Source organism: Momordica charantia (assembly GCF_013281855.1).
Source record: "Momordica charantia cultivar OHB3-1 chromosome 10 unlocalized genomic scaffold, Mcharantia_2.0 BLBB01000010.1, whole genome shotgun sequence".
Lineage (NCBI taxonomy): Eukaryota > Viridiplantae > Streptophyta > Magnoliopsida > Cucurbitales > Cucurbitaceae > Momordica > Momordica charantia.
The window spans coordinates 13,186,362-13,252,717 of record NW_028275158.1 but is presented as its reverse complement, the minus strand read 5'-3'; the positions used below and the strand labels follow the sequence as shown (position 1 = coordinate 13,252,717).

The 66,356-nt window shown below is 34.0% G+C and overlaps 2 protein-coding genes across 2 annotated transcripts; one reads left to right on the top strand and one right to left on the bottom strand.

Moving 5' to 3' along the window:
• Positions 1 to 7,992: 7,992 nt before the first annotated feature.
• LOC148208590 (uncharacterized) lies at positions 7,993 to 51,014 on the bottom strand. Its single transcript, XM_088119121.1, has 3 exons — positions 50,823 to 51,014; positions 50,471 to 50,742; positions 7,993 to 8,242 (listed from the first exon to the last, which is right to left on the bottom strand). Exons 1-3 carry the CDS (start codon positions 50,997 to 50,999, stop codon positions 7,993 to 7,995), a joined length of 699 nt encoding a protein of 232 aa, XP_087975247.1. The 5' UTR covers positions 51,000 to 51,014.
• A 4,445-nt stretch (positions 51,015 to 55,459) lies between these two features.
• Positions 55,460 to 57,548, top strand: LOC111025229 (small ubiquitin-related modifier 1). The gene is made up of 3 exons (XM_022303071.2): positions 55,460 to 55,659; positions 57,003 to 57,152; positions 57,243 to 57,548. Exons 1-3 carry the CDS (start codon positions 55,579 to 55,581, stop codon positions 57,312 to 57,314), a joined length of 303 nt encoding a protein of 100 aa, XP_022158763.1. The 5' UTR covers positions 55,460 to 55,578; the 3' UTR covers positions 57,315 to 57,548.
• Positions 57,549 to 66,356: the final 8,808 nt, after the last annotated feature.

Genomic DNA, 66,356 nt, shown 5'->3' with positions numbered 1-66,356 from the left:
GTTGATGCTCACTTCTTGCTTACTTGAAGCAATCTCTTTGCTTTTATCATTAACAAGTAAATCTCCAAAATTTCTTTCTAAAGAATCACTACAAAAAGAATCATTAGAAACAACATTTCAAGATTCATCAAATACCACATGCATAGATTCCTCAACTATCAAAGTTCTTTTATTGAAAACTCTATAAGCTTTATTAGTAGAGGAATAACCAAGGAAAATACCAACATCCGTCTTAGAATCAAATTTTCCAAGCTTTTCTTTGTTATTCAAAATGAAACATTTGCAACCAAAAACTTTGAAGTACCCAATATTTGGAATTTTGTTATGCCAAAGTTCATAAGGAGTTTTATCTAAAGAATGTCTAATTAAAACTCTATTTAAAACATAACAAGCGGTATTAACGGCCTCCGCCCAAAAATAAGAAGGTAAACCATACTTATGTAACATTGACCTAGCAAATTCTTGCAAAGTACGATTTTTCCTTTCAACCACACCGTTTTGTTGAGGAGTTCTTGGAGCGGAGAAGTTATGAGAAAATCTATTTTCTTCACAAAAATTTTCAAAAGCATTACTATCAAATTCTCCTCCATGATCACTCCTAATTTTAGAAATCAAAAATCTTTTTTCATTTTGATCTCTTTTGGTAAAACTAGAAAAACGTTTCAAAGCATCATCCTTATGTTTTAGCATCAAAACCCAAGTAAATCTTGAAAAATCATCAACTATCACAAAGGCATAATAATTCCCTCCAAAACTAGCAATTCTAGAAGGACCAAATAAGTCCATGTGTAATAGTTGTAGGGGTCTTGTAGTAGAGATCATATTTTTAGATTTGAAAGAAGACTTGGTTTGCTTACCTATTTGACAAGCATCGTAAACTTTATCTTTTTCAAATTTAAACTTGGGAAGACCTCTAACCAAAAGAATTCTTGGAAATATTTGAAATTAAGTGTATACTAGCATGTCCTAGTCTTCTATGCCATAACCAAGAATCATCATGCAAGACCGATAAACATTTATCACTAATAGGACAATCATTCAAATCAATAGTATACACATTTTCATCTATATTTCCAACAAATAAAACTTTTCTATCACTAGTATTCTCAATTATACAATTCTTTTTATCAAACGCAACTCTAAATCCTTTATCACACAATTGACTAATACTAAGTAAATCATGCTTTAAACCATCAACCAAAAGTACATCTTCAATCAAAATAGAAGATTCATTACCTATACTATCCTTACCTATTATTTTACTTTTCTTGTTATCACCAAAAGTTACAAAACCTCCATCATTTTTGGAGAAAGTGACAAACTTGGATTGGTCTACCGTCATGTGCCTTTGAGCAACCACTATCCAAGTACCACTTACTTTTCTTGGAAGCTTTCAAACAAATCTACAAACACAAAAATTTAAATTTGATCCTTTGGTACCCATACTTGTTTTGGTCCTAGAAGGTTAACATTAACAAACTTGGGGATCCATTTCATTTTTGCATTTTTATTGAAAGCATAAGATTTAGACAAGTAACAAGAATAAGATTTATGTCCATACTTGCCACATGAAAAACAAACAACATTATGCAATGAATTATCTTTTACAACAAATTTATGCATTTTACTTTTCTTGAAGAAAATTTTTCTTGGAGCATTGTGAAACTTTGCTCTTTGAGAAAAAATTCTTCTAGTAGTTTGAGCATATTTTAATTTAAAGCACTTATGTCTTATATGATCTTCAACACCACAATAATGACATATAGGCACAAAGTTAATTTTAGTATGTTTAGATACAACTTTAGGAGCAACAAGTTTAGGCATATTAGGAGATGCTTTAACAAAGATAGTTTTAGAACTTGAGGGAGTAGAGCATTCATCAATATAGCCTAAACCTCTTTTATCACCATAAGATTTACCTACTTCAATAATCTTGTCCAACCTTTGAGCACCTATTGTTAATTTTTTAATAGAATCTTTAGCCTTATCAAGTTCCACTAAAGCATTTGATTCATTTTTCTTAAGCAATTTAATCAAATTATCTTTTTCACAACCATCATGCTCAAGAAATATAATTTTATCACGTAATGCATTTTTCTCATCACAATCAAGAACATGCTTATCATAAGAGATATTTACAACATCATGCTCATTTTTCTTTAAGCAAGCAATATCATCAAGTAAAGACTTATTTTCACTAGTTAAGACATTGTATTTCTTTTTAAGCATAACATATTTATAACCAAGCTTTTCTAAATCATTTTGCATATTCTCAAAAGCTTCAAACAACTCATTATAAGAAAGGGGATTAAGAGTTACCTCATCATCTTGTTCATCCTCCTTGTCACTATGAGCCATGAAGCAAAAGTTGGCCACTTCTTCATTCTCACTTTCACTTCCACTTTCATCACTATCATTCCAAGTAGCCTTCATTGCTTTCTTCTTGGATTTCTTGGATGATTTAAGAAGAGGACAATCGGTTCTAATATGACCCGGTTTTTTGCATTCATAACAAATTACCTCATCCTTTTTGCTCTTTTCACTTTTTGACTCTTTTTGGTTGGAGAAACTCTTCTTGAATTGTTTCTTTCTCTTGATGAAATTTTTATACTTACGTGAGAGATAGGCCACATCATCTTCATCAAGGGCATTCTCACCTTCGGAGTCAACTTCCAAGGTGATGACCTTTAATGCTATGCTCTTCTCTTTCTTTTTCTTCTCATCCTCCATGTTTTTCTTGATCTTTATCTCATGCATCATCAACGAACCAATGAGTTCGTCCATGGAGAGAGTCTTGAGATCCTTTGCCTCTTGAATGACGGTGACTTTAGGCTCTCATTGTTTAGGCAAGGACCATAAGAGCTTCTTTACCTTCTCAAGATTTGAATATTCTTTTCCAAGTCCTTCTAAAGCATTGACAATGTTAGTAAATCTAATAAACATATCGGAAATAGCTTATTTTTCATCAATTTTAAACATTTCATATTGATGAACTAACATGTCAATCTTTGTTTCTTTTACTTGACTAGTTCCTTCATGAGTAATTTCTAATTTATCCCATATATCCTTAGCGGTTTTACAAATCGACACCCTATTATACTCAACTTCATTCAAAGCACAAAACAAACAATTAATAGTTTTAGCATTTAAAGAACATGCTTTCTTTTCAATTATAGACCATTCTTCTTTAAGCTTTACAACTCTAACACTATCAACATCTTTTGTTGGAATTTTAAATCCTTCTTCAACAACATCCCACAAATCATAGTCAATAGAAAGCAAGAAAAATTTCATTCTATTTTTCCAATAACTATAATTATTACCATTAAAGAAAGGAGGCTTAGTAATAGATTGACTATCGGTAAAAGGGATGAAACCTAAAGTTGCCATAGCTAAAAAACAATTAAGTTTATCAAATAAGAGCAACATTGCTCTGATACCAATTGTTGGATCAGTATGGCAACCCTAGAGGGGGGGGGGGTGAATAGGGTTTAATTAACAAAATATAAACTTTTTAATAAATGAGCCCAATTTAAACAAAAATAATACACTTTTTGAGATATGCAATTTTAACAAAGTAAGATAAAATAAATTCTAAGGCAAACAAGAGAAATTTAAAGCAAACAATAAAATTCTAAGATTAATTGCAAAAATAAATAAGAGAGATGGTTAGAGAAATTTGACACCTGGAATTTTTATAGTGGTTCGGCACAACTGTCCTACTCCACTTCCCAAGCACCTCTTGGGTTGTAAATTGAAATTCTGACTCTTTCCACGGTAGGAGTCAAACCGATACACTGCTCTTCACAAGAGCAAAAACGATCATCTCCACGGTGAGGATCACACCGTTACAATGAGTTGAAGATTTTGAAACACACACTTACAAGCTCTCAAATAGAGTAAATATACAAATTTGAGCTCACAAAAATTTCAATCTTCACAACAATAAAATTTCTCACAAATAAGATGGAAAGAAAAATTGAGAACTTGGAGAGATTAGCAAAATGAAAATTTTGAAGTTATGGAGGATTGAGAATGAGAGAATTGTTGTTTAATTTTGAATGAGAAGTTAAGTTTAAATAGAGGGAAGAAAATGGTAAAAAAATCAAGTTTAATTTTGAACCATTAGATCTTAATCATTAAAAATGAAGGGTTGAGATAATTTAAAAAAAAATAAATTAATAATATATATATATATAATAATGATAAAATAAAATATATATTATTTATTTTTGTTTTTTAATCTTTTTCTTTTCTTTTTCAATATATATATATATATATATATATATATATATATATATATATATATATATATCAAAAAGAAGCTTGTCACTTGTCAGCTTACGAACTGTCCACGTCATCTTCTCTGGTATTTTTCCTTCCAATTTGTTTCGATCGTAACTTCTCCGTTTGACCTCCGATTTAGATGATCTAATAGTCGTTGGAATCGTTGTAACGAGCTCTACACTGTGGACACTTTAAAATACAAAAAAAATGTCAATAAATAAAATTAAGTTTGTTATCATCAAAACATTAATTAATTAATCTGAGATTAATGCCAAAAATCCAACACAATGTACATGTTTTACACGTGGAAGGTGATGTGGACTAAATCGTGTACGTGGTACGCGTTTGTAATGAAATCGTGTATGTCGTACACGATTTAGTGCTGAACTCGTGTACATCGTACACGATTTTGAGTAAATCGTGTACAATGTACACGATTTTAGGTACACGAGTTCACCCAATTTTTCTTTTTTTTTTTGTAATGTTATTTATTCTTTAAACAATAATAATTTGCCAGCTGAATTCGGAAAGTATACAAACTTAAATTTGCCGGCTGAATTTGGCGCTTATGATGAGCCCGCTTCCTTTCAAAGTTGGAAGAAACAGGTCTACTAGTGCCCTCCCGGATGTTTGTGCTTTGAATAAAGTTCTCACATAAAGAAGCCAACTACGGTATATTATGTTCTACTGCAATGTTCCGCATTTCACTGACGAAAAAAAATTCTACAAAATAATAATAATAATAAAAAAACATTAGCATATAAATTTAAATTAATATCATAATTAATTAATTAAAGAAATGTAATACTCATCGGTACGATGTTGACACCACATTCTTATATATGTTGAACAAGTGTTGGACAAGTGTGTTTAAGGACAAAAAAACAGCAAGTAATAATATTGAGGAAAAACGAAAAAGAAAAAAAGAAATGGGAATGGGGACATGATGCAATGAAATCATGTACAATGTACACAATTTTTTACCGTCCGCGTGGCTACAACAGCATTGGAGCCACGTCACGTGAGACTCGCGTCCCTCCTGAAATCGTGTCCATTGGACACGATTTCGCTAAATCGTGTACAGCTACCCTATTTTTAGAAATATTTTCAAACCTATCTTATTTTTGTTTTTTTATATTATTAAAAAACAAAGTCCGCTTATGATATATCACTGATATAATAATGATATACAATTGATTTACTTCTGATATACCTATGATATCTACTGAACTTCTAATTTGACTTACCACTGATATACGTATGATCATAACCATTGATTTACCATGCCGATACAACATTTATATATCTATGATATATAGTTGATATGACTCTAATTTACTATTGATATACCACTCATATAACTTCTTATATATGATTATATGATTTACTACTAATATAACACTGATATATATTTGATATATACTTAATATGCTTCTAATTTACCACTGATATACCTATGATATAACCATGATATCTATTAATATAATTATGATACCTATGTGTTGATATAATACTATTATATCCACTATTTTTTTTTCCTTTCATATGAAAACAATGATGCAAAAAACAAAAAAAAATTAATACAAAGTTATTATATAAAAGGTTTTATGTGGATCATGCACGTCCAAAAATTTTGAAAAGCTAGTGACATTTTTTGAAATATATGAATTGTTTTTGCTACCCACTACAATTTATTTGGTAAATTTGAATTTTTAATTTTCTTGCTTAAGAGGTTTGAATTAGGTTTAGTTTAAATTTTATTTTTGTTCAATTATGTATATTTATGTAAGTATGGTTTCTACTTACCATCTTGCTCGTGTCTTTGAAGGTTTAACTTGGTGGCTTGTAGACGACGAATGCATTTAGAAGTGACTTTCTTTAATTCATTTTTTCTATTTGTAGCTTATTAGGTAATTTTATCTTATTCATTTAGCTAACTAGACATTATTTTCTTTTTAACAAATTGCACGAACTTAAAAAGTTACAAACCATGATTGCATCAATTTATCTATGGACTTTGTAGGGTTAATGCGTGAAACATACATATGCTAGTTAGATATTGACATTTATCCCTCCAAATTTATATATTGTAGGCTGATATTTGATATTTGTATAGGATTGATATTTGTTGTAGTGATTACACATTTTTATATCTATGCAATTATCGTTATTTTTATCTATATCATTGATTCATCATAATGATTTTCAAGGTAGTTGTCTAATTACTTGTAATGCATGTTTGAGTTAGACAACAATGTGGGAGTTGATATTAATATTTTCTTAATTGTTGGTTTTATTTTGTTGATGGAGTAGGCTGTGGGAGCAACATTTCGAGAAAGGAGAATGTTTAGGGAAGAATTTCGGCGTAGTTTCAACATGTACGAGGTCGATGTAATGTGAATATAGTTTGTTGGGTTAGTGTGTGAAACATATGTTTCTTTCTCTTATTGTAGTTATAGTATAGTATATATTAGTATAAAATATCATAATGTATAAATTTGATAATACTTTGTTGTATTTGTATATAAAAACTTTGATTTTATTATATGCAACTTTGTTACATTAGAATTTACAAGTATAGAGAATTTCTTCGAAATGTGTACAATGTTATTAAATCTATTTCGTGATAGTTATAAAATGGTCATATATAAGATTTTCTTGACATTACAAACATTTAATAAACACAAATTATACAAAAAAATTTTGTCATATAAGATTTTTGTACTAGTTAAAATTTGTCAATATAAAGGTATTCATGACGATGAAAATTTGTCACTATAAAGATTTTTATGACATTTAAAACTGTCAATATTGACAATTAAAACTATCCTTATAAAGTACTAAAAAAATAAGATTTTTGTACTAGTTAAAATTTGTCAATATAAAGGTATTCACGACGATTAAAATTTGTCACTATAAAGATTTTTATGACATTTAAAACTGTCAATATTGACAGTTAAAACTATCCTTATAAAGTACTAAAAAAAACTATCACTATAAAAGTTTTCATGACAGTTATAAATAGTCATTATTACGATTTTCTTGATATTTATAAAGAATGGTAAAAAAATATTTTGTGTCTATTTTGGACTGTCGTTAAAACACATTTTATGACAATCATAAATTGTCATTAAAAAAACATTTGATGACAATTATAAACTATCGTCATTAAGTTTTCGTTGACAGAAGAACAAATTTTTTTTATTGTTTCAGTGACAATTATAAATTGTCATTAAATAAAATTTTTGTGACATTTTTAAAATGTGATATAAGATATATTCGTGACAATTTATAACTGTGGTTGCAAATGCATTGATGACAATTTAAAAAACTGACATATTCTTCTTTTCCTTTATGTCTTAATCCATGACAATTATATAACTGTCATAAATTAAGTTAATGACAATTTTAAATTGTCATTGAAGTCCATATTTCAAGTAGTGTAGAGGCACGCAACCTCCAATTGCACCCGTCTTGACATCTCACTATAACCCTTCCAGGTTCATTTTTATGGTAAATTAATTCATGTCCAAATCGTATATAATATTCTCTTATTGCATCTCTGAATTCCGTTAATGTTCTAAATTTCATCCCTAATGTAAATTCTATGTAACATAGAAGGATAAAACTCAAACATGTGATCCCTTAACAACATCATTAGATTGAAGGGGTGAATTTAGGCGACTAAAAGAACAAGATTAAGAATTACACAATTTTTTCATCCTCTAAATATAAACTTGCACCACCATCCCATAAGTTTAACTTCACACCATCAAACTTTTCATTGAACAATTCATCATCATCCTTTCCATCATAATTAATGTTTAATAGTTCTTCTATGTGCATTCCTCTACTGCTACTACCACAAATATCGTCTAATTCTAAACTATTATGCATCTGATCTTTTATGGCAGCAGGTGTTTCTCCAATCATTTCAACATTTACAAAGCTTTCTCTTCATAAAAAATATTGTTAGGGTGCTCTACGTATATATGTGGTTTCTCTTAGGAGCAATGCAATTTAGCATGTCTAAAATATTCTTATCAAACCACAAAAATTTTAATCCTCCATAAAAATCCATAAATGGAATTAAAAAGTATATTTTATTCCAATTTAATGCATTTATTTCTCTCAGTCTTTCTTCAATTTCAGAGATGGACATCTTATTAGAACTACAATTTTCAAATTTATGTATGGAGCCTCCTACATATGATGTTTTTGTCATTGTAAACAAATCGACCTCCATGATGTTAAGACATTGTGAAAAGATATTCTCCCATATGCATATATTACATGTTGTTAATGTAACCGAAATGCTAAAAAAGTCATCTAAGTAACTAAAATCATTAAAAAAAAATACAAGTCTTTTTTCCCACTAAAGTTTTTTTTTTTTTAATTTTTCCCACTAAAGTTGAGTTTATTTAAAAAGAAAAAATCACATTCATTCGTATGTCTTGGTCTTCTTTTCAAAACTTGGATCATTTGTTATGCAGGACCTAACATATAACAAATAAACATTCATTAATTATTGTTCTATGAGGTTTCTTCTATACTAAAAAAACTAGAGCTTTCATTTACTTCCTCAAATGAACCTCCATAAGTGAAAATTATGAGAAAAGAAAAATGCAAGAACATGGTACTATATCTGTATTACTTACCATCAAACACTCTCAAGTCGAGCATATTAAAATTGAAATTGGAATCCAAGTAGTGATCTTGTTTAGAATCGATTCTTCAACTAGAAATTTGGAAACTCTTCATTTCCTCCATCTATCCACACAAGAATTTGGTTACAGTGATTCTGCAGCTTAATTGAGAGTTTTATTTTGTTTTTGTTTTTATTATCTATAATCTATAATCTATAATCTATAATCTATTAAAAAGGCACGATCTCGAAAAAACATTTTAGGACCATTATACCCCTTTAATTTCTATAATATATATATATTAAAATGCTAATATCTCGGAAAAACATTTTTGGACCATTATGTCTCTTTATCAAATTTTAAATTTACTAAACATGTCATTTTTTGTTTTTAATAACTTTAATAAATAATAATGTAGAAGTTATGAAGATGAAGAACTTGAATATGAAAAGTTTGGCTTATTTATATATAACAATGTATTATTTATATTTAATTGGAATTAATAATAGAATGTTGGAATCTCAAAAGTTTTCCAACTTATATATCTCCTATATATATATATATATATGGAGTTTCCTCTAACGTTTTCTACAACAATTTAGCTTTCTTTCTTAGTTTACTTCTTTTTCATCTCTTGATTTCTTCTAAATTGTATAGCTTTAGTAGTATCATATTGATATTGCACACTCTCGGGTATATGTGCAACTTTACAAAAAGAGATAGAAATAAAGTGATAGATAATTTGGTTCGATTAGCATTGAAGAATGAAGATCATTGTGTCTACTTAAAGATTGGCTAGAGGATATTGCTTCCCTTGTGCAAGTTGAGGAGTTTGTTACTCTTTCTTATGTTTATCCTTATTTTTCCTTTTGTCTGAAAAAAGAAAAAAAATTAGTGTCATAATCCATAATGGTCTATTGAGAATTTCGATCTGTAAGAGCGACAAAGTAGTGTCATATTGTATAATGGTCTATCACATTTAGAATTTCGATTTGTAAGAGTGATAGAGTGGCATTGTCCTACAATTAGACGTCATTGGATCCTACAGAATTGTTTGATCATAAAAATATATCAACCAAAGGTCGACAATCTTATATATTATTTTGAAATAAAAGTATCCATGTCTTCTATAAAATCTATATTATATTAAAAAGATACGATTCTTGAACAACTTTTTTAGACTATAATACCCCTTCAATCTTGGATTAATTACAAATAAATAAACTCAAACTAATTTTGAAAACAAAAATTGTTTTCTTAGCTAATTGCACAAATATTCCATCTTTATAGGGTCATCTTCATTACTTCTAGTATAATTTGTAACCGACAAATTAAATATGTTACACAATTTAGATTAGATATATAAACCGTTACAAATTTATTTATTGTTGTCAATTATTATGATATTAAAACAGACAACTATTAGAATTCCATGAGAAATATATAAATACAAAACAAAAATCAAACTCTACAAAATTTTAGAGAAGGTAAAAGAAGTTGTAGCAAAAAATTTGTTGATAAGAGAGGAACTTCGAATGTCAAACTTTCATATAAAATTTGTTTCTCTAAAATCCATCCGATTTATTTTCAACAATCAGCTTCTACTTTAGAAACAAAAGCTTTGCCACAAATCTTATTATCCAAATGGTTTTGTAGGTTCCTGACCCAACTTGTGCAAGGAAGCTTGCAAACTATCTGTCGCAACGTCATCGCGACGCGGAGCGGCCGACGTCATCCCCTGTGGTCTCTTTCAAGATTAGGGTTTGGAGTCGCCACCAATCATCTACGAGGTGTGATTGGTCACCTAAAACTAAAGACAAGGTCTGCGAAAACAAATTGTTGGTTCGGGAGTCGATTGAGCGTAGGGAAGGTGTTAGCACCCTACGACACCCGTTCAAAAACAGTACCATATTTTGTCAAAAATTATCCTATTATACTTTGGTCCAAAAAGAAAAATACTTTTGTGTTTGATTTTAAATGTCCCAAATTTATTGGTTCATATTTTACGATAAAATATGAACCAACAAGCATGAGTGGCGCAAAGACCATTAGAAAAACAAATTATCACCTCGAGAATATTGGAAAGATCCAATTTCTGTCATTGGGATTTTCGAAATAATTAATTAGTAGAAAAGAAAAATTAATAAATAAAAATTAATTTTAGTGTAGGGCCCATCAAGACTTGAATTTGTGACATGAGAGTCCATATACAAACTTCTTACCAATGTGCCAACATCCTAAGATATCACTTAATATTTTATATAAATATTTTAAGATTTGAAATCTTATAAAAACGAAAGTTTTTTTTTATATTTAAAAAAAATTTATCTAAAATAGTTGTTTGGTAAAATGATGATGTAAAAAAAAACATTAATTTAGGCAAGCAAAGACTCGAACCTAAAACATGTGAATTACTCCTAAGTAACCTACCACTATGGCAACACCACATGATACAATTTAGTTTTAATTCTTATCATACAAATCTTTATTTAAAAAAATTGTTTAAAAAAAAGTAAAAATAAAGAAAATAAAACTGAAAACGAAAAAAAATAATAATAATAAAATAAAAAATAAATATTTAAAACTTATTTTAAAAATAATCAAATCCTATTTAAACAAATTTATTTTAAAAATAATCAAATCATATTTAAACAAATTTATTTTAAAATATATCAAATCATATTTAAACAAATTTATTTTAAAATATATCAAATCATATTAAACAAATTTATTTTAAAATATATATAATCATATTTAAACAAATTTATTTTAAAATATATCAAATCATATTTAAAAAAATTTATTTAAAATATATATATATATATATATATATATATATATATATATAATATCAAATTTAAAACAAGCTTATTTAAAACAAAAAAAAAATCAAATCATTTCTAAAACAACTTTTTTCTATACCACGTAGTGCAGTGAGGCGCGGGTCTGAAAACTGTAAAGGAGCATTCGAGGTCGAAGTCAGGTGGTCGGTGATCCGTGCATCGGTTGTAGAAGTTTTGCGCCGGACTACTATGGTGCAGGTTGTCCGAACTTGTGATCACCGGGGGACGTGTGCGGTCTGTGTATCGTCGGGGTCGCCAGCCTGGGTGAAGAAGAAGAGAAGGTGATGGTAGAGAGAAAGAAGGGAGTGAATTCTTCTGTATGGGTGTTCTGTCTGTGCTCTCCTCCCCACTGCAGCCCTCCTTAAATACACCTAAAAACTAACGATAAAAAAGAAAAAGGGGTAAGAGAAGAGAGAAAAAGAGCGAGGGGAAGAAGGGGAGGGGATACACGTATGAAGGAAAAAATCAAAGGGGTGAAAAATTGTTTTTTTTTTATCTTAAAATCAATTTTAAAAAAAACCAATTATTTTCAAATAAAATCTAATTTTAAAACTTAATTTGATTCAATTAAAACTTTTTATTAAATTTTATAACAAAGTAAATTATGTTATTTTAAACTAAATCAATAAACATAAAAAAAATAATAATAAATAAATAAATCAGTAATAATTTTTTTAAAAAAAACGAAAGCGAGCCGGACCAAATACGGTGTCTACACTATCTGAAGGAGATTAAAGAGGATGCTGGAATAAAAACATGTGTGTTCTTGAATGTGGCTTCAACGACTGGGAACTGACATACCCGTTTGTCGCTGCAACAACGTGCCTTGCAAGGATGAGAAGTTGAATTTAGAAATCATCAAAGATGATCAACATGGTTTTGGAGAACATAATCGAATGGCCACTTGCAAGCATTTGCTAACCAAGTATGGCTCTATGGGAATCAACCATCTAGTTTCGATCAAGCATTGAAGTCAAGGTGGGTCTCTATCTTTCCCCATTTGTTCGCATTTTTTATTTGCCACAATTTGTGTACCCTCCCCTTGCAAAAAATTCTCTTCATTTTCTTGATTACGAAGATGGCAACAAAAAAATATTATGAATATCAACTGTGGTGGCAACGACGAGCACCAATGAGCAGCATCAAACGTTCATGACAAGCAAAAATGTCGCGGCGACAGCAAATATAAAGTTATATGAATCAACATTTGTAAGAGTTTTCTGATATCTCACAATTAGTGTGAAAAAAAAAAAAAGACAGCAGAAATAATATTTATGTTTTCATAAGATTTTAGTACTCAAACTAAAAAATGTACCATTCTCATTATGTTCTAAGGAGAGAAAAATAGCTAAAAAATACATGAGTACAATGGACTTGCTAATTAAGAAAGACATGTTTCCAACTTTAAAATAAAGTAACTAAAGAGAGAAAAAGAAAATTATTTTCTATATGTAGCCTAAGTGTAAGTGTATCCATATATGAGTATACTTACAAGGGAGATAATTATGGCCTAAACGTATCCATACACGAGCTTGTTAAGCAAGGGAAATAATTGAGAATGCTAAAATAATAGGTGTGTGTCAAGAAAATGTTATACTAGCTCATAAGGTAAAGAAAATAATAATAATTGAATAATCAATGTCCATAAGGTAGTGGTTGGTTATACTAGCTCATAAGGTAGCTTGCCAATCTAGAAATGGACAAGAAAAAAAAGTATGAATCATTAGGATTTTGTAAACATTGTTTTAATTACAAAATTGTTGAATTTTATATATTTAATAAAAATGTTATTGAATGTGATGGTATATGTTTCTTTATATTTTATATTTTTTAAAAAAGTATGAACCTACACTAAAATTATCAAACTGTCAAATATACACTTATCTTTTGTAGAATTAAAATAATCATAAAAATTATATCTATTATTCAATAAGTTCATGCCCTTAAACGGTTTGAATAGATCAACATAACTAATTGATTAAACAAACTTGGTTGGTTGAATTTTAGTTTATTGGTTTGACTAAATTTTTTATATGTGAAACATCATATTGAAGTTTTTTTTCCCTTAAAGATGCTCAATTATTATTGACAAATCTATTGTGTCTTTTTAAAAATACCCTTAAAAGAGCAAATATTAAAATTACCAAATTTATACTTTACCATGATACTTATATAAAAGAGTTACTATCTCTAAAAATATATTTTTAGACCATTTTACCTCTGGTTAAGTTTAAATTTAGATAACATGTGGATATTTTTTTTTTCTTTTTTTGAGAAAGGAGATAGTTCGTTGAAGTTTAGTTTTGATTTTATGAAAACTTAAATTTACTTTTAATTTTTTTTTTGAAATCAATTTACTTTTAAATTGATAATAATGTGGAATCAAAAGAGTTTTGATAGGTAAAATTTTATCTTTTATTTTCTACGGATTTGAAGATTTTATTTTTAGTCATAATTAATTATAGAATTTTAAATAAGTTCGAATTTTAAAAGTTTATAACTCTTCCATTCTTTACAATTATAAAATGAGTTCTTCCATCATTCTTCTACGAAACATTTGAATTATATATTTATTTTTCTAAATTCAGTTCTCTCCTATCCTTTACTTTTCAAATTTTGGTCATCTAAAAAACAACTCAATATGATGTGTGTAGCATATTGAGAATGAGAGACATTAGTCAATTCATATTTTATATTCTTGTCTGTTTGTGAGATGTTACAAATGGATTTGAAAGTTGGATGTTCTTTAAAATAAATAAATATATTTTTAAAAAGTTTACATAAATACATCTTTTTAATATTTTATTATTATTTTCTTAATTTTTACAATTAGTGGTATGTATTGCTTTTTTTTAATTCATAATATTGATGTTATTATTAGACTAAATAAAAATAAAAATACTTCGTGCATTTGCACGTGGTAACATGCTAGTGTTTATAAATGGTTTCATAATTCCTTTGGGTTAATCTTTTATATATTTATATATATGTGTGTAAAAAAATCTTATATATTATTTTGAAATAAAAGTATCAATATATTTTATAAATATATTTTATAAAATATTTATAAATGGTTTCATAATTAGTTTTCTTATTATTTTATTTAAAAAGTTTATCGACAATTATAATTTTGAAATTTAATTATTACTATACTTTTTAATTTTTATAATTTTATCTGTGTAATATGATTCTTAATAATTCTATCCCACTAACAACTAAGAAATGATGTTATTATATTCATTTCTTAAGTTTTTTTTAATGAACATGATTTTTAGAAATTACTAAATAAAAAATTAGCTAAAAAATAATCTTTAATTTTTATAGAATTAGTTTCGACAAAAATTCTTTTAAGCTAATTTATGATATTATTAATAATTAGTTAATAATATATTTTAATTTAATTTCTAAAGATCTTTCTCTCATTGATTATAAATTAATTATAACTCATTAAAATTAATATAATAAATTTTAAAAAGACTAAAAATAATTTTTTAATTATAGCAATGTAATATGATTATTAATTAAATACTCAAATAAATATAATATGAATAAATAAGTACAATTAATTTTAAATGGGAAATATTATAAGTATCTATTTTCTAAAAAGGTTGTAAGTTCAAAATGCAAGGGCTAATTCAATAAAATTTTTATTAAGTAAAAAATATAACTGTTGAATAATTAAGTTTGAATAAATGAAATGTAAATGTAACATTAAGTTTATTAATGTATGTAATTTAAAAAGATTGAATAGAAAAGTTTTTCTATTTCATTTTTAAATATTTTATTTTTAATTATAATTATTATAGAGCTTTTATCGATAAATTTAAAAAGCGTTATAACTTTTATACTCTCTAGAACTATAAAATGAAGTTTTTTCTCATTATTTTTGCCATTAAACTTGAGTTAAATTAATATAATTTATAGCAACTGTTTTTGGACATTTCTTTTTTTTTTTTCAATAAATAGTGATTTTTTAATCTTTTACTGATTTTAGAATATTATTAAATTAAAAAATCTTACATGCAAAGACACGTGGTAATACACTAGTATATTAAAAAGGCACGATCTCAGAAAAAACATTTTAAGACCATTATAACCCTTTAATTTTTGCTTAATTACAAATAAATAACATTTGTTAATAATTAATTATCAATAACTAATAAATATATGAAATGTAAAAAGTTGGAATGTAAAAGGTTTTTCCTTTAATTACAATTCAGGATGGAATTTCTAAACTTTTGTAACTTTTCATTATCTATTACTATATAAATTTGAGTCTTCTTCCACCATTTTGGTCACAAACACTTCTCCATTTCATTCTTTTTTTTAGTGCTCTCAATTCATTTCTTTCAAAGAATTCTTCAATATTGAAAAACGTCTTAAGATGCTGGTGACATATTCAAGTTGTAAGGAAGCATGTTATTGGATCTATATCCTAGACTGGGTCGTTTTAATTCCTCTTTGTGATGTGATGCTTTCTATTTGAGCCATGATTTTTCATCTCTGGAATGATGATCTAGGAGTACAATAATGGAGTTGAAGTATCATAGATTCCTAGAGACATACAATCAAGAAAATTAGTGACTTGACAATTGGGGAGACAACGACTGAAGCCTTACGATTGTTCACATCATAATTTTTGATTTTTTATGTAGTTACAATAATTTTCTTTGTTTGTTGACCACAATGCCAAAAATTTTTTTTTGGCAGTATTCGATTGATTTCACGTGATGCAAATGACTTTCTAAAATTCTACCATATTGAATAATAATATTGGCCAATCAATTATCAAGGTAGAAAATTTATTTTAAAGAATGAGTCTATAGCTACAATATTAGATTTTTTTTTTGTTTTTTATCTTTCTGTTATAATTAATGTGTTTTTTTTTATTTAAAATTTTTGGTGAAAAATCAATAATTTATTGATAATAATTACAATTTTTTCTTATTTTGTTTAAAAAAATTGTGTCATTACCAAGTTTTTAATTAATTATAAATAGTAAATTAATTAATTAATTAATTATCAATAATAATCAATCTAAAAAGTTGGAATACAAATTTTTCTTTTCATTTAATTCACCTGGAAGTTAAAGGATTTTAAAATAATAAGTATAATTATAATATGAAATAAAATAATTAAAATAATTTTTCTTTATTGAGGTTGAAAATTTTGATATAAGATGTTAAGAAAAAAAAAAAATAGGTTGGAAAATCTTTATAATTTTAATTGAACAAGCAATGTGTAGTTAAAAAAATAAGGATCATAAATTAGATAAGATAAACTTTTCAAAATGAGAATATAAAAAACTGTTATATTAACAATAAGAAAATATAACCTAAACTTCATTAAAATTGTTGTATATGATAATGCAATTTATATGCACTCAAAAAGATTAAATGAATAGAATGTAAAAAGTTAGAAGGTAAAAAGTTATGCATTCAATGTGCATAAATTAATTATTTCTAAAGATTTATATATACTTATATTTAATTGTAGAATATGAAGGTTTTGAAATGCCAAAAAATTTATAATTTTTTTCACTCACTCAAACTATAAATTTTTGTGTTCAATTTATTTCCACAGCAATTTAGCAATTTGAAAGCTTTATGTTAATAAAATTAAGAAAATAATTAAGGAACTTAAACCTATATTTACTAATAATAAACAAGGAAATAGTTTTTTTAAAAAAATGTGAACGATGTAGAAAATGTAAAATATCAACACATTATAATACATAGATTAATTTAAAATTTAATAAGATATCATATTGATGATTGATTTGATTCATATTTTATATTGAATATCATTTTTATCATTTTTTAATTTTTAATTTATTTTATTAATAATAATTACCTTCAATCTTATATTTTTACAATTACATCTATTATAGAAAAAATTATATATATTTAACAAACTTATGATATTTTTACAAATTCAAGGCACTTAGTTAAATAATATTTTTATAATATATGAAATCAATATTTTTATTAAGTGCATTGTACGTGGTATTGAATTAGTATAAATATGTGTGTATATATAAATATATATTTGGTCGACTATATGAAAACAAAATATTTAATGAAGAACATGTTGTATTCCATGTATTTTAGTACTTTCAAATACGTTTTTGTTAGTTATTCAAAATAAATAAATAAATAAATATATATATATATACACACACCAACTAGCATAGCCGCCTTCTTCTCCAGCTTCGTCCGTAACTGCTCAAAACACATAGCAGACGCAGCCAAAGACTTTTGTTGGTATATGTTTTTCTTAGCATATTTGAAATTACCTCTCAATTTAAAACATTGCTTGAAGTGTTTAATAATACTAGTTTTTAAAGTAGAATTTGTTTTTTAAAGGAGAAGTTAATGGAAAGGTTAACCTAACTAACAAAGAGGTTTAATTTCAACCATTACTTAAGTTGGAGGGTTTAATTTTGGCAATTAAAAGTCTATGGGTGTAACTGCAATAACCATTATAGTTTAGGGGTAGTGTTTGCAATTTACCCTTATCTTTTTTTATACGTTTTGATTTTGATAAAGTATTTGTTTATTTTACAATTTGATAAATTCGTAAACAATTATTACACTTAACATTTACGATAGTTTTGAAACTTAGTGAAATTTCGACTAGATGTTGGATCGATAAAATAATTATGATCGAATACATTTTAAAATTTTAAAATAATAGAGGTATTGTATTATGCACATGAATTGATATATGTGCAAATATATCTCGTAGACTCTCAAAATATGGCATCTACTCCTAAAAATATAATTGTTGATTGAACAAAGGAAATCAGCTTAATAGGGATACTTATGAAATATGAGCATTAAAAATTTAGTATGTACTAGAAGAACTGTTGAGATGTTCTCTACCACAAAAAATAAGAGACACGTGCAAGCGTATACAGTCACAAGTAACAAAGAAGTAATTTTAAGGTTGAATCCTTAGGGACTTTTGCTTCAAAATGAATTCGATGAGATGAAATGTTTCAAACTGCAATCAAGTTTTATGAGTGAAAATGGATGATAAAGTTGTGATTTTGGGTTGCAAATATCAAGTTTCTTTATAAAAACACAACCCCAATTCTTCCTGCCTTAGTTTTGAAGGAAAACACACACTAGAGGAAAAAGGCAAGGCGCTACTTGACACTTTCTATAAATATGAGTTTTACTCTTTCACGAACCGCTTTTGGTTATTCCAGAGTCTAGGGTAACCGACTATCATATGTCTGTGTGTAGTTACAATCCAATAATGTAATTATCAATTCATTTGCTTTTATGAGTTAGAAAGCCTATGTCTAGGACCGTGGTTTATGTGCTTACAGCATATGTCTAAGTCACATCCCATATCAGCTTCTTAATATTTTGCTTAACGTAACATTCTCAGTATTAGGCTTCAATGTTGTTGGGTTTTATGCCCTAAACTCGTGGTTTGTAAACATAAAACAAATATTCATTCAATAAAGTTGTTATTGATAGAATTGCATTAACCTAAATCCAATAAACTAACATCTGAGGTTATGTCATGTAACTGGAACAGTATGTAACAGATATACAGTATATATTTAATATATAACGTATATATTTGATATACAGTGTATATATATACAGTATTTAATATACAAGTGGATAATGTTCCAGTAGTAACCTAAAGGGTCTATAGTATATGGATAAGGTTGGGTACCTTATCCTGGCAACCACTATGGATATGACCCACTTTGTAATAGTTACAAATGACTTGATCCAGGTCATTCGTGTGGAGACATGCGAGTGAGGGTATCCTATACAATGAGTTTGTATAAGACCAGACCACGAAATAATTAATCTTTAGCTATAACACCGTTAGCTAATAGATTAATATTTCAATAGGATGACCAGATAGCTCGATCTCAATCCTGAGTGAGTTATGGACTCCTGCATGTTAGGGCTCGTCCTTTGATTTGTATGGGTGAGAGTGGCTCGAGTTGCCGACTCAATATGCCTACTATTTTGGAGACGAGACTAAGTGGGGAGCTGGGAACATAACTACACAAGATGAAATTCACTCATTCTCGACTACTCTTGAGTGCTGACTCCGGGACTTGAACAAGGGGCCACACCCTCTCACTGGCCCGAGAGGGACTTCCGATTATTGGTTGGACCATAACCGAGTGTTCATTAGAGGATCAGCGGTACTTAAGGTACAAAATGTAACACAGGGGTAAAACGGTAATTTGACCCAACTGTGGTCACGAACACTCATGAAGGATTGACTTACCGTTAATGGTCAAAATCCATGGACGCAAAACATTCTACAGTGAGAAGAGTGCAACTGTGGGTCTTTAATGGAGTGACCGACAGTTAACGAATGTTGATTAATATAGTTAATGAGTTTAATCAATTAATCTCGTAACGTTGGAGCTTCCGATCTATAGGTCAATTAGGTCCCCTTGCTAGCTCGTAAAGGATATTTAAGAACAGTTAGTCTTGAAAAGAATTTGAATTGTTCAAATTAATCAAAGGGAATTAAGGTTAATTGTATGAGATATAATTAATATAATGTATGGTGATACATTATAATATAAAGTTAATTTTGAATTGGATTCAAAATTATGAGAGAGATGAATATTAGAATTTTTGATTCTAATATAGTTGATTAATTTAAGTTTAATTTAATTTAATTAATTAAATTAATGAGATATATTAATTTGGTTAAATTAAATTAGAATTAATTTAATTAAATTAATAATTCTTTTTTTAATTAATTAAATTAGATTTAATTAATTATTATTTAAATTAAAATTGTTTAATTAAAATAAAAGAAAAAAATAAAAATAAAAAAAAAAGAGAAAAAAGGGGGAAGTGGGGGAAGTGGGGGAGGTTTTCCCACTTCCCACCATTATGGTGGGAAGTGGAGAAATGGTGACTGAGGAAGTAGTGACTTCCCCCTCACTCTTCCTCCCTTATAAAAGGGAGGTTCTCCCCTTCCGTTATATCCCGATCATCAATTCTATGAGTTTCAGAAACTTTAGCAAACAATCTTTCTCTCAATCTCTCTATCCCTTTCTCAGTTTTAAAACGGTTCCCACAAACCGGATTTCTTAATATCTAGAGGATAGCGAGGAAGACTTTGTGGTGGCGTTGGTGTCTACATTGAAGAGGTGTCTTCAAAGGTATGTATCACTAACTTCCCTTGTTACTCATGCTTATGTGTCTTTTCTTTGTTGCAATTCTAAAACAAGATTGAAGCACACGCGTTCACGCGCTTTCGCTGCGGGATCTGATCCCTTCAAATGAATAGATCAATTTACCAATGGCCAACCTAAGAAGTGCCTTAGTGCATAATTAAAAGAAGGGTGAGACGCTAGACCTAGAAATGTGCATAATTAAACCAACCGTGTTAGAAACCAACCTAGAAATGTGCTAGACGCTGGACCTTTTTCCAACCGTGTTAAAATTAAATAGTTTTAGCTAATGCATTCCACAGAGAGGTTAAAAACTCACTTAGTGCATAATTAAAAGAAGAAAAACGCTAGAAAAGATAAAAGAAATAATTTATATGCTTGAATTTAAAGAATAAAAAAATACAATGAGTTCTAGCTTAACCTTTTTTCTCTTTCGAGCTTGAAGCGAGTTTAAAACTCGCTACAGAACGCTAAGGAATGAAAATAGATGAAGAACAAATGAAATGAATTTGAATCAAAGCAAGGACAAAATGTAACAACGATTTACTAAGGCTAGGGTTTCGAAAACAATAAAACAACAAAGAGAGAAAAGTAAAACGAAATTAATCTATCATCTAGGACTGAAAATGAAGTGAATTGGATATCTTGGATACTGAGAGAAGCTCTCCTTATATAAGGCTTTGAGGTTGATTGAACTTCCGGCCAAAATAGGAGGAGAGTGTTGAGATTGTGTCAACTGAACGACTTTGACTTGGACTGGGTTGAATTGGTTAAAGCAATCCAAATGTAAGCAAAACATGCGTTTTGATTACTATTGCCAGAAGGCATATTGTCCCTACAAAGTTCGAAAACGTGAGTTTTTGCCTAGTTCGACCAAAATTTATCTCATTTTAACTCCAAATACCTCATATTGCAATTTACCCATAAATGTTCACCTTCTATCCTACTTTAACATGTAAACAGTTTTTATAAAATACATAGGAAAAATGGTCGTTTTCACAATCAAACATGCCCCGACAGTAAAGTTTCTGTAGTAAAAAATCAAACTTATCAAGAACAAGAGGCTCTAGAAGTATTAAACGATGTGTTGATTGAAGCAACCCTGTTCAATAAGGATGTAATTGGGTCTAGTCATTTTGTCCAGGAAACCGACTCAACTCGAAAAGTTCGGGTTAGACTACGATCTGGTCGAGTCTACTTCGATTATTTTTGTTCTTTTTCTTCTTCTTCTCTCCAGTGTAGGGTTTCCAACTTCTAACACCCTTTCAACCTTCATGAGAGCAAGAGTCTTTTTTAATTAATGGAATATGACAACTAAAATTTTCCAGATTCCTACTATATAAACCCAACCGTGATTCATTATCATTCTCTCTCTAGAAAAAAAGTTCTAAGGATGAAGAAAAAGAGAGATTACAAAAAAATAGGAAAAAAAAAGATAAAGATGAGCTATGTTACTAAGAATCATTGATGCATAATTGCTCTCTTTACAACAATTCTAATAAATTCAAACACAAATTTTTTTTCTTCATCAATTCAACTATTATTCTTATTCTTCCCATTCCTCCATATTCGTAAAGCAAAATTTCTCTCGTCATTCCTTATCAACGATACTCACCAAAAAGAATACTCTCTGGTCGGATCAGGTTAATTGAAGAAAAGGACCAAAAACCTCGCTTCAGCTTAAAAAACTACATGTTGCAAAAGGCTAATATGTTCAATCAAGATCTTGATGCGGTCGTTTCACTACAGGACTCACTCAAGATCTCTCTCCTCGCTGGTGACAAGCGGGTCCACCTGATGTCAAGGAAGATACCTAAATATGGGTCTGTTGCGCATTTGGGTCGTTGCCACCATGATTTTGAGTCGTCGAGTGCAGCAGTGGGTTTCATCACTATTGCTTTTGTCGAGAGAGAGGGAGGGAGAGAGAGCTTGTGGATTGCGAGGGGATAAGATAAAAAAAGGAGAGGATGCAAGACTTATAAAGGTAAGGTAAATTTTAAAAATCGATTTTCTTGGTTAAGACTAACCCGAACCGATCCATGTCATAGCCGACCCGACCTAACCTGACCGAGTCAATTTAGTTTAGATCCTTACATCCCTATTGTTCAACAAAGGAGGGCTAAAAGGTTTATGAAGACTGAAAGAGGAGAAACTCACTAGCTCGCACTACTTTGCTAAGCAACATGGATAATGATGTCATGTTTGAATTTTATTCTTAGGACCTTACTAAGAATATGTGGGCTGCATTAAAGTTAAAAATGGATGGAACTTCTGTCGCCAAAGTTAGGCAACTCACTAGTTTGACACTTATAAAAAATCGCCTAATCATAATATGAGACAACACATAAATAAGATGTCTAATGTGATTAGTGAGCTAAAAGAAGCTAACCATGTCCTGACTGACGAACAACAGCTTTAAGCTGTTATTCAATCCCTTCCCCGAAATCAGAGCATATACTACAACAAATTTGACTTTCAATGACAGTCTAGAAAATTCACATGCAGAAACTTTCAATGATAGTCTAAAAAACTCACGCGTAGAAACGTTCAATGATGCTCTATGAAGTTTTTTTTTTCCATGACTTTTTGTTGGTTCGTCTATTCAATATTAGACCCATTTATTATGCTAAAAAATAGTGGGCTGCTAAATACCACATGTGGTGCTTTGTTTTGTTTTGATTTTTGAAGTTCCTCGTGACGTGCACTATGAAAAATGGATTTGTTGTATTTCAATCCATTAATCATACAAAGAGAGTTAAGGGACTTATATAGGCTATTGGGACCTTAACTAAAGGAAACAAAATACAAAAATTAGTTATTCTATAAACAGAAAACTAAAGCCCAATAAGCTTAGTCCATTAGTGATTTATCTTCACACCCCCCTCAAGCCAATGGCAGTAGGTGCATGGCATTGAGCTTGGTCTTTAGGGCATGAAATTGCATGGGAGAAAGGGGCTTTGTGAGCATGTTGGCGATTTGAGCTAGCGACGGTAAGTGCTGCACACATAATTGACCAGAAATTACCAAATCTCTGACAAAGTAAATGTCTATTTCAACGTATTTTGTCTTTGAATGTAACACATGATTTGAGTTAAGGTGAACCGAGCACAGACTGTCGCACCAGAGAATTGGATTGGACGGAAGAGGGATGTGCAGCTCACGGAACAATGTTTTTAGCCACACCAATTCTGACGCTGCAAGTTCTAATGCACGGTATTATGCTTCTGTGCTAGACCTTGATATAATCGTCTACTTTTTAGAGCCCCATGAAATTGGATTTCCTCCCAAATATATGAAAAACCCAGGCGTTGATTTTCTGTCATCAGGATCAGATGCCCAATCAGCATCAGCATACCCTTGAAGTTGCATCTTTTGTCAGTAGTAGACCATGATCATAGGTACCTTTTAGGTATCTAAGTATTCTCTTTACTAGCTTTTAGTGTGTAGATGTAGAGGCATGCATAAATTGGCATGCCTTGTTCACTGAATAAGAAAGTTCAGGTCTGGTCAAAGTTACATATTGCAGGGCACCCACCACACTTCGATAGAGATAAGGATCAGCTAGTAAATCACCTTGTCGTGCTGACATAATAGCTCCATTGATCATGGGAGTAGCTATAGCATTGGCTTCCAACATTTTGGCCTTTTTTAGTAGGTCGGTGATATATTTAGATTGGGAGAGAAAAAGGCTAGTTGGAGTAGGATAGGATACCTCAATTCCTAAAAAGTAGCCAAGTTTACCAAGGTCTTTGAGAGAGAATTTATTATGAAGAGTAGAGATTAAGTGTTAATCTTATAGGTAGAGTTTCCTTTAATGACTATGTCATCGACATAGATTAAAATGTAGCAAGTAGAACCATTTTTAGCTCTGTAGAATACGGATGGATCAGCTTTGACCCAATAAAGCCAAGAGTAATAAGAAAATTGCTCAATCTCTCAAACCACGTCCTGGGAGCTTGTTTCAAGCCATATAAAGCTTTTCGCAGCCGGCACACTAGATGTTTAGAACCCGAATCAATAAAACCAATTGGTTGTTCCATTATTACAATCTCATTGAGTAGGCCATGTAGAAATGCATTGTTGATGTCTATTTGTCGTGGTTCCCAATCATTAGCCAAAGCTAAAGTAAATAAGACTCTGATGGTTATTGGTTTAAAAACAGGGCTGAACGTTTCAGAGTAGTCAATGTCAACTGTCTGATGAAAACTTTTTGCCACAAAACGCCTTATAACGAGAGATAGAACCATCTGTGTTCCGTTTAATCTTGAAAACCCACTTACAACCTACAATTTTCTAATTTGGTGAAGGAGTAACTAATTCCCATGTTTGGTTTTTCATTAGGGCAGAATACTCTTCTTCCATGGCCTTTCTCCAATGACTGTGTTTTAAGGCTTCCTTAGCAGACGTAGGTTCAACTTCTTTGTAATCAGCCAAATAGATTTTAGGCTTAAAAATGCCATTATTTGCACGAGTTACCATAGTATGAGTATTTTGAGGTATCACAGGATATGGACTAACAGATGGGGGAGCATTTGAAGTAGAATTTATAGGTGGATTGGTATTAGAGGTAGAAGGCATATCAGGAGATGGAGTATTTTGAGGTGAACAAGGGGGTTCTGTTGGATGAAGTTCAGTTGCAGGTGGATTGGGAAGGATGTCTATGGTATGAGATAATAAAATAGGACTAGAAGGTGTTGGGAGAGTAGGAGAGGAAGGTGGAGGCTCAACAAATTAGAATATTGGAGGATTAGTAGGAGGTATAGGTGGAGATAGTGACAGTAGAGGAAGATGGGGAAGTAGTGGAAGATGTGGAAGTTTGAAAAGGGTAGGTGGTTTCATCAAAGAGGACATGACGAGAAATATATAGTCACCCATTAAAAGCAAGACATTTGTAACATTTATGAATGTTACTATATCCTAGAAAGATGCAAGGAATGGAACTAGGTTGTAGTTTGTGATTATTATAGGGTCGAAGGCAAGGATAGCAAAGACATCCAAAGGTTTTTAGAAAAGAATATTTTGGTGTTTGATGAAATAGTTTTTCTAGAGGACTGATCCATTTAAGAGTATTTGTAGGAAGTCGATTTATTAGATAGACAGCTGTTGAGAAAGCATCATCCCAAAATTCTAGTGGCATAAATGAGTGAGATAAAATAGTTAGACCAATATCAACTATATGACGATGTTTTCTTTCATTGATCCCATTCTATTGGGACCTGTAGGGACAAGTGAAATGATGTTCAATTCCATTTGATTTAAGATAAGGAGAGAAAGTTTTGAATTCTCCACCACCATCCGATTGGAAACATAAAATAGGAGTGTTTAAAAATTTTTCCACTTGTGTTTTGAATTGGATAAAGACATAAAAGGCTTGAGACTTGGATTCAAGAAAGTAAATCCATGTGAAACAAGAGTATGCAACGATAAAGGAGATATAATATTGATAACCATTTCGGGATTGTTTATATGCGGGTCCCCAAAGATCTAAGACAACAAGTTGTAAGGGGGCAGTTTATATAGTGGTGGAGGGAGAAAAAGGGAGAGAGTGACTTTTGCCAATTGCACAGGCTTGATAGAATGAAAGCTTTTTATTTATTGAAATTGGAGGAATACATGTATTGAGAACTTTATCTATAACAATGGATGATGGATGGCCTAAACGTTTGTGCCAAACATCTATGAGGTTATTACACTTGGATATAAATGGAGTACATAAAGGAGTGGTAGTTTGAAGAACTTGATTGACACTTGAGATGCCTTTAGAACTTGGAGATGATGTTGTCAGCTTGAAAGAATATAGACCATCTTGAAGGTTCCCTTGAAGGAGAATATTACCAGACCTGATCTTTGACAAAACATAAATTTGGATGAAAGTCAAAATATACCTTATTGTCTCTAGCAAACTGACTAACACTAAGAAGATTAACACTAAGAAGATTTTTAGTGATTGAGGGAACATGAATTAGATTTTGAAGATGAAATATATGTTTAGAAGGTGAGGTAAGAAATTAATAACCAGAATGTGTGACTGACAAACCTGCCCCATTTGCCGTGTGTATCTGTTGTCCACCCATAATCTCATTACTTATGGCAAGATTATTCATATCATGAGTAATGTGATTGGTTGCTCTGGAGTCGAGATACCAATTAGTGTCTTTGTTAAGTTATGGTGCCATTAACATTGCAGACATAGGTTGATTATTATACCCAGGAGATGGCTGAATATAATGACGTCTCCCATAGTTTGTTTGATATGGGACTCTAAAGCAGCATTTGTCAGCTGTGTGACCAAACTTATGACAAATCTGACATTGAACACGATTCTTGGGATACCACGATCTTCTTCCTCCTCTGAAATGTCTACCACGGCCTCTGGTTGCATCATAAGACTGATTATTATGAAATCTTGAGTTATCACTATTTTGATATCTTTGATTATCATTGCTACTATTGTTCTGTTGAACTAGATTTACTGATGGCAGAGTTGGGTCTTTTGTATTTGCTAAAGTTACATCTTTATCCATACTGCTTTCGTGAGATAACAACAAAGAAGTAACTTTTTGTATAGAAATTGAACCTGATTGTGCTGCAATTACTGAAATAGTTGACTCATAATCTTATCCAAGTCTGAATAGTATGTAAAGAATGTGATCCTCTGGTGTAACTAGTTTTCCAGTAGCTTGTAAAGAATCAACTAGGTTCTTAATTTGACAAACATAGTCTTTAATGCTAGAATTACCTTTCTTGATATTCTGTAGTTTGGTTCGGATCTCCATTATTTTTGCAAGATTTCTTGTTGTAAAGATTTGATGAATATTGCTCCATATTTCTTGTGCTGTTTTGCAGTGAAGGAGATATGCAAGAATCTCCTCTGACATGGATCCTAAAAGCCAAGAAATTATCATTCTATCTCGTCTTTTCCACTATGTATAGGTTGGATTTAACCTCTGTGTAACAGTTGAGTTCTCTGTACTGACTGTATATTGCTGTGGAATTTGATAATTTTCATCAATGTAGTTCTCCAAACCATTACCTCATAGAGTTGCTAAAATCTGAAATTTTCATAACAAGAAATTGCTATCAGTCAGTTTTACAGTGTTGATTTTGTTTCCAGGATTGACCAACACCGATCCCTGACTTACAGTGAGTACAGAGATTTCTTCTGTAGAATCAGCCATGTTTCTTGAATCGTTGTTAGACATTTGTGAGCTCTGATACCATCATAACGTGCAATGTGAAAATAGATTTATTGTACTTCAATCCATTAATCATACAAAGAGAGTTAAGGGACTTATATAGGCTATCGGGCCTTAACTAAATGAAACAGAATACAAAAATTAGTTATTCTATAAAAAGAAAACAAGCCCAATAAGCCCAGTCCATTAGTGATTTATCTTCATAGCTCCCACGTGCCTAGGGCACCCACTTATCGTGAAAAAAATCAGTAGCAGTTTTTGGGTTCCTCTCTTGCGGCGGTACAAAAGCAAAAGAAAGAGTTTTTCCTTCTTCTTCCTTTGTGTGTGAGAGTTGAAACCTTGAGAGAGTGAGGTGTAACTTCTCTTTTATTTTATTGTCACTAATTTTGAGTTTAGTGAATGGAAGAGGTCTTTGATGCTATAATTTTATGCACATTATTGTTGAGAAGACTCCATATATTTTGCCAATGCTTGGTTGATATGAATGGAATGGATGGATCATCATGGTGGATGTAAATCACGTTGATCAAACCATTACAAATTAGTGTGTCATTTCTTCTCTATTTCTCATTTATTTTTTGAATTTATTGTTGGAACTTAGTTAGTCGATATTCTATATTTTATTGAAATTGTTGGTGCTTTTAGTGTAAGTTGGAATACCCAACAAGTGGTATCAGAGTCTTGTTTAAGTGTTTTTACAGCAAGATTTTTTTCAGAAATTTTGAAAAGATTTTTATTGGTGATCTTGAAAATGACAACTAAGTTTCAACTAGATAAATTTGATGGTAACAGTGATTTTGGATTATGGAAAAAGAATATGAGAGCTCTTTTAGAGCAACAAAATGTTGCAAAAGCTCTTCATGATCCAAATAAATACCCAACTGAAAAGATGGAACGGGAGAAGTTAGAAATGCTTGAAATGACTTTTAGTACTGTATACTTGGGATAGAATAAAGAATAAAAATTATAGCAAGCAGAGAGGGAAATCACAGTCAAAATCGAGAGCCAAAGGTAAGAAGTGTTACAATTGTCAGAAAAAATGGCATTTTAAGACAAATTGTCCTTTGTTAGCAAAGAACAAACAATCTAACCAAGAAAAGACCGAGGGAGAGAGTTCAACAAATGTATTGGATAGTCATGAATCAGCTAAGGTTTTGTTGGATTCAAGGAATGAATGGTCAGATGACTGGGTTTTGGACTCAGGTTGTACTTTTCATATAACATCTTCTAGGGAATACTTCAATGACTTTAACCTCTACAAGCTGGAAAAGTTTACCTTGGTAATAATCAGATCTGTGGGACCGAGATTGACACGGTGAGACTGAGATTTCATAATAATTTGGCGAAAATTTTGACTAATGTGAGATATGTCCTTGACTTGAAAATGAACCTTATCTCTCTTGGAACTTTAGATAAGCTTGGTTATACTAGTAAGATAACAAATGGTGAGATGAAGATATATAAAGGCTCACAGTTGAAGCTAAAGTGAAAGATAAAAAATTGGCTTTACATGCTGAGTAGTTAGGAAATCTCTCACTTGTCTCTGATGATGTGGATAAAAAGGATCAAAGCTACAAAACTTTGGCATACATGTTTGGAGCATGTTAGTGAGAAAGGCATGAAAGAACTGAATAATCAAGGGATTATAAACTTGAAGTAAGTGGGTGAACTTCCTATATGTGAATATTGCAATTTTGGCAAGTATACTAGGGTAAAATTCACAAAGAGAATACATTGCACTAAAAAAAAAGCTTGATTATATTCATGCAGACTTGTGGAGGCCGACATATGTGAGTACATGGAGGAGCCAAGTACTTGATATCCATTGTCGATGACTTTAGTAGAAAAGTGTGGTTTTATTTCTTAAAGCATAAACGTGAAACAGTGTCAAAGTTCAAGGATTGGCTTACTTTAGTTCATAATCAAACTGAGAAGAAAGTGAAGAAAAACATGACTGTTAGAGGACTTGAGTTTGTGAATCGACATTTTGATGAACTTTGCTCGAGGCATGGTATTGCTAGGCACTTAACGATTGGTTACACTCCACAACAAAATGGCCTTGTTGAATGCATGAATAAGATCATTTTGAAAAGGTCTGCTTTTTATCTCAATCAAACTTGCCCAAGTTGTTTTGGGGGGAGCAACAATCACAACATGTTATTTGATAAATAGAACACCTTCATGAGTTGTTGAATTCAAAATGCCTAAGGAGATGTGGAGTGGAGCAAAACTTGACATTTCTCACTTGAGAGCTTTTGGATGTAGTGCATATGCTCACATAAATCAAGGCAAACTTGATCCTAAAGCCTTGAAGTGTGTATTTATAGGCTATCCAAAAGGAGAAAGGGCTACAAACTCTAGTGTTTGGAATCGAATAGAGGCAAACGTATAATATGCAGAGATGTTAAGTTTGATGAATGAAGTATGTCATACTCAGAATTGAATACATCAATAGAGGAAACATCTCAGAGCTTAGTTACATTTGAGATTGAAGTAGAGCTCATTTCAATCCAAAAGCTAGTCACTTCTAACAACATACCAAGTACATCAACAAGTACTGAATCAGAAGTTAGTTTTGAGCAAATTGATGAGGATGATGGCAGTGATTAGGAATCAAAAGCATAGAAAACTGAACAGACTGATCTGAGTGATTATAAACCTTGCTAGAGATACGGTGAGAAGGACCATAAGACCACCGATAATGTATGGTGTGTAATGAGTATAGTGTATGCTCTAGTTTATTGTATTTGTCCCTTTGTTTTATGATTTTGAACACCTCACTAGAGTTCAGTTCAAGTGGGAGATTATTGGGTGTGTTGTCCTAAATTCGTAGTTTGTAATTATGTAAAAAACAAATTTATATTCAATAAAGTTTTGTTTTTTCTTATTCAATCAATTTGTTATTGAATTTACAACATTGCACTGTCTAAATCCAATAAACTAAACATCCAAGATTGTTATTATGTAACCGGGACAGTATATGTATTGGGTATATATTTGATATACCCTCGATATACAAGTGGATAATGTCTCGGAATAACCTAAAAGATCTATAGTATATGGTTAAGGCTGGGTACCTTATCTTGGCAACACTATGGATACGACCCAATTTGTAAATGTGACAAACAACCTGATCCAGGTCATTCATGTGGAGACATGCAAGTGGGGGCATCCTATACAATGAGTTTGTTTAAGACCGGACCGTGAAATAGTCAATCTTTAGATGTAACGTCATTGACTAATAGATTGCTATTTCACAGGATGACCAGGTAAATCATTCTCAATCCTGAGTGAGTTATGGACTCCTACCCGTGAGGGCTCGTTTATTGATCTGTATGGGTGAGAGTAGCCCGAGTCACCGACTCAACATTCCTATCATTTTGGGGATGAGACCGAGTGGGTAGCTGGAAACATAACTTCACAAGATGGAATTGACTACTCCCCGACTTTAAGGGAATAAATGAGTGTTTTCTTAAATGCAGACTCCAGGACTTGAACAAGGGGCCCCACCCTCTCATTAGCTCAAAAGGGACTTCCGGTTGTTGGTCTGACCATAACCGGGTTGTTCATTAGAGGAGTAGTGGTATCTAAGGAGCAAGATGTAACTTAGGAGTAAAACGGTAATTTGACCCAGCTGGAGTTACGAGCACTCATGAAGGATTGACTTATCGTTAATGGTCGTACATTCGTGGACACGAAAATATTTTGCAATGAGAAAAGTACAGCTGCGGGTCTTTAGTGGAGTGACCTGCAGTTAATCAATGTTGATTAACTCGGTTTATGAGTTTGACCGATTAATCTCGTATCGTTGGAGCTTCTGATCTGTAGGTCCATTAGATCTCCTTGCTAGCTCACAACGGGTCAAACGAGGATCAAGTTTCTTGGAATAATATAAAATGTTCAAATTGCTCAAGGTATTATATATATTTGTATGTTGATACATTATAATATATGGTTAATTATAAATTAAAACTATGTATTATGAGAGAAATTAATTGAATGAGATTCAAATAAAAATTAATATGAATAGGATTCATATCAAAACTATAGGTTAAAAATAATGTGCATAAGATGTACATTATAATTTAGAATATTATTCTACTTTAATAATAAATAATTAAGTATTAATTATTTAATTTAGTTAATAATTAATTAATTATATATATAATTAATTATTAGTTAGATTAATGATTAATTAATTAATATTAATTGATTAATTAATTATATTAATAATAATTATAATTAATAATTAAAGAAAGAAAAATCCCAACTCTCTGTGTCTTTTCAAGGAAAAATCCCAAGAGTTTTTTATTCCAAGTTCATTGCTCCCAGAAGCACTCCTTCGTTCCTAGAGGATAGCAAAGAAGATTTCGTGGTGGTGTTGAACGGATTTACTCGAAAAGCTTTGGAGACCATCTTCAAATGTAAGTAAAACCTCTATGTTTTTCCTTTTACTATGTTGTCAATTTTTCTCCTTAAATTCAAGAACACAATCCTCGTATCCGCTGTGGGATTAATGTCCCATCATGGTGAACTTGACCTTGTTTTCTATGCACTAGCAACTACTGATGAACTTATAGAACTTGAGCCATCCACCTACATTGAAGCTATAAAATGCAATGATAGTGAGAAATGAGAGCAAGCCATGAAAGAAGAAATTGATTCCTTGAACAAGAACAAGACTTGGAGCCTTTTAGCAAGTCAAAACGTAAGAGACTTGTATCTTGTAATGGATTTACAAACTTAAACCTGGATTAACAAATGAGAATGAGATAAGGTTTAAGGTCAAACTGGTAGTAAGGGAATACACAAAAAAGGAAGGAGAAGATTATAATGAAATATTCTCACTCGTTGTCAGACATACGTCGATAAGGGCGATATTAGCTTTGACTACCCACTTTGATCTTTACCTTGAGCAAATAGATGTCCAAACTGTGTTTCTTCATGGTGAACTTGAGGAAGAAATATATATGAAGCAACCACAAAGTTTTAAGATAAAAGGGTGAGGAAGACAAAGTATGTTTGATGAAGAAGTCATTTTATGGACTTAAACAATCTTCTAAAAATGGTACAAGAGATTTCATAGCTTTTTATTGTCTAAAGAATTTAAAAGATGTATGTCTGATCATTCTGTGCATTTTAAAGAGGTAGGTCATGCAACCAAACTCTATTTGCTACTTTATGTTGATGATATGTTTATAGCTTGTAGAGACAAAGCAAAGATAGACAAGTTAAAGGTAGAGTTGAGCTTAGAATTTGAAATAAAAGATTTGGGGACAACAAAGAAGATACTAGATATTGAAATTCAAGAGATCGGATTGTTAAATGTTTGTTTTTGTCTTAGAAAGGGTACATTTCAAAACTATTGAGCAAGTTTAATATGACTGATTCAAAGGTAGTAAAAACTCCTTTGGCACCACATTTCAAATTATCTATGGAGCAGTGTCCAAGTCTGAGCAAGAAAAGAAAGATATGGAAGATATTCTATATAATAGTGTTGTGGGGAGCTTGATATACACTATGGTTTGCACTCAACCAAATTTGATTCATGGTATGAGTGTTATGTCCAGATTCATGATAAATGCAGGGAAGGTTCATTAGACAGCAGTGAAATGGCTTCCTTGGTATGTAAAGGGAACTAACAGTCATGGCTTAGCATATACTAGAGATTACAGAGGTGTTTATCCATTGGTGGGATATGTTGATGAAGACTACGCTGCGGATCCAGAAAAATGGCGAAATATGTTGAGGTATGTTTTCACTTTATTTGGTAACACAATTAGTTGAAAAACATCTTTACAGTATATAGTAGCATTATCATCTACTGAGTCTGAATACATAGCTTTAGCTTGTAGTGTTAAAGAAGCATTATGACTTAGAGGCTTAGTTGGTGCATTGATTTAAGTAGATGATCCTATTATCTTACGGTGTGACTCTCAAAGTGCAATTCATTTGTCAAATAATCATGTTTTATCAGGAGGAGAACAAAACATATACATGTTCGTTTACACTTTGTAAGAGAGGTATTTACTGAGAAAACTGTGGTTCTTGAGAAGATTTCTAATGAAGATAATATTGTTGATGCATTTATTAAAACTTTGCCATCTATAAAATTTGAGAAATGCATGACTCTACTTCAATCAGAAGCAAGCTAAATAGTGACCTTCGGGATTGGAAAATAAGTGGTGATTCATTCATTTGTTCTTAAACCATGGTTGAGTTATCAGCAAGGTGGAGTTTTTCACCAAGGTGGAGATTTGTTGCTCCGTCTGTTCAACATTGGGCCCATTTATTATGCTAAAAATTAGTAGGCTGCTAGATACCATATGTTATGGTTTGTTTTGTTTTGATTTTGAAGCTCCCATGTGCCGAGGGCACCCATTTATTATGGAAAAAAAAAACAGCAGTTTTTTATTCCCGTCTTGCTGCTGTACAGAAGCAAAAGAGGGAGTTTTTTTCCTTCTTCTTCCTTTGTGTGTAAGAGCTGAAAGCTTGAGAGAGTAAGGTGTAACTTCTCTTCAATTTTATTGTCACTAATTTTGTGCTTAGTGAAGGGGAAGTGGGTTTTTTATGCTGTAATTTCTGCTCATCGTTGTTGAGAACACCTCATATATTTTGTTGTTGCTTGGTTGATATGAATGGAATGAATGGATCATCATAGTAGATGTAGATTAGGTTGATCGAACCACTATAAATCAGTGTGTCATTTCTTCTCTATTTCTCATTTATTTACTGAATTTATTGTTGGAACTTGGTTAGTTGATATTCTAAATTTTTTTTTGAAATTGTTGGTGTTGTTAGTGTAAGTTGGAACACTCAACACTTTTAAATACAAATACAATGGTCACAAAGTATTTGTTTTGATTTCTAACCTATACATCTATCGAATATGCAAGTGATAGCCATGTTTATTATCTGCTCACCCATAATTTGCTAATTTGCTATATTGTTATGTTGGGAAAAAAATATAGATCAATCGATTCTCCTGTAAGTTCTTCAAACATGAACTATTTTATTTTCTCCTTCCACAGGCTAAAAGCAGATAAGTAAGTAACAATAACAAAGGAATAAGAGATAGGGATAGAAAAGCTTAACACCACAGGGATTATACTGGTTTGCCCCTATCTTGGGACTACGTCCAGTCTTCTACGAAAAAACAGGTTCAACTATAGTTGAAAATATTACGATGGAGATCTCACTCAAGATATTACTGTCTTGCTTCTAAGTAGCCTAACAATGGTTACCTAGGATTACACAATTGAAAATACCCTCACTAAAACCCACGGGATACAAAATTCTTTTTTCACACATTGCCTACAACCACTCAAGTCTCTCTTATTTGGATTCTATACAAATGAAACCTTAACAAAAGAGTTCTATTTATAAGATGTCAAATATCTCAATCTTTATAGGAAAACAGTGTTGTAATCCTTATAAGACAATAATATCCTACTCCTTGTAGGAATTGGTAGTAGTGTTGAAAAATCTTTTTTCCTCGTAGGACACGGGTCATCTGGTTTGGCTCCATTATCCCAACATGTTATACATAATACAGTTTGAAATCTCATGGCTCATTCCATGTTGGTGCAGTGTGCTTGTTGTAGGCTAATTGGAGACTTTTTTTTCCGCATCAATTAAGCCCTCCAGTCTTTTCGCTTATCCCATAGAATATATTATGGTATGTAATTTTGTAGTACCTAGCTTTAAAGAAATATTGATAACTTTCATATTATATGGTCACAAATAAAACTAAGTTAAAGCTATTTCATGTCACTATATAGATGTAGTAAGTTCAATCTTCTACTCGTTTAATGAATGGGTAGGAGGAGGTGCTTTCTGTAAATGTTTGCATTGCCTTGATATGGTTAAAATTGGGGGAACAGGTACCAGGAGTTAAAAAATTTATTTCTGAATTTATCTTTGACTTTGGCCAGTTGCAAAGCATGGTTTATGGTCTGGTGAGTTCTTCATTATAGGAGTTGCTGAAAGATCTAACTAGCTTGCTAAAGTATTATTCTAGTTTTAAATTTTCAAATTTTTTTATCTTAGAAATTAAAACAATGAAGCGAGATGACACAAAAACGTTTTTAACGTGGTTCGGTTTCCTAACCTACTCTACGAGGCCACGCCCAGAGAATAAGATTAACAAACAAAAGTTAGTACAATTTACAATCAATATTGACTTATGCATAAAAGAACTCCCTTCTTAAATCATATCGCAATACTTGATCGACTCCTCCTTGTTGGAATTAATTTAATAATTAATTCATATGTGGGTAACAAATTAAAGAGCAATTATATTTGGGCTATTTAATGGGCATACAAGTGATCTTAATTATGGGCTCATGACTTCCCATTTCGTGGTGTGGCTTGCTGAGTAGAAACCAGCCCATTAATCCTAGGGGATTATGGGAAACCCTAGGATTAACCTATAAATATATGGTTATGGTCTCTAATACACTATGCTTCTTGAGCCTCCTGTTCCCCATCAAACAGAGAGTATTGCCCATATTTGGTGTGGGTTGCATAGTTGAGGAAGACCACAAACCACAACTTCTTGCAGATCGTGGTCAATCTATCTAATGGTTTCAGGTAATTCTAATCTCTTTATAGATTTTGGTTTTCTTCCATTCTTAGATCCTTGGCCTTGGTTATTCTGGAATTTTATGGCTTTTGTTTTAGAATAATCATGAATTAGGATTTGTTTAAAATTTCCAACAAGTGGTATCAAAGCAAGTTTTGCATGGATGATTACTGGATCTCTAAGAGTTAAGTTCATTGTTCTTTTAATAACTTATTTATTTAAACAAAAAGTTATTAAAATTATTTGGATTGATAAGATGTTTGAACAATTTTCATATGATTAAAATTCTTAATTGATTGAAAATTGTTCGAATTTATCCTTGACTAATTTGATAAAGTTTATTTTATTTTTATTAAAGTTGTTATGGTGAATCTTTAGTTTTCATTAAAAGAAAAATTAAAGAAATTGCAGCACTCCAATAAGGTGTCGTTTGAAGATAACAGTTGATGCATGAAGATAATGCCCTAGCACTAACTAATTTTAAGTGTTGCAATGGGCAAACTTACAGATGTTTTTTTTGTGGTTGTTTATTTAATTTTTAATAATTATTTATTTAGTTATCAATTTATATTCTGTTTTGAATATTCTGGGCGAATTTAAATATGGAGGTCGATTTAATTTTCCTTTTATGTTGTGCTAATTAAAGATTGTTGATTATGGTCAATAAATTAACAATTTAATCAATACTTTGCACAATTTTTAAATTTCTATGAATGTTTTGATTTAGAAATATTATTGTTAACTGTTGAAAATAACTTAGGTATTTTATTTTCATATGGAAACAATTAATAATAATTAAGTAATAATTTTGTGAGATTTGAGTATTGTTGTTTATGCGAATTGTGATCGGCCCAAAGGAAGGTCACAATTTGGCCAAATAACAAATACACTTACAATTATGGAATTAATTATTGATATTAGATTATTTTGCTGCAATTAGTGCTCCATAGCCTATGTTGAATTGTTGATGAGTTATAATATCAATAAGATTTCTTTTGGGAAAATCCAGTTTTTATTTTTTATTTCTGGATTTAATAAATTGTTTAGAGGACTTTTCCCATTATTAAATTATGCATATAAGATATTATTATTAATTTTGAAAATAATTTTGGTAGTTTTATTTTCATAAAGATAAAATTAATAATAATTAAAGTTATATATGTTGCATAATTGTCTGATCCTTTTGGTTGGTGTTAATTTGATGAATCATGCTACCAAAGTAGCCTCTGATTTCTGATATTGATATCTTTCAAAATTATCAGATGTTTTTGGATCTGTGTATTTATGCATTCTATAGTCGGCCCAAAGGAAGACTTCAGTTTGGCCAAATAACAGGTCCACATATAGTTAGATGGTGATAAACATGGATAATATAATGTTATGTCATGTGAGTGATTGCCGGCCCAAAGGAAGGCTTTCACTTGACATGATTGATTATCAATGTTTGATCACCACATGGAGAGTACCACTTGCAAGTTGATATTGTCGGCCCAAAGGAAGGCTATCAATGTTGTGTTAGGTATCTTGTTGCCCTCATTGAGTTTAATTATAAAGTATTTTTATAAATACTTAAGGTTAATTTCGAGCATGTTTTATTATTGAATTAGTTATTGTTAAATATTATTTAATTGCCTTACTGTGTATTTAAGAATAATTTCTATTCAAGTTTGCATGAATTTTTGATAAAGAAAGGAAACATTTCAACTTTTGCAAATCAATATCCCTCTAAGGTTTAATTGGGATCTTGAAAAGTCGGAGTAACCTTAATTACATAAGTATTATGACGGTGTTTTGCAACATTCAAGGGGATTATGTTTAATGAGGAAATAATTAGGAAAGTTCCTTAAGGATTGTTTTGAAAAGTACAAAAGGAAGAGACTTTGAATCTTTGTTGACTATTTCTTAATAAAGAATAAAGGAACACTAGTGAGTACACTAAAGGATCTAATGCACAAAATTTAAAATATTCAAAGATTTACTTGTGCATTTGATACCATTTGAGACATTATACAGTAGGTATGTAGTGGATTATGATACTTATAACTGATATTTCAAGGAAAATGGGTTAAGTAAGAAAAGATGAAGTTGTACTCATTAATTGTTTATTTCCTTAAAGAAAGAAATTAAAGTTGGTACTAAGATTTATTTGGAACATATGTTCGCCTAAACCACAAAAGAATCAAGCTTAGGACTTCTCTTGATATTTTTAGGAAATTTGAACATATATAAGAAAAAACAAAAAAAAAATGTTCCAAATACATTGCCACATGAGGTATAAAGAAAATTTGGCTTCTCACTTAAGGTATTTAACAAGCTAGACTTGCATATGAAAACTTATATTATGTGTTGAATAGACTTTGGTATTTCTATTCGTTGCTTGTTGGTTCTCAAGATTAAATAGACATTCAAGTCTGTATTAGGAATGATCAAGGGGACATAACTGGAATTGTCAAATTAGGTGCTATTGAGAGTTTTAGTATTTTAGAACATCAATTTATAGCCTATTCAATATGGCTTCTTTAAATATTTAACAACATTGCATAAAGTTATAAGAAATTAAATTTACTCTCGTTAAGGGCACCGATATTTGATATAGGAGAGGTCTTTATTCCTGGATATCTTAAAAGTCATCATATATTAATTCATAGTGAATGAAATCGTTAGGAAATATGATGGATTGAAAAGATAAGGTCTAAGCCATTTGCTAACTCCTTTAAGGATTTATAGAGCTAATAAGTAATATATATTTTCAGGCAAACCTGAGATGTATGTTGCTTATAAAATGATTCAAAGCTCAAAAATGTGTGGTAAGAAATATGACAAATCATTTTTCCTTACCCTCTTTCTATTTGGAGAAAGCACTCAAGTTTGTTATAAAAAAGTTTAAGTGGTGTACCAAATAAAGAAACAACTAAAATCACTCGCAATTCAAGGTTTTACGTGACTTAGACTTAAGATTTTTAGTTGTCACTCTAGATACACTAGTCTTTCAATATATATAATTTCTAAAGTTAGTTCCCACTTAAAGTTAATATGGATGAGATCTTAAAGTTTCTTAAGGATGTTGAGTTTGGGGGGAAGATAAAGTAAAGAATGTTGTATTTAAGAGAAATTTAGTTATTTTCTCTTTATAACAATATTACCAAAGAATAAAAATTCTCCTCATTTAAGTAAAACAAGCTCAACATCTTTAAAAATGTGACTAAAGTAAGTAGAAGAGATAGGAGAAATATGATTATAAAGATTAAAGTTTGATAAAAAGAGTATATATTCTCTTCAGTTAAACAAAGTCTTATCTCTTAAAAGGAAAAATGAATGTCATAAAGAATGTGTTGAAACAACAAACAACGATGATATTTTACATTTTGTTATATTGCTTTTAAAAGGCAATGTTAACAAATATAAGGCTCATCTAGTTGTTATGGTTTCTAATCTTAAGGCTGACATTAATTTTTTAGAGATCTTTTCTATGACTTCTCGAAAAGTTATTTCAAGTAAATGACAATACTTATAACTTTTTGAGTTTTGTCAGATGAATATAAAGATTGGTTTCTTAATTGTATAATTTATGAAATCAATAAATTTGTATATTTTGGAAACTTTTGATCTAGTAACACAAAGTTTCAAAAGGTTTATATTCATCTGTGATCTCAATGAAGAATTTTTTATCTGCAATTTTATAATTTTCATTGCATATTGATATTATCATATGTAATATCGGAAGGTAATAGGAGTAATAATTATGAATTACAGGTTTAGTGGGAGTAAATTTATTTGCCAAGTGTAATATGCCTGCGACATAATAAAGGTCTTGTTAGAGGATGAAAACTTGCATGAACATATCTCTTTTATATTGTGAAATGATATTGTAAGATCAATCTCAAGTAACATTGAGAATTCACAAAAGAACTATGTTGAAAGGTATTGCAAGTTCTCTAACATAAAGATTTATGCACTAGGGGATATTGAATCACTAGTGAAGATAAACTCACTGTCAATAGAGGTCCCTTGAATAATAAAGTAAAATAAAATAAAAATTAATGCTTAAAGTCTTTATGCTTCCGTTGCAGTATTCATATCAAGAATGAAAGACAATTTTTGATAACTCTTAATTGGATGAAAAGAGTTATAAGGTGTTAAAAAAAAGTTGCATGCTCACTCATCATAATCATATTAATTAGAGATCATAAGCTATTTGATTTTGATAATTTGAGTTGCCATCTAGATCCACCTTTGAGGCTATATTCACTAATATGTTAAAGGATACTACTATCTCGTGGTAGAGAGTCACTTTAGTCCCTATCACCACTAAAGTTTGTGTTTATAGCATTTTGTATGTGACAACGAACTTAAGAATATGGTTATCAAATTTTGTCATTAGGTTATTTTGACAAAGATTTGTATTTTTCCATATTACAGCAACAAAAGCTTTTGTATGAATATTTAAGCTTTAGTTGATAAAGAAAATTCAGAGTATTTTTGTTTAAAGAAATGTAACTCCATCATTGCGGATCCGCTCATACCAGCATAATGCTCATATAGATGTGAAAATTATGGTATGTCAGTTGAGTGGGAGTTTGTAGCTTCTTAAATTAGACATGTTGTTTTTCTTTTCTGCAGAATAAAGAAGATGATTTATTTTGTTACTCTGAATAATTTTCTTTCTAAATGTAGTTTAACATAAAGCTAGAAAGCATAACTTTGGAACTCTTTAAAGAATAAAGTTGGACCAATTGAGAATAGACATGTTTAGATCACATTACATGTAATTCTCATGCTGCTCTTCCACACTTGATCCATGTCATTGAGTATATTTGGTGTGGTGATCATTGAAGGTTGAGTCGTGATTATACATGTGACAACAGCCGCTTTGGTTCTTCATCGATATACAAGATGGACCGGATTGTTATTAAAGAGAAGTTTGTTTTAATAGCATTGAGATGTGCACTAAAGAACTAAATTAATATAATTGCTAATAAAGAAAATTGTTACCCAAGTGGGAGATTGTTGGAATTAATTTAATAATTAATTCATACGTGGGTAACAAATTAAAGAGCAATTATATTTGGGCTATTTAATGGGCATACAAGTGATCTTAATTATGGGCCCATGACTTCCCATTAGTGGTATGGCTTGCTGAGTAGAAACCAGCCCATTAATCCTTGGGGATTATGGGAAACCCTAGGATTAACCTATAAATATATGATTATGGTCCCCAATACACTATGCTTCTTGAGCCTCCTGTTCAGCATCAAACAGAGAGTATTGCCGATATTTGGTGTGGGTTGCATAGTTGAGGAAGACCACAAACCACAAGTTCTTGCAGATCGTGGTCAATCTATCTAATGGTTTCAGGTAATTCTAATCTCTTTATAGATTTTGGTTTTCTTCCATGCTTAGATCCTTGGCTTTGATTGTTCTGGAATTTTATGGCTTTTGTTTTAGAATAATCATGAATTAGGATTTGTTTAAAATTTCCAACACTCCTTCGATTAAATCTTTTCAAACACAAGCTCCCCTTGTGTTGTAGACCACCGCTTGAACTCCCTTCAACGGTGGATGTGTCTTCTCCAATACTTGATAGAAATCTCACAAAAGAAAAACAACTCACGGAATCACACTTATCGAATTACATAAAAAATTCTCTCTCAAAACTTTACACCATAAACAATGTTTGAACAATTTGAGAGAATAAACAAACTTTGCTCCACACTTCTTGCTTGATATGTTCCAAGACTACAAAATAAATAGACAAGAAAAATTGACATGAGAAGGATAGTAAATTTATCACAATTCCAATTCAACCACAAATCTCTCAATACAATTAAAACACAATTTTCATATAATCAATTAGTAAAACATTCCAAGAAAGAAAACTAGCCGTTGAAAAAACATTAAGAGCTTAAATTCAAACCTACAAATAAATTGAATTATACACATAAAATAAATAGAGAAAATGATTAAGTAAAACTTAATGTTCTTGTCAAAAATGCTAATAAATAAAATTCCGTTCAGTTGCAAAACTAGTATGTATGTTTCTACCCCATAAGATTGGTGATCTGATCCATTTATTACACTTAACATGCCTTTACTTTTACAGGGTGTTCAAGCGAACAATGGAGTTGTAAAGTCTTGAATTGTTTAATTTAGGGACTTAAATAGTCTGGAGCTGTGGGATGTGGGTTCAAGGTGCATAATTATTTAACCTGGAGTTCTGAAATTTGTATTAATGTGATGCATAATTATGAAGTCTGGAATTGTGTAAGTTATATTCCTGTTTCTTTCAGATTTTTTTTTTAATTTTAATATACAATATAATTATATCTACATTCCAGTGAATTTGTTAATTTCAAATTAGTAGATACTTATTTATTTCAATTCAAAATTTGTGTTTTTATGTTATTTAATTATGACTTTATGAATAGTTTGTAAATTTGCTCTAATTGATTGTTTTGATTTGGTTAATAATTAAGATACATAAAGAAAAAAACATTATATATATATCAAGTACAATAATTTACTATGGTTGTTTGGGGAAGAGAATACCCTGAACACGTGGAGGACCCCTATTGGTGCTCCAAGATGACTCATGAGTCATGTCCAGCTCGGACCGCCGAGATCACCACCACTAGCGTTGACAGATGCTAAGTATGAGGGCCGAGGTGAACCTGGCCGAGGTCCGATACCAGGAGCTCGGTGGGGGCCGAGGTGAGCTACTGTCAGCGGCATGATTATCAGGTGTAACCGTCGGTCCGGAGATTACCGGGTGTAACCGACGGTCCCGAGATTACCGGGTGTAACCGCCACGAGATTAGCGGGACTACCACTCATAAGTAGAGGACCTCACTCCGCGATCAGGTACGATGATTTTCTGACCTCGAACTAAACTGGGAATCCGACCTACACTGACTTGATCGTCGGAGTGCTCACCTTTTTGTGCAGGTCCGCCCAAGTATTCAGATCGGTCCGGAGGCCGAGTTCGAGCTGCAATCTGAAATACACTGTTGTGCATATCCTTGCATAAACATTTGGCGCCGTCTGTGGGAACTACAATCTAAGTCATCCCAATTCTTTTAAACCAACACGCGAGCGAAAATGGTTCAACCCGCAAACTCGACCAATACGGCAGATCGAAGGACCCTAGCTGCCAGCGATGCCCACCAGAGGGAGGTCGGAGCAGCAGTGGTAGAGGGGCAAGGTCACGACGGCCTAGCAACAGAACCCCTCCGCAGGTCGGCACGAATCACCGCGCCTGTTCTACCACCTGCGCACCCCCCAAGGACATCCAAGGCCACCCGTGGCCGAGGTGGAACCTCTAAGAAAGGTGCCTGGGGTCCAGCCCCGGCCCCGACAAGTGAGAACTTGGACGCACTCCAGAGAGAAATGGAGGCAATGCGCACGAAAATGCGGTCCTTGGAGGAAATGTATAACGAAATGATATTAGCTGCAGGCGCAGGGTCCCGATCTGAGAACCGAGTGACGCGCGCTGGCATACGCGAGCAAAGACAACGAGAGCGAGGGACACACCCGCCAGAGAGGAGACCTCCGTGAACACCTCAACAAAAAGAGAGGCTCATCTCTCCGAAAAGGACAGTCACCATCCCGCTCACACAGGAGCTTCAACCAGCAGGCTGAATCCTCTCGCAACCCAGCAACTCCTGCAGGAGTGATTACAAGGGAGGAGTTCGACTAGCTGAGGGGCCAGCTCGACGCTCAGGTGGAGGCCTTAAAGGCCAAATGTGAGCAGAAAGAAGGTTCACTGAACGATGGCGACTTGGGAGAATCGCCCTTCACCTCGGACGTTTTGGAAGCATCGATCCCTCCGAAGTTCAAAGCTCCTACCGTGAAGCCTTATGATGGGTCGAAGGACCCCAAGGATTATGTTGAGGTCTTTGAAGGCCTCAAGGATTTCCAAGCGGCATCAGACGCAACCAAATGCCGCGCCTTTCAGATCGCGCTTACTGGCAACGCGCGTTTGTGGTATCGGAGACTGCCAGCCAGGTCGATCTCGACCTACTCTCAGCTGCGAAGGGAGTTTCTCGCCCAGTTCTCTTCTCAGCATTATGACAAAAAGACAGCGACCCATCTCGCCACCATCAGATAGAAGGAGGGTGAGACTCTGCGAGAATATGTCACCAGATTCCAGGAGGAGCAATTGAAGGTCGCACACTGCTCCGATGACTCGGCCATGTGCTATTTTCTCACCGGTCTAGCCGACGAAGCCCTCACGGTGAAACTTGGAGAGGATGCCCCGGCCACCTTCGCCGAGGTGCTTCAGAAGGCGAAGAAAGTCATCGATGGACAGGAGCTCCTCCGAACCAAAACCGGCTTACCAGAACGAAAGATCGGTCGGGGCAAAAGTGGAAAAGATATAGAAAAGGCAGATCCCAAGTCCAAGGACAAGGGATCATTTTCCAGCGGCCGAGCTGAGTATCGAAGGGTGGAGAACGAACCTACCAGGAGCCGACCTTACGAACGCTTCACCCCGACCACGATTCCAATTTCCGAGATCCTAACGAACATCGAGGAGTCTGGAATGGAAAAACTACTCAAGCGTCCTGAGAAGCTTCGGGGAGCCCCGGAGAGGCGCAGCAAGGACAAGTATTGCCGCTTCCATCGGGAGCACGGCCATAACACGTCGGACTGCTGGGAGTTGAAGCGCCAAATTGAGGATCTAATTCAAGATGGCTACTTTAAGAAATTTGTGGGAAAGCCCAGGACCAGCTCGGCAGAGAAAAAGGAAGAGCGGAAGCGTTCGAGGACACCACCCCGGCGCACTGACCGACCTACGGTCATCAATACCATTTTCGGAGGGCCAAACGGGGGTCAGTCCGGACATAAAAGAAAGGAGTTAGCTCGTGCAGCCAGGCGCGAGGTGTGCATCATCAGGGAGCAGAGGCCGACCTACCCAATCACCTTCGACGGTGCAGACTTGGAGGAGGTCCACCTGCCCCACAATGATGCACTTGTGATCGCTCCCTTGATTGATCATGTGGTGGTCAGGAGGGTGCTGGTAGACGGAGGCGCATCTGCTAACATCCTGTCCTTACCGACCTACCTCGCCCTGGGATGGACGAGATCGCAATTGAAGAAAAGCCCGACACCGCTGGTTGGGTTCTCTGGAGAATCGGTCATCCCAGAGGGTTGCATCGACTTGCCGGTCACGCTTGGGCAGGACCAAACTCAGGTCACCCAAATGGCCGAGTTCGTGGTAATTGACGGTAGATCGGCCTATAATGCCATCTTTGGGAGACCCATCATCCACTCATTTCGGGCCCTTCCCTCGACACTTCATCAAGTTTTGAAGTATTCCACCCCCAATGGCGTGGGCACGGTCCGAGGAGAACAGACCGCTTCGAGGGAGTGCTATGCCTCCGCACTCAAAGGCTCATCGGTCTGCGCCCTTGAAACTCTCGCCAGTAGGGATGGGACGCTCGAGTTCGAGGCCGACCTGCTGAGGAGGGAGTTTGCCGCACCCACTGAGGAGCTCGAGCTTGTTCCTCTGCTTAGTCCCGAGAAGCAAGTAAGCATAGGAACCAAGCTGGGGGCCACCGACAGAGAGGAGCTAATCCACTTCCTCAGATCCAACTCGGACGTCTTTGCATGGTCCCATGAGGACATGCCTGGCATTGACCCGCGAATTATGACGCATCGCCTCAGCATAGATCCATCATTCCGACCTGTAAAACAAAAAAGAAGACCTATAAACAAGGAGAGGAGTGATGTAATTGTTGAAGAAGTTAGCAAACTTTTGAAAGCTGAATACATAAGAGAAATTTCGTATCCCGAGTGGCTCTCCAATGTTGTATTAGTTAAAAAATCTAACGGAAAGTGGAGAATGTGCGTAGACTTTACAAACTTAAATAAGGCATGCCCGAAAGATTGCTTCCCACTGCCGAGGATTGATCAGCTCGTGGACGCCACAGCCGGGCACGAACTGCTCACTTTCATGGATGCCTACTCTGGGTACAACCAAATCAAGATGCATGTCCCGGATCAAGATCATACCGCATTCGTAACAGACCAAGGTCTGTACTGTTACAAGGTCATGCCCTTCGGTTTAAAGAACGCAGGAGCGACCTACCAGAGAATGGTGAACAAAATGTTCGCCAAGCAGATCGGCCGGAATATGGAAGTGTATGTGGACGACATGCTTGTCAAGAGCAAGCAGTCTAAGTCGCATCTCTCCGATATGACCGAAGCCTTCGAGGTTCTGAGGACATATCAAATGAAGCTCAACCCAGCTAAATGTGCCTTTGGAGTCTCTTCGGGAAAATTCCTTGGCTTCATGGTGAACAACCGGGGGATCGAAGCCAACCCCGAAAAGATTAAAGCCGTGCTCGAGATGGAGGCACCTAAGACGCTGAAACAGCTTCAGTGCCTCAATGGCAGGATTGCGGCCCTGAACCGGTTTGTTTCAAGATCGACAGATAAGTGCCTTCCTTTCTTCAAAGTCCTACGAAAGAAAGGGCCGTTTAAATGGACAGCGGAGTGCGAGCAAGCATTTCAGCAGTTGAAAAGTTACCTCTGCTCGGCACCTTTGCTCGCCAAACCCCTGCCAGGGGACAAGCTCCAGTTGTACTTAGCAGTGTCTGACAGTGCCGTCAGCTCGGCCCTAATCAGGCAAGAGGAAGCGCGGCAAAACCCAGTCTACTACACAAGCAAGGCTATGACCGAAGCCGAGACTAGATACCCTCAGATGGAAAAGTTGGCTCTCGCTTTAGTCACCTCGGCCCGACGGCTTAGACCATACTTCCAAGCCCATACTGTGGTGGTGCTCACTAACTTGCCCCTAAAAAACATCTTCCATAAGCCAGAAGCTTCTGGACGCCTGATGAAGTGGGCAATGGAGCTAAGTGAATACGACATCCAGTTCGAACCTAGAGCTGCGTTGAAAGGGCAAGCGGTGGCAGACTTCATAGTCGAGCTCACACCACCCTCCGAGCCCGGCGAGTCCGACCTACCGTGGACAATCTATGTCGACGGATCCTCCAATGAGAAGGGGTGCGGGGCCGGGGTCCTCTTGCTCGGACCAGGAGGCAAGCGATTTGAGTATGTCTTGAGGTTCGGCTTCCGGACTTCCAATAACGAGGCTGAGTATGAAACATTTATTGCCGGTCTACGAATCGCCACAGCATTGGGGGCCTCTTGTGTTAAGATCTTCAGCGACTCCCAGCTGGTTGTGAGCCAGATCACGGAAGAGTACCAAGCCAGGGACTCCCGAATGGAGAAGTATTTGGGCAAGGTCAGATCGTACCTCGTCCAATTTCGAACTTACGAAGTAAGCCGGGTTCCCCGAGCAGAAAATTCTAATGCTGACGCCTTGGCCAAGTTAGCATCAGCGTACGAGACCGACCTGGCCAGGTCGGTCCCCTTCGAGATCTAAGATAATCCCTCGATCTCAGAGCCAGTTCTGATGGAGATCAACGCTCCAGAGTCCTCATGGATGGACCCGATTGTGGACTTTATGAGGGACAATTCACCACAAGACCCCAAGAAACGCAGAAGGTTGGCAAGGCAAGCAGCTCGGTTCGTGGTCCGAAGTGGAGCGTTGTACCGACGCGGCTTTTCCCTGCCTCTATTGAAATGCCTAACCCCTGAAGAGGGCCAATACGTCTTCAGAGAAATCCACGAAGGAGTGTGCGGCAATCACTCAGGCGCCCGGTCGCTGTCAGCCAAAGTGATCCGACAAGGATACTATTGGCCGACCCTCAGCCAGGACGCCAAGAAGTTCGTTAGAACTTGCGACAATTGCCAACGCTACGGAAACATAATCCACCAGCCTCCCGAGCTGCTCACCCCCATCTCGACCTCGTGGCCATTCACACAGTGGGGGGTAGATATCATTGGTCCTTTCCCTTTGGGCAAAGGCCAGACCAAGTTCGCTGTGGTTGCTGTGGATTACTTCACAAAGTGGGTCGAGGCCGAGGCGCTCTCCCACATAACGGAATCCAGAGTCACGTCCTTCGTATGGACACATATCATATGTCGCTTTGGTATACCGCAGGCCATTGTGACAGACAATGGGAAGCAGTTTGACAACGCCAAGTTCAAAGACTTTTGCAGCAAGCTTGGCATAAGTCACCTTAGCTCGTCCCCCGCACATCCGCAAGTAAATGGGCAGGTGGAGGCAGTCAACAAGATCATCAAGCGAGGCATCAAACTTAGACTGGACTCCAAGAAAGGCAGGTGGGCCGAGGAGCTATCAGAGGTTCTATGGTCGTACCGGACCACCCAAAGAGAATCGACGGGTGAGACCCCGTTCTCTTTGGCCTTCGGCTACGAAGCTGTAATCCCGGTTGAGATCGGCATGCCATCTGACAGAGTAGAGCATTACAAGCCTACAGCAAATGAGGAAAGCTGCTCCTCAACCTCGACTTGTTGGAAGAAAGAAGAGCAATGGCCCAGCTACGCCTGGCGGAATATCAGGGCAGAATGGCCAGACATTACAACGCCCGCGTTCGACCTCGGACCTTCCAGGTCGGACATCTGGTCTTAAGGAGGGTCCAAACCCATGTGGGTGCCCTTGACCCGACCTGGGAGGGGCCGTTCGAGGTCAAGGGCATAGTCCAACCTGGGACGTACATATTGGCCGATCTGAAAGGAGACGTCCTCGCGCACCCGTGGAACGCGGAGCACCTGAAGCGTTATTATCCTTGAAATGCCAAAAGGGTTTCAATGGATCTGTAAAAACTGTTTCAAAAAAATTATGATCGGAATAAATGTGATGATTTAATTTCATGATTCCGAGTTCGACCAGAAATTAAATGGGGGCCACGGACTCCCACACGATCACATTCCAGCAGTCGGTTAAAATCCAATCCTCCAAAACCTAAGGGTACGAGGTGCGATGCCAAAACCACTAACGAACTTAAAATTCAAACCTTCAACGTAAAGGGGCGATGTGAAAAGTTCAAAATGATCAAGCCTCCGAACTTGAGGGTACGAGGTGCGATATGAAGAACAACTACGGACTTAGGATTTTAGCCTTTTAACGTTTTTAAGTTAAGGGTGCGATGTTAAAAAATCCAGAGTTGGTGCAATGCATTGAACACTAGACAGAGATTCAAATTCAAACTTTCAATTATTTTAATTGAAGGCGCAACCTCAAAAGTAAGAGGTGCGAGGTGACATTGGCTGCAGTTCGAAGAAAAAGCAAAGAAAGGAAAGATGTTGCCAACACCAAAGTAAAAACGAACAAAGCTTCTTCATTAAATGGAGAGCAGAGCCAAGGCTTATAGACCTTGCAGCTCTGCCCTGACACTTACAAACAAAAAAAGAGAAGAGAAGAAAGACAGCGAAAAGCCTCTTGAAGGGTGGTCGCCTAAGAGCCTGCTTGAGGAGCGCCCTCTTGAGTGGTGCCGACCTGATCCTCTTCGAGGTCGGAGTAGTCAGAGTCCAGATCTCTGACGTACTTATCCACCAACGCTTGGGGGCCAGGGGTGCCGCTAGGCCCAGATGCCTACTGCTCAGCATACCTCTTCTTCAGACCACCGAGATCGATCTGAAGGTCAGGCATGTCGGAAGCAATGCCCTTCATGAGAAACTTGAAGCCCGCGTCAGAGAAGTCTTTGGCAAATCCATCGAAGTCAGGATGTTGCCTAAACGATTCCTCCAATAGGACTTCATTGCTGAGACGCTCCTTCACCGTCTCCAGCTCGGCAGTCGCATGCTTCAGCTCCTCCTCCTTCGCTTCAAGCGCCTGGAGTATGTCGTCCTTCTCCTTGAGGAGTTGGAACTTCTCCTTCTCCAAGCCCTTGGTGATAGCATGGGCAGCTCGGAGCTGGACCGTGTGTCTGTCCTCTTCTTTCTTCAGCAGCTCGGCCTTGGCTTCCACCTCAGCCTTCAAAATTTCCACCTCAGAGTGAGCTTTCAGCAGCTCATCCTTCATGGTGGAAGAGGCAGCCTCCAAGGCAGCAGAGAACTCCTCTTTCTCCCTCGCTGCCAGAGCTTCCCTCCCATCCAGCTCGGCCTTCACGGCCAGAGCCGATTGAATGGAAGCAACAAACGCCTGAGAAAAAGTACAAAGAAGAAAGTTAGACCGAGCTACCTGTTAGGTAAATTGAGCAAAAATGAAGACACCAATCTTACCTCAGCGGCGTAGTCGATGGTCCTCTGCAGGACGGACCCCGGGTCACTTACAAATTTGGACGCTCTTCTGAGGCAGCGGTCCAAACTTGCAGCCGAGATGCGGGACACCTGGTCCCTCACCCCAGAACTTGACGGCTCGATTCTGAACCGTGCTGTCACGTCGGGCGTCCCGCCCATCCTGGCCTCAGGATCGTCCACCGATCTGCGAAGCTCGCAGGCAAGACCCCACGAGCTCCGACCTCCAAAGGGGAGGTGGTCTTCTTCTTCTTCCTCCTTCGCTTCAGAGGGACTTCCTTCCTCACCTCCTCGCCCAAGGGCGAGACGTCCACCGCCTCGGTCTGATCCCTGGGGCGCTTCTCCCTCGAAGGACCCCCAGAAGACTCCAGCTCGATCACTGGGGCTGGATCTTCCTAGGCTGGCCCTACCACAGCAGGAGTGGCAGGTTCCGAACTCTGGGCGGCCTCAAGAGCATGGGCTCGGCCCTTGGACTTGCGTTTCACGTTACTCGCAAACCCGCAAACCATGGTTCAAGAGGCTTTTCGCACATGGTTTGCGGGTTAGAGGAACGTGAAACGCAAGTCCAAGGGCCGAGCCCATGCTCTTGAGGCCGCCCAGAGTTCGGCCTTGAGGATTCAATGGGACGAACTGCAGGGTTGTAATTTAGCAGCCCGGACTCAAGCAGCAGCTTGTCGGTCACCAAGGTTCCGACCTTCCTACCCCTCGGAAAATGCTCCTTGTAATATTTCAACGTGTCGAAGGAGGCTTGCGTAAGCTCGGGGACTGGTCGGATTGAAACTGCACGAAGACAAAATCCGAGTTAGACCTGAATGACAGGAAAGAAAATCACAAAAAGTAAGAACTACTCCGTACCTAGGTTCCCAAACCTAGTGGGAACGTCAAAGAAGGAACGACCTGACTCGTCCTTTGCAAGTCACTCCCCAGAAGCGTAGAACCACTTCCTCACCCATCCCTTGATGGAGGTCGGCCCCTTAACTATACCGCATGCGCCTTTCCTTGCGCACATATAGAACCGACCAGGCTTCTTAGCTATCCTTTTCGCTTCGAAGCACGCGAGGAGCTAGTCTACGTCCAACAGCTCGGCCTCTTCACTATCACGAGCTCGTAGCCAAAAAAGGATGGCCAAAGCGAAAATGACACCCCACCCATTGGGGGCCGCTTGAGCCGGAGCCAGCCCAGTTCGGAAAAGAAACTCTTGGACGAAAGGGTGAAGGGGAAGTCTGAGGCCGTACTCAAACATTTTGAAGTAGAGAGTGACCCATCCCTCTGGAGGATTGTCAGCTCTCTCCCCCTCCTCCGGAATCCTAAGGAGGATGTTCTCAGGGATAGCGAACCCCCTACGAAGGGATCCGAGGTAGTGCTCAGGTATCCTAGAAGGGTATTCCAAACCCTGACCCGAGGTGGAGGCGTCACTATCCTCCCCGTCATCGGAGAACCTAAAGTTTTCTATCTCCTCGAGCTCGGACTCTAACCTACGAGCTAAATCCTCATCGGACCCTAAGTCGCTGCTAAAAGAGGACCACATGGCAACTACGTTCGAAAGAGAAAGTGAGGGAAGAGATCGACCTACCAAGGGTTCGAGCTGCCTTCAGATCGAACTCCAAGAATTCAGGGAACGTAAGGTATGACCTGAAGGATTGGGGGTATTTATAGCTCGTCGGAAAAATTTCCCCACCGTACACGTGTAATCAACGAGCGGCTAGGATCTTCCCGAAGATCCGAAGCGTCGGAATATTTGAATATTCCGACGATAAATCCACCGCAACGGTTATATTTTCCCACGAATAGGAAGTCGCCACGCGTCCAAAGCAAGTCAAATGAGCTTCTCTGCCGGGTCGAGATCGGACCAGACAGAGAGGGGGCCAATGTTTGGGGAAGAGAATACCCTGGACACGTAGAGGACCCCTATTGGTGCTCCAAGATGACTCATGAGTCATGCCCAGCTCGGACCGCCGAGATCACCACCACTAGCGTTGACAGATGCTAAGTATGAGGGCCAAGGTGAACCTGGCCGAGGTCCGATACCAGGAGCTCGGTGGGGGCCGAGGTGAGCTACTGTCAGCGGCGTGATTATCGGGTGTAATCGTCGGTCCCGAGATTACCGGTGTAACCGACGGTCCCGAGATTACCGGGTGTAACCGCCGCGAGATTAGCGAGACTACCACCCATAAGTAGAGGACCTCACTCCGCGATCAGGTACGATGATTTTCTGACCTTGAACTAAACTGGGAATCCGACCTATACTGACTTGATCGTCGGAGTGCTCACCTTTTTGTGCAGGTCCGCCCAAGTATTCAGATCGGTCCGGAGGCCGAGTTCGAGCTGCAATCTGAAATACACTGTTGTGCATATCCTTGCATAAACAATGGTCAATAACATACAAAATTATGTGCAACGGCCCGTTAAGGGGTGAAATACAAAAGGTTGTAGAAGTAACAATCATTCCTCATTTTCGAAGAGATACATGTAATACCTTTTTTGACGGTTCATTGAGATAAAGAGGGAGCTACCGGTCTTCTCAACAAAGGTTGCTTCTCATTATCAATTCCTAGGAGAGGAATCCCAAAAGATAAAAGAGAAGAAATCAAAGAAGAAAAAGAAAAAATATTTAGACCTTTTGGAGAGAAACTAGCAAGAAGGAGAACTTGACAGAGAAGAATAAGAAGACAAAGAGGCTGAAAAAGAAAGATTGGAAGACTTTTATATAGTGGCTATCTCGAAAAATCCAAGCTATTTCTTCTCCTTCCTTTTCGTTGCTACTTGATGGGCTGTAACATTTTTCTCTTTTTATTTGATTTAACAATAAATATGAGCTAAACTCATTTGTGAGGATAATGGGCTTTTACTAGTAAACACTGATTTTTTTAGTAATTAAAGTTGTTACTGTTTGATTAAAGTCTATTATTAATCGATTCCGTTTAATAGCAAGAAAGATTTCCGAGTGCAATAGCAAGAAAGATTTCCGAGTGCAAGTACACACCCGTCACAAGTAATAATTATGAAATACTTCTAAGTTCGTCTCCATACTGACTAAATATTTTTCTTTAAAAAGTAAAGTGAGCAATTGAATTGATGCATAAAACGATGGAGAAAATATATAGATTTAGTTTTGGTTTACTGAAATAATAAAGCTCAACCCCTTCACTTTGAATTAACTAAAAATATGATAAATGACCACAACTAGGCAATATGCCCCCTCCCACTTTAACACGATTATTCTTCTTAACCTTTCTTGAAGTCCCAAGCCACCCAAACTATCTGTTGAAGACTAGAAGCAAACTTAGTTTATCAAAAACCAATTGCAATCAAAGGGTCAAGGTCCTATGTCTATGCTATTTGAACAGAACCTTTAAATTTAAAACATTCCTCTTCTCGATTAATCAACTAAGTTGTAAGAAATAGTTTAAACTTTTCAGTATTGAAATTGCTAACTCACTAATCAGCCAAATTAATTCATTAACTTTGGAAAACAACTTAAATTGATAAATAATTGCTATCCTCTTTTTAAAAGATTAGTAATTCCCCATAACCAGGCTAGGAAAATAGAATTGAGTTCATATTTATAATGTAAAAACATAATTGAATAAAGTTGTAAATAGAAGACATATTTGAAGAAGAAGAATGAGAAACGAACGGTAAATTTAAGAAAGTTTATAATCTGAATGAACTTCACCGATCTCTTTCGAGATTAGGAGAGTAACAACTGGTCTAATTCCACGATCATGTATAATTACAAGATTCTCTTGAAGTAAAGCCATGAAACGAGATGAAGAGAGAATAATGCTGAAATTTGTTATTGCCATTCTCATTCTTCTCTTCATTGAATTCTTTTATTTATTTTAATATAATAAAAAGAAATATAAATGTAATTTTAAAAAATAACAAAAATTCAATTTATTTTTTTAAAAATAAATAACTTAACTTATAAAAATATGATATAAATTTTTTTTTAATAACGGTTTTTAAAAATAACAAAAAGTGTACCCAGGAATAAAATAAATACATAAATTCAAAATTTCAAAAAGCTTGTTTCGAAAAAATATTTTAAAAAATAAATTTTAATAATTAAAAAGTAATTTATTATACTAATCAAGTTCCTTTTTAGTACAATATATGAGAGTGAGAATCGAACTCACAACCTCATAGTTAGAGGTATATACTAATTACCGTTGAGTTATGCTTGCTTTGGTCAAGTCAATTTAACTTTGATACAACTCTAAATCATTGATTGGATTATGGCCTAAGTTTTAGTAGTTGGGTCGACTCAAATCCCGACTCAAATACTTGTAAAGCTTGAGCTTAGACCACACTTGAGTTAGGAATTTAATTTTTAGTACAATCGTGGGGATTTCTATCCATCACCTTTTAATTAGGAATATATATCTTGATAAAACGTAAATGGTATAAAATAATTATTGAAAAGCATTTATTTACCGAAAAGCAAAGAAAAAGAAAAGAAAAGGAAAAAAAATGAACGCAAAGAATTTTAAACTGCGTCGTTTCTAGGCGACTTCATTCCATAATGCTCAATTCAAGTCCGTTGGATTAATGAATCAGTGAACGCATCGTGACCGTTGATTTGGAACCTCCAAAAGTCCACCCACTTTCCCTTGGACACTAAGAGACACATAAAGTGCAAAACCAAACGAAGAACTTGGCGATTTTCCGAACCCTTTGATTTTCGCTGGGAAATCGGGGAGATCAATCAAAGAAATTTTCCGGTTTCGAAGTTGAAAAAATGTCGGGTGTCACCAATCAGGAGGAGGACAAGAAGCCTACCGATCAGTCGGCGCATATCAACCTCAAAGTCAAGGGCCAGGTTCCTCCCGCTTACAACTTTTTTTCCCTTCTTTTCATGATTTCTTCTTCATTCGTTTCATTTCTACGTTTCTGTTCCTAGTCGTTTTGATTCTTCTACTAGGTGTTCGTCTTTAGGGTATTTCGTCGAGAGAATCTAGCATTGCGGTGCAGGGGCCTGTAATATTGAATTGTTTCCATCCATTTGTTATGTTGTTCTGTGAGTTGTGAGAGGGATTTGCATGGTTTCTCCGATCGATCATTCTAGGGATTCTGGCTTCTGTTTCGTATAGTGAGTTTGAGAGCTTCTATTGAGGTACCGCGTAGTCTTGATAGACAAGATTTTCCGTGTGGAGGTTTATTTGAACTACATGCATTATTGTGACTGGGTTTTCCTTTTATATGAATTTGATGGACTACTAAGGTCTGTGTTCTGCATTGGGTGAATAACCAGATGTGGTATCAACTGGCAAGGTACGTTTAGCTGTGATCTTGAGGTGTTTGAGAAATCTGAATGTGATGTGAACAATTTGATTATTCTTCAAACATTCGGTATGTTTTTGCTTGATACCTGTGGCATCTGTTCCCATCATACTAATATATTGGGAGACTTTGCATCGCCCCACTGCTAGCTCCAAGCTACCACAAGTGTTAATCTTTCCACTGAAAATTTGGAACCCTAGACTTTTACTATAATCCCACCCAAAGCCCAAAAGCTCCAAACCCTAGCCAATTGGTCCGACCATAAACAAGATAACAACAGAACACTTGTTACGTGATGTGCCTAAACTGCAAAGAAGCTATTAAAGTTTGCCCGGACCTTAATGGCCATCAAAATAAATAATAATAATAATAAGGTGATAAGAAGCCACTAAAGTCTGTCAATCTACATTCTGTGTCTTGGTTGAACTGATGACTTTTGCCTTACTCTTAGTATTGGCACCCTCATGTCTAATTTTGTCTTGGGGTGGAGTGGAATGGGACATAAGCAAAGACATTATGACAGTCCGTTATAGGTGCCCCATGTTGGGTGTCAGCTATGTTCTACTTTAGGGGATCGAACATACTTTCTTCTACAACCCCCTCTGAAAGTTGAGATATTGTCACGCTTGGCTGCCTGAATGTGGCTCACTATGGCCTAGTTTTACCAAGTGAATTAATGAAGCCATTGATTATTGGTTCAATAAACGAACTGAAAGTAATAATACAAGCTTGCTTGACTTGTCGTTAAATGATGAGGTTCGAACCATATGCAACTGTTACAGTGAATATTCTCTTTTTAAAGTTTCTTGTGCTAAAATTGTGATCTAGCAAGTTCTTTGTGTATTTAGTTTTATCCTCTTATCTGCTGCCGATGTTTTGTAGGACGGGAATGAAGTTTTCTTCCGGATCAAAAAGAGCACCCAGCTGAAGAAGCTAATGAATGCTTACTGTGACAGGCAATCGGTTGAGTTGAACTCCATTGCGTTCTTGTTTGACGGCCGCCGACTGCGTGCAGAGCAGACTCCGGAAGAGGTACTCTCATCCTTTCATATGTGCTCACAAATTAACACACAAAAGGCGTTTTCTCATTTCTTTTCCTTACGTTGTTTATGTAACCAACAGCTGGAAATGGAGGATGGAGATGAGATTGATGCAATGCTTCATCAGACTGGAGGTGGCGGTACTATTATCTAAGTATCTCGAAGACAAAATAGTTCCTAAAACATCGTTTGGAACTCTATAATTCTCTTACTACTGCTAGTATGTGCTGAACTTCTGCTGCTGGATGGTGCTTTTGTCTATAAATTACGATGAAGGATTTTTGCTTCTTCCAGTTCTCTAAAAGCAAAAGAGATTTTATTGGACTCCTTTACTTTATATATATATATATATATGTACATGCTGCTGATGTTGATTCCTGCTGTTTCATTTTACTGAGTACATACTGAGGTTGCCTTGTGATTACATTTGGCTGCTTGTGTCGTATCTTTGTATTTGGGACATGAGACTTCCAAAACGTGAAATAACACTACTTGTGAAGGAGAGCTTCGAAGAAATGTAAAAACAGTGTTTCACCAAGAAGGCTTGATTCTGCAGTTGTGCTCAAAGCTTTCAAAGCTAGGTATATCGATCCGGAGCCATCAACGTGCTCGAGAGGAAGTATGCAGTCTGCTTGGCCTGACATGTTTCTCTGTTCAGAGATATACATTGTTTTCTAATGCAGCACAAAGTATACATTCATTACCAAAAGGTCGAAAATCATGATGGAACTGGAGATTTTGCCATTGATCAGCTGTTATCTGTCTCGTAATCGGCCTAGAGATGGTAGTACTTTGTTTTAATGAATAAACAACTGAAAAATATTTATCAAGAAAGTTCATACTTTGCTATTAGAATTACAAAATGGTCTGAATTCTCTGCCAAATGAAAATTATTTCCCTTAGAGGTATTTGCAGGCGAAGCATGAGAATCCTCTTAGACGTGAAACTCTTGTGGGGTTGGAATCATTTCATCTCTGTCTCACTCAATTTATCAATCAGTTTTTTTCTCTCTTTTTATTTTATTTTTTTGTAGAAAAAAAAGTAAAAGAGGGAGGATCTTTAAATAGTTGGAGAAGTTAAAAAAAGTTGTATAACTATTAAAATTTTACAAGTTTTGAAATTCTATTACTAATTATATAATTAGAGAAATTGGACTGTATAGTCCTTTTTCTCATTTTCACACTTTTTCTTACGTCACCCTTGCCCCCTCTTTCGATCCTCTTCGAATCACTCTTTCTTCCTATTTTTTCTTCCCACCCTCTTGCAATTATTGTTCATGTCTCTCTCCTTCTCCCTCCATTTTTTCTGCTATTGTTTTTTTTCCTAAAATCTCACTTCAATTAATGGAGAAAACAATGCAATGGAGGCTTAGATTTTTCTTCCCCCTTCTTCTGTTCAAACCCAACTCCATCTCGTGAAAGCACTTTTTTTTTTTTGTTCCGTGAATGTTTAGTTTGCGGCTCTATTCTTCCTATATTCGTGAAGATGCTTATCTTTGTAGATTTTGGAGAATATAAACGAGAGAATAAAAAGAAATTTTTAGATTTTTCACCAAATATCTATTTGATATTCTTTCACCTTAGCCACAAAGCTTGGTGGACTCACAGTGACCAAACCAATTTCACCACCGTGAGCAAGATGTGGAGAGAGTGAGACCGAGAGTCGAGAGGGAGGAGGGAGAGAAAGTTCAATAAGAAGAAGACGGTTTAATTGAAAATTAATTTTAAGGACCCATTTATTAATTTATTTGTTCAAATAATTTAAATTCTTAACATCTATTTATAAAAGGGATAAATTTCCAAAATCATTCGATTAATTTTTATGAATTCAATCATTAAACAAAATTTAAAGGAGATAGTTTCAAAATTTTTCAAATAAAACGTTTTTTATCTAAATAATAATAATATTTGGTTAATTTAAACAAAATTACAAACAAGATTAAATAAATTAGAATTGAACCAAAGTAAATAAATTTTGAAGGTCAAATTCAAATTCAAAATGATTATAATTGGATTAAAGATTTTTTTTAATTAAAAATTGGACAAATTGCAAAAACTAAGTATTAATTGTTACAATTTAAACCAAACTTTCAATGGTAAATTATAAACCCTCAAACTTTCATAAATGAAAAAATTAGACCCCTAAACTTTCAATAGTAAAAATTAAACCCTTGAACTCCCACCCGAGATAAAATTAAACCCTAAAATTATTAAAAAAATAATTAAAAAAATAAAAAGGTGAAAGAAAAATCTAAGTCGAAATTTCGGACACAACAACGATCACGAATGAAATGTATGGCCACTAGCAACGATCTTCTCAGGGAACCGGAGAGTCCAAGATAAGAAAATTCATTCCAACGGTGAAATGCCAACAAATCCAGAACTTGAAATGCCTAAAAAAACCCATAATCCAAAATCAATTAGAAAACTAAAAAAATTTGATTTTAAAATAAGTAACTAATTGATAAAATAGAGGATGAAATAGAAAAATTAAAAGAATTTTAGTCCCAAAAAAATGGGTCAATGGATTGATTGAAGGTGCCAAAGAGCTTGAATCTGATCGAAAAACTGAATTCCAAGGGTAAAACTCTGACCCCAGTTAAACATATCGGACAAAGATGAAAAATTTCCAACATTGTATTTTCCAAAAATGATACCCAAAATCGTGTGAGGTGTTGAAATAAGAAAGGGTAGCTAGCGATGAAAAGGGAGATATGGGAGAAGTGAATGAGGTTTTCTTCCGGCCGATTTTGGAGATGAAGAAGGCGAAGAAAGTTCCTGGGCTTGGTGGTGGCAGTAATTGAGCATTCTGTGAGATGTGGAGAAGATGCGAATAAGAGACATCTTTTTATTTTCTTCTTCAATTTTGGGATGAGTACTTTGACAGACTTTTTAGAGATGGTAATTACACAAATAAATTTATTCTACAAAATTTATACTTTTATCTTAAAACTAGTAAGAAACACGTGCGTTGCACGTAGAATCTTGTAGTTCTAAATTAAAGTAAAATAAATAGTGTTTTTTAAGTTTATAATATTATCATTTTAAAGAAAGAAAGTGATTATATATAAATATAAATTCAAGGTATGATATTGTTGTAATAAAAGAAGATGATGAAATATTAGTATGGAAAGTAAGTACAAATTTGAAGTGTAAGAAATATGAAAAAGCACCGACGTGCAAGTTTTTTTTTTTTAATGAATGAACGTTCTTAATTTACCTCTAATTTTCTTGATTATAAATTATTATATTACATTTTATCTTTGTTAAATTGTGTGACGTTAAATCATTGAGTTTGTTCATTCTAGAATGAAAAAGAAAGGTAAGAGTGAGAGAAAGAGTAAACCCTAAAAGGTGATATTGAGAGGGATAAAAATTGTTTGTTTGCCCTAACTTTGTAAAAATAATTATAACATTTCACATATATGAATCAAAAGCATCACTTTAAAAAATAAATAAATAAAAACCAAACTCATAACCATTCTTATTATCCAAATTATGAGAATAACCGAATTTTGCTTTATCTCGATTCCATCGACCACCATCTTGACACATCGTACTCTAGAATTTCTTTCAATCTGAACAATGATAAATTTGGAAAAGTGAACTGATGTCATCAACTCAGCTCTAATTTGGTTTCTCTTCACTATCAATTCTCCTCTCGATCACCCATATGTGCATTGTTGTTGTCGTTGCTAAAGCAAGAGAGTAATCTTCATACCTTCACACCACTTGGAAAATTTTCCACTTTGTTCCATCCACTACCTCATTTTGGTTGGCATCAAAAAGAGAGGACACATATTTATATATGGATTGGGAGGGGATTAGGAAGATAAAAGGATTAGGAGAGGGTATGTGATAATTGGAAGGGGGTTAGGAAGATGAAAGGATTGGGAGAGGGTACGTGGTAGATGAAAGGAGTTAAAAAAAATCAATGAGAAAGATAAAGTTAAGGAAAGAATAATTAATAGAGAGAAGATTAGTAAGAGAAAATAGGGGAATTTAGAGGGATGAGATCGTGACGGAGAGAAGAGATAAATTGAGAGAGAGAAAGTTTGTATTTAAATGACACAATTGCCATCAAAAGAAAAGTGAAGAGAGTTATAATGAAAGGGCAAAAATGGTATATAGAAGTTTCTCCTCATCTCACCTTTTATATATACTATAGATAAACCCCTTAAAATGGAACCCATATGCATTTTAACAATATATCTTTTTTTTATATAGATGTAATTATTATTAAGATATAGAAATTCAAAATAGGGAAATGGTTGATTTGGGGTTTACATTTTAAATCCCTAAATTTATGCACATTTCCACCCCTAACAAAACTTCCTTAATTTTTAGTTATTTCTTCCTCTTCTTAATTCGTCTGTTTTTTCTCTCGCTTTTCACCATTGTTTCCGATAGACCGTCTCCTTGTCTTCTTAGCGTTCTCAATTTTTTGTCGTTACCGTCTTCGGCAACCCGATTCCAATTCACTCGCTTTTCACCATTGTTTCCGGTAGACAGTTTTATGCCATTTAGGTTTTAAATATTCTAGGTTTGTTTTTTATTTCTGATTTTGGGTGTTTGATTTTTGAGTATTTAAAAAGTATTCGAGGTGATGTCATATATATTTGATTATTTAGGTTATTTACTTTGTTTGTTAATTGTAGAGGGATATAGCCGTATATACTTTATAGCTTAATATAAGTTGTGGAAGAAACTTTTATTGGACAATTTTAACCTTGATTATTGGTATAATACTCAATTTACCCTTACATTCATTTATGGGTCCCACCACTCCATGTTTTTTTCTCTCTCATTCCTCCCTTTCTCTCAATACAAACTTTGGGACTCCCCCTCCACTTCTCATTCCTCTCCCCTTATTTAATTATAATTTTCTCTCTCATTAACTTTTGATTATCTTTTTTAACCATCTAACTTTTTTTTTTCTTTTTAAAATCCAAATCATCGAAATTTTTGAAACATTATTATACCTCTAAAATTACTTAAAAATTTATTAATAATTATATGATAAATTTAAAATAATATTTTCTAACAAAATAACATTCTAAATTTAGTTTTGTCTTTTATTAGTTTAAATGATAAGAAAATTTTTTTTTGGAAAGAATAAGAGAAAATTTAAATATTATTTTATTATGTAATAATTTTTGTTTGAAATATTATTTTACAATAATAATGCAAATATTAAACCAATAATTAGCAAATAAAAATTATATATATCAAAGTTAAATTTAGTTTTGTCTTTTATTATTTATTAGTTTAAATTGCAATAATTTTTTTAAGAATAAGAGAAAATTTAAATATTATTCTATTATGTAATATTTTATTTACTAATTATCTTTAAAATAATTAGTAAATAAAATATTTTACAATAATAATGAAAAAAATTAAACCAATAATTAGGCAATAAAAATTATATATATCAAAGTTAACAAAATAGATTGTTACGAAGTAAAATATGAGAATATTTGTATTTTTAAATTGAGAAATTAAAAATTTCATAAGATTTATCATAAATAAATTATGAATATTGAAATTTTATTTAGAGGAAACAAAATTTAAATGCACCACAAAATGAATTAAATGAATGAAATATGAAAAGTTAAGAATATGAAAAGTTTTGACTTTATTTATATAAATTAATTTTAAAATTGATTTTTTTTTTTATTTAATTAGGTTCAATGGTTGAGTATGAAAGGTGCTAGAATCTCAAAGGTTTGGTAACTTTTCTACTTCATACAACTATAAAAGTGGTTCTCTTTCCACTAATTTTCACACTAATTTGTTCTATATTTTTTCTATACATATTTTTCTCTCTTTAGTTCATTATGATTTCTCGATTTAGTGACAGAATACTAATATTTTTACTATTCTTTTTAATATTTTGTAGAGCAGCATTGTTTAGCAATCGTTGATCTTTGTGTATCTTGCAAGCATTGGTTCGTTTCATCTCAAACATTGATAATAAGTCAATATAGGATAATATATCTTGATTTTGTTGTTCACTATTGCTATTTCTAATTTTTAAGAAATTAATTAACAAAAACTTTTTATAATCAATCTTACCATATTCTAACTCTTCACATTCTTGTGTCAATTTTATAAATGGATTTAAATTATTAATGTCGATCTACTTTTATACTTCAAAAAATTATTTAATTGTTAAATTTCTAGCACTTTTGAAACTCCCTTATTAAATAATTCAAGATAAATTAATTTTTTAAAATAATTTGACATTTTTATATATTCAACCTTTCATATTATAATTCTTCAAATTCTTATCATTTATCAATTTTTATGATTTATGTATACATTTAAATGAATAGTTTTAATGTATATAAAGATATATAAAGAGAGAGTGATACGTAGAAGAGGGAAGAAGACATTTATGCTTCTCCAAAATAGAAATGAATCATGAGTTTTTAAGATTGATAATTATTTCTTATGAATTTAATTTTGTTAGAAATTGATCTAGAGAGGTTTAGGAAGTTAAAAGACAAATTATTAGTGAATTTAATGGATATATTCAATTGGGAGATAAATGAAATGTCACTACTAGAAATTCGGGCTAGCGTGACGTTTTTTTGGCGTCACAAAAATCTTTCGGTGACGTTTTTAACGTCATCACGTATACGCCCATCACGAAAGGTATACGAGACGTTTAAAAAACGTCACAAAAATTAGCACATGTGACGGTTTATTAGCGTCATGAAAGACATGAACTTCCACGACGTTCATAAACCGTCATGAAAATGATTTCGCGACGGTTATAGAATGTCACCGAAAGACCTTGAACAAGAGAGGAGAGGTCACGTGACATCCTTTTGTGATGGTGTTTAAACGTCACGAAAAGTGTATTTCGTGACGGTGTTTAAACGTCATGAAAAGTTTATTTCGTGACGTTTGATAATCGTCCTAAAAAATATTTTGGTGACTGTTTCGTCACTAATGATTTTATTTTGTGACGATAAAAAGAGGGTCACTGAATATGTATTTAATTTTGATTGTAGATGTCGCGGAATATAAATATTATATTGTTAAATTGTCGATCGAACACGCAAATATATTAATTTACTATAACAAAGTTGAAATATGTTAAACATGAACAAGGAAGCTAATATATTAATTTAGAATGTACTAGTATTCTCAAACACAAATTACAGAATTACAGAATTAAACATGTTCCTTACACACCAACCCTAACAACGATGCTCAACCACTAATTAGTTGCATTCCTAATTGTTGACATCTTTTGAGTAAGAAAGACCTAATGAAAAAACAATACCCAAGTTAAATAAATGATTAAACAAAACCAACCTACTCATGAACATTCATAATTTTCCTTATCAACTTACTCGATAATATAATAAAACAACCAACATAACGACCAAACAGAAGTAGCGCGATTCAAATAAACGACATGCCTACACTTTTTCTACATCCTTAAATTACATAGCACAAAATATCAGTACAATCATCCTATAAGGAAAGTATCAATATGATATGATAACTAACAAAATGATCAAACAAAATTCCAACATAACAGAAGAGGTTACAATAACAAAAATAACCGAACACTTCTTCTATGTCCTTCAGCAGTATAGCACAAAATGAACTTAAACAATATAACACAAACTAGCTAGTATAGTAGAGGGATTGTAAACGTACATTCCTCGTCTATAATCAATATTGAGTATTCTTTGTAAACGTACTCAATGTAATATAGCTATAGTCCCAGCATATAACAAGTTCGATTCATAAGTATTTAATATTCAAATGCTATAGTATGAATGATGACGAAAAGCTTAAAACAGCTTACCTTTGTTATGATGGAACTTTGAATGAAACGGCCACAACATGCTTCAGCTCACCTGGACGCAATTCGACAAGGAGGATAATTCAATTATTGTAATACCTAAATTTTGGTTTTTGGAAGACTTCCACAAGCAACAAACTCCATGGTTTCCCAGCCTCAAAGCATGTAGCATGGACATAATGAAGTCTTGGAGTTTGCACATGAATGCAAATTTCCATTACACTTTCCCCTGTACACAACTAAAAACATTCACAAGGAAATATTAATAAATAAATAAACCTAAGGAAAATTCGACAGTGGACAAACCTTTTGGCCAAACCTTTTGTAATGTTTAAAAAACGTCACAAAATGTCAAAATTTCGGAAACCTCCGTTTTTTCCCTCCAAAAACCCAATTTTTTCCTTTTGTGACGTTTTTTTTTTATTTGAACAGTATTTTACTATTCATGAGTGTCACGAAAAGCCAAAATTGTAGTAGTGTATGAGATTAAGGACAAATTATAGAACATGAAAGATTTAAGGATTGGTTGGTTGTGATTCTAATTGAAGAATAAATTGGACATTGTATGAAAAGTGAAGGATATAATTGTCCAAAATATATATATATATATATAATCATCTAATCATCTAATTATAAGAATTCAAGAGAAAAAAAAAGATTTAAACTGTGTGTGTGTATATATATATATTGGATTGAAAATTTTAGAATATAACGTGAAAACACGTGTTAAAATACTAGTTCTATTAAAAAGTACGAATGTGGAATAAATTTTTTTAGATGAAATTATCCTTCATATTTTATCAAATACCATATATGTCCTCATTAGATGTGGGTTGCTGCAACTAAAATTAATTACTTTTGCTTTATTTTTTTTTTTTTTATAGCACTTGTGTTCAAGGTGAGATGCTATTAAGATTAATCAAACCTATTTAATTTATTTATCTTTTGAAATTCTATGAGAATTCATTTGATTGTATTTAAAATGTTAGAATATGAAAAATTTTCATATTTAATAGTGTTTAGTTTTGAATATTGAAAGTCTCTAGAATGTCAAAAGTTTTACAACCTCCGATTTCTTTTACAACTATGAAAGATCTCTCTTCCATCTATTTTCAACATAATTTGATGTTTATTTTTTTCCTTCTTCTTCTTCTACCTATTTATTTATTTTTGCTTGTTATTATTTTTACGTGTCGTATCACGATTTCGTTTCTCTATAACGATTTCTTAATTAGTGCAGTAGATGACATCCATATTTTTTAGAGCAGTGTTGTTTAGCAGTCCTGAACTTTGGTAAAAGGTAAATATTTACATATAATTTCAAATATCATTTATCATATTTATATATTAAAAATTTTGTTTATTGAAGATT

Coding starts and splice junctions, on each gene's coding strand:
- LOC148208590 (XM_088119121.1), bottom strand. CDS start 50,999: ATGGGCGGGACGCCCGACGTGACAGCACGGTTCAGAATCGAGCCGTCA. Junction 50,743..50,822: donor CCATCGACTACGCCGCTGAG/GTAAGATTGGTG, acceptor ACTTTTTCTCAG/GCGTTTGTTGCTTCCATTCA. Junction 8,243..50,470: donor AAGGGCTTGGAGAAGGAGAA/GTTCCAACTCCT, acceptor TTTTTTATGAAG/AGAAAGCTTTGTAAATGTTG.
- LOC111025229 (XM_022303071.2), top strand. CDS start 55,579: ATGTCGGGTGTCACCAATCAGGAGGAGGACAAGAAGCCTACCGATCAG. Junction 55,660..57,002: donor ACCTCAAAGTCAAGGGCCAG/GTTCCTCCCGCT, acceptor GATGTTTTGTAG/GACGGGAATGAAGTTTTCTT. Junction 57,153..57,242: donor CAGAGCAGACTCCGGAAGAG/GTACTCTCATCC, acceptor TGTAACCAACAG/CTGGAAATGGAGGATGGAGA.